The sequence below is a fragment of the Rissa tridactyla genome, chromosome 3, assembly GCF_028500815.1.
Source record: "Rissa tridactyla isolate bRisTri1 chromosome 3, bRisTri1.patW.cur.20221130, whole genome shotgun sequence".
NCBI lineage: Eukaryota > Metazoa > Chordata > Aves > Charadriiformes > Laridae > Rissa > Rissa tridactyla.
The window spans coordinates 122,369,293-122,441,381 of NC_071468.1; the positions used below are offsets into that span (position 1 = coordinate 122,369,293).

The window sequence follows — 72,089 nt, forward strand, 5'->3', positions numbered from 1 at the left end:
GCACTAAATATGAGCTTGAACTTGAGAGCAGAAGGATAAGAGTGTCTTGTGTCTAATAAACCAAAGGATGATGCACTTATTCATAAAGGTCACTTTGCATCTGTCATAGATGTGAAGCAATGACAGGTGGAATATTGTGCTCCTTTCTGATAATTCCCTTTCAAGAAAGCTGTTGGTGAACTGAGTAAAGTGATACAGCATCACCGACAGCATTTTCTGAAGCTTTGCAGAAAATGACTGGTGGGTCCTGGTGGACACAAAGTTGAACATGAGCCAACAATGTGCCCTTCCCTCAAAGGTGTTAAAATGGTATCCTGGGCTGCATTAGAAGGAGTGTTGGAATCAGGTGGGGGGTGATCATTCCCCTCTACTCAGCACTGGTGAGGCCACACCTGGAGTACTGTGTCCAGTTCTGGGCTCCTCTGTACAAAAGGACATACTGGGAAGAGTCCAAGGAAAGGCCACTGAGATGATTAAGGGTCTAGAGCATCTTTCATGGGGAAAGGTTGAGAGAGTTGAGACAGTTCAGCCTGGAGAAGAGAAGGCTCGGGGGGGATTTTATCAATGTGTAGGTATCAAGTTATCTTCAAACCTGAAGAGAGGGTGCAAAGAGGACAGAGCCAGGCTCTGTTCATTGGTGACCAGGGCCAGGACCAGAGGCCATTGGCACACACTGAAACACAAGAGGTTCCCTCTGAACACCAGGAGACACTTTTTTACTGTGAGAGTGACCGAGCTGTGGCACAGGTTGCCTAGGGAGATTGTGGAGTCTCCCTCTCTGGAGATACTCAGAATTAATTTGGACATGATCCTGGGAAACTGGCTCTAGGGGACCCTGCTTGAGCAGCGGAAATGGACAAGATGACCTCCAGAGGTCCCTTCCAACTTCAACCATTCTGTGATTCTATGAAGTATAAGAGAATCTACTGTATCTTGAAAGACACAAAAAGCTTAATTTACTGATCTTAATAACAAGATGCAGAGAACTGAAAAGGTTAACAGATGTACCCAAGCAGAAGATTTTACTGGCTTAAGATTCAAGTTCAACAAAACACAGAACAGAAAACAGATTTCTATCTTTTTCAGAGATAATGATTAAGAAAGGAACAAGACATTAATTTAGGCAAAGATTTTACACCCATGGCCTTAAAAAGTAAAACCAAGACATTATTATAATAAATTCTTCTACAAGGTACACTGCAGCTCATTCAACAGTTAATTTGTGGAAGTTTTCTGGCCTGTGTTCCACAGGAGTTAGATTAACTGAGCAATTCCATCTTTTGTTTCTGTGAAGCTGTGACCGTCCCCCGCTTCCTGGTGGTGAATTCTGTGGTGATTTTCATGACTTACACAAGATAGCTTGGCTGCTGTACTTTATACTAACTCCATATTCAGAGGATGCACAAATAGAAACTCCTAAGGAGTGAGAGAAGCTGACCAAAAAGGCATTGCACTTCATTTGGACTTATACATGGCCTACAGGGCTTTAACACACAGGGAACTTTGCTGAATGCTGTTCTTGCTGATGCAACATTGATCCCTTTTATTTTTTTTGTCAACCAAGCATCTTCCTGATGTTCACGCTTCTAAGATGTGATGAGGTTCCTTTTAATTAACTGTATGTTAAGGACACACATTAAAAGGGAGGAAGGCAAGCCAGAATCAAGCTTTAGTAAAGAAGGTCTGAACTAAGGTCATGCCCGTGGGACCAATACAAGTAGAGCTGGGAGAGAGAACCATTCTCCTGAATTCCAGTTCCCTCTCCACTACACTGATTAAGGTCCCTTCTTTTATATTCCATGCGTTTTAAAGGATATCTGTGTTTTGTGTTTTCATTCAAGTCTAACAGATTCTTCATAAACTTAGAAACAATCTTAGTTATCAGAGATTAAAAAAAAAAAAAAAAAAGATTGAAACAAGGTTTGTCATTCAGGGAACTGTGAAACTGCTCTTATGATTTCAACATGTGATAAAACCCAGTCTGAGGCCCCTGAAATGAAAGTGGGCTCAAACTTTTAATTATCTAATTGGAGAAAAAAAATGACCATGTTGAACTTCAGTAATGAAGACCAATGTTGGCAAAATGGAGTAGTGATTCTGTGAGACTTTTTTTAAGGAGCACTGTCATTACATTTTTAGGAAGGTATTCTGAAACTCCATAAACAAATCTGATTATCAAAGTGCAGGTGCTTGGAAGTTTTTGCAACATAGGTTCTCTTCTGGTAGCCATATCAAATAGTTAGGTGTTCGTTTCAAAACCGGGGGGAGGGGGGGGAGAAAGGCTAAAATTTGAATTTTCAAATTTCTCGTTTTGATACTGGAGAACAAAATGTTTCATTTCAGAGCTGTTAAAATAATTTGTTTACACTTGCTCATTACTATGCCTTTTAGGCAGGAAACACTGATTTTTGTTTTGCTTGTGCATTTATAATGATGAAAGCAATGGTATACAATTACCTGAGGAGTACAAATCTAAATCGCATGTTTATGTTAATATTAATATCATATTCTATCACTAGAATGAATATTGCATGGAAAGCGGTGAAGGACGCAGTTTAACCTAATTCAAACAACAGGTTTGTGCCTAAGTTTTTAGACTCTACCTGAACTATGTGCCATGAGTCTAACTGGCACAGAATAGCTTGTATCCGTATTATTAAACTCAACATCTAAACCAGGAAAGTTGAGTATCCAGAAATATTCCTTGGCACGGTTTTATTTATTATTCTAGAGAGAAGGGAAGGGAAGGGAAGGGAAGGGAAGGGAAGGGAAGGGAAGGGAAGGGAAGGGAAGGGAAGGGAAAATGCTCTTAAAAACACAGTTAATGAGAATTTTTACCTAGGACCCCGCTATTACTCAGGCTAAAGTCCTTGATAGCCACAGTGCAGTATAGGAGCAAACTGAAGGAAATATTCAGGGAATTATGTCATTCTGGATATATTATGAGCAATTTTGGGAGTCTGAAATACATTTCCCCTATAGATACAGTTTGCTGACTTGGCTACGTCTCCTTTCATGTACCCAGATTTTGTTTAACTCCCTAAAGCATTGCCTATAGTCATACTATCTGAGCGCCTACTGCCAGAAAGTAAGTTAAGAGAGTGGAGGAATTAAAAAGAAAGTGAAGGAGGGTGATACTGGAGGAAAAAAAAAAATCTCAAATCAGATAACGGGCCAGTTCTTAATTTTTCTTCTATTTCCTTAAAACTGATTAACTCTCTCCTGCCATGAAATTTAAATTCTGTACTTTAGGAATAGGTAATCCAGTCTACAGGCATTGTCCTAAAATGTGAAGACAGAATTTTCTCATATAAATATAACTTAAATCCTGTTTTTCAGGCAAATTTTATGCAAACAGTTTGTATCCACATAAACATAGCTGAATTAAATTAAATTAATAAAAATGGAATCTCCTAACTTTCTGTCATCTTAAATATTAAATAAAACTGAGATCTCCCTTTAATGGCTGCAATTTGCCTGTCCTTTATTATGTGACTCTTTATTTAAGTACAGGCGCTTTTCTTTGGAAATGGGAACATACAGAACTAAAAAGTATATGCTTTATTCAGATGAATGAGCCAGTTCCAAATTTAAGTGTCAATATCCCAACTGAGGAAACTGAAAGATATCCTTATACGTTTAGTTTAAAATTATTAAGGAAACAAGTTTAGCAACTTTCCTCCTTGTTTTGTTTGGCCTCTAGAAGGAAGCGGTTTTAGAAAGGATTAATTCACTTTCAAAAGGTGGATGTGGAGAGGACAGATAAACCTGCAGCTGTGACAGCAGCTCTTGGGACTCCCTGGCTCCCCTTTGTGTTACAAAGGATAAATCATCCAGCAGTGATCATGCATAAAGTCTTCAGTTTAGTCTTCACCTAACTCCTACTTCTCCTGTCAATCATGGAAAGCCATGAAGTTAGCACTCAGGATTCCTGTTCAAAGAGCAAAGGGAGTTTGGGGTCCTAAGACAAGCCAGTAGCATGGAGCAGTCCAAGCTCATAGGAAGGGACAGTAAGACACGAGCAAGGCTTTGAGCTCTCTGCCTTAGGGAGTCAAGCACTTATTTGAAATTCACTACCCTTGTCTCAAGTTGAGCACCTACATCAGCTCGAAATAAAGATTAAGAGGCAGCGGCAAGAGAAACAAGGCATGAAGCACTCTTCATTCTCAACCTGGGAATGTGATTGGCATTCCTGCTCCAGAAAGTTTGGAGTATGTAGAACATTTCTGAAGAGGGGATGCATCTGGGTGTTTGGCGAGGCATCCCAACACATCGACTCAAGGTCCAGGTCCTTGTTGACATCACATACACAAGTTTCTTGTGAGAAAACAGGTATTACAGAAGGATAAAACACCGACACATAAGTAGGGTACCAGAGCTTTCCTCAGTATAGTAATACAGACAACATTTGGAGGGGCTCCCTTTTCCACATAGCCCACAATCTGTGCAAGACTTGACCTGGGAATACTAGATTGGGAATAACTCAACACGAGCTAGCAACGTGCACTCACAGCCCATTCGCCAACCATATCCTGGGCTGCATAAGGTGGAATTCCTGCTATCAAAGACTGGTGGCCAGGTGAGTACCACAGATAGATAAGTGACAACGGAGCCCATTTTTTATCATGATTAGACAAACCAGTGTGCTCAATTTTGGACCCCTCACTACAATAAAGACTTTGAGATCCTGGAGCGAGTCCAGAGAAGGGCGATGAAGCTGGTGAGGGGTCTGGAGAACAAGTCTTATGAGGAGTGGCTGAGGGAGCTGGGATTGTTTAGACTGAAGAAAAGGAGGCTGAGGGAAGACCTTATCATTCTCTACAACTACCTGAAAGGGGGGTGTAGTTATGTGAGGGTTGGTCTCTTTTCCCAAGTAATGGGCAATAGGACGAGAGGAAATGGCCTCAAGTTGCACAAGGGGAGGTTTAGTTTGGCTATTAGGAAAAATTTCTTCACTGAAAGGGTGGTCAAGCATTGGAATAGGCTGCCCAGGGAAGTGGTGGAGTTGTCATCCCTGGAGGTATGTAAAATACGTGTAGGTGTGGTGCTAAGGGCCGTGGTTTAGTGGTGCACTTGGCAGTGCTAGGTTTACAGTTGGACTTGATGATCTTAAAGGTCTTTTCCAGCCTAAATGATTCTATGATTCTATGAAATCTCAGAATGTAACTGTTTCTCCAAATAGATAACAGACTTCTGCTCAATATGACGGATTGTCTTTCAGACTGTATCAGCATGGATGCACTGGCTATGAGTAAATATTTGTTATTACTAGTTCAAAACAAACTTTGACATTTTGTATCATGCTATTTAATTTCTACCTATCTATCTGCTTCTCCATATTTGAAAATACTCTCATCCTAAAAAAAAAAAATACCAAATTTCTGAGATGTTGTTTTAAAATTTCTTCTTTATCCACCTACTCTCTTCTTTTTCTTTTCTTCCTGTCTGCAATTTTCCAGACATTTGATAATTTTACAGTTGCTGCAAAAAATAAATAGCACAGTACCCTCTCTCTCTCAGCTGGAAATATTTACCGAGGGTATCTTCGGTGTCTCCTTGAGGTAAGAACTGGGATTTCCATAGGGTTGTCTCTGATTGTCCTAAACTCCTTGCTGTCATTCATGCCTTGCAATTCCTCACCATCTCAAGAGACACAGATGCAGAGGGGAAATGCAAAGAGAAAACCCCAAAGCCAAGGCAGCAGAAATGCCCTCACAAAAATTGACCAAATATCTTCAAGCATACTATGAGCTATTTAATGACAGGACTCCAACCAGTCCTACTAGCCAAAAGGAGTCCAAAGCATTCCCTGAGTTTGCCAAACATCACTATAAACATAATTTTAAAACTGAGAGAGAGACAGAAGCCACAAGCCAGCTGGTGGGGTTTCTGTTTTGTGATTCTTTGGTTGGTCATTCATTATTGAGTCTGGCTGGTAGTGCAGACCTTTTTGACTCTCTTCTTGTACAAAAGGTCAGGAATCACAGGGAAGACTCTGCTAACCTTCAGAAAGATGTTTCTGTCCCTTCTTTTCACAAATGGGTAGTACTGATGGTTAACATGGTCACACCAGCCCTTTCTGGCCTACTTACTCCTATGTGTGGTTATTAGGATGTCTCAGAGCCCTTTTCAGGGAAGAGGTTTCAGATTGAGTTATTGTCTCTGTCCTGTCCTCCCTGGCTGCAAGCAGTGGCATGAGGAGGTTGGCAGCTCCAGGGCAGTGGGAGGTGAGTCCTGATGCACAGGGGTGACTCCTGCACCCTCATCTTGGCTTTGATAATGGTCTGAAAGGGGCTGTGGCAAATGGTATCCCAGGGTGGTCACCACGGATGGGAAAGCCCACAGCCTCTTCCCCATAGGGTTGTTAAATGTGTCAAAATGTTTGGGTCTGTCCATGAGCTCTCAGCACATGTGGTTGAGTTTTCCTGGCTTGCTACAAACTGCTCCTGGCATCTACAAGAGCAGGCAGCAATGAGAGGGTTTGGTAATGTCCCTCCATGAAGAATGAGCGCTAATGGCTTTGTGAAAATGTTAAATGATGAGGACAGGCTTTTCAGTAGGGTCTGTTGCAATGGGACAAGGGGTAATAATTTTAAACTAAAAGAGAGTAGATTTAAACTAGAGATAAGGAAGAAATTTTTTACACTGAGGGTGGTGAAACCCTGGCCCAGGTTGCCCAGAGAGGTGGTGAATGCCCCACCCCTGGAAACATTCCAGGTCAGGTTGGACGGGGCTCTGAGCAACCTGATCTAGTTGAAGATGTCCCTACTCATTGCATGAGGGTTGGACTAGATGGCCTTTGAAGGTGCCTTCCAACTCAAACTATTCTATGATTCTATGAAAAACCCCAGTTATGTCTGCAGATGCAGTAGGGAAACTAGATTTACCAGCAAACAAGATGGGAAGTTGGATTTATTTTAAGAGCTGACTCTTGGTATTATTCACATAGAAGAGGTATAAAATGCACATGGAATCAATGATTTTTGAAAAATCCATGAATAAGCTACATTTTGAGACACCTACAATGTTATATGAGTGTTTTGCCCTGTGAATAAAATTGCAAATAAACTTTTTAATAAAAAATACTGAATTCTGAAATATGCATGATAGCATATGGAATAAGACTGTAAGGGAAAAAAGAGCGAGTTTGCAAGAAAAGGTACCAAACATGCCCCAAAAGTCTGGATTTTTAGTTAGAACTGTCAGAAACCTGCCTTTACATGAAAGCCTGCAGCGAGCAGCAGAGGGCGCTGAGATAAATTGATTTGTTTTAAACTCTAGCCAACAACACGGATTCGCTGGGAGTTGCATATAGAGGGGTATATAGGTTATTATAGAGACCCAAGCTGGATTTAAAGGACAGAACAGAGTTGAAAGTCCTTTTCTGAAATAGCATCTTGACGAGGTGCAGGCAAAGTTAAAAAAAAATAAACAATAAACCGTGGAAACATCATAGGAAATGTGAGGAGCACAACTTGTTGAATTAAGATCAATTTTTTTTTTCTGGCTTCTCAGCAAAATTGCAGGTCCTCTCCCTCCCAGGGCTTTTAGCGGGAGTCTCATGAGATGATTTGGATATTTGACCTAGGCTACACGCTGCACTTTAAAGTGGGGGATGAAAGATTTATTCTAATTATAAGGTAAAGGTTCGAACACTGAGCGAAAAAATCGGCGTAAATAAGAACTTGCAGTTTAATTCTAACAGGCTAAACACTGGTATCAACATCATTTCTAGCAGGGGAGATGTTTGCCTGTTTGTAACCCCCAGCTATGGGTATAACCGGGAAGGTGGGGGGTGGAAAGCAGCAGCTTTGGGAAGGGAACCCCCATCAGAGGGCGCCGCTGCCCCGCTCAACGCCGCTCCGCCGCCCGGCTCCCCCCACCGCGGGGCCACGGCCCGGCCGCGCTGCGGCTGCAACGGCGCAGGGGCCGGGGGGGGGGGAGGGCTTCCTCCGGCACAGGCAAGGCTATTAAACACATCCTTTTTATATATATTTTAAGCCAAAACCCCAAAAAAGTATCAAATATTCCTTTGCAATTCTAGCTGCCAGGCTGAGCCTGCAGTGCTCCTGCCCGCCTCCCCGCTGAAAAAGCCGGGGCTTGCCTTCCAAGAGGTGGCAAAATCATGCCCAAAACTGCCGGAAAACGCCCCCCCCCCCCTTTTTTTTTTTATCTTTGAAAGTATAGCTTGTAATGGTCTCTTCTGAGTGCGTGTCTCGCATTTTGAACCCCGGGTTTATCGTATATTTTGAGTATAAATTGGTGCAGGTCTCCCCTTTTGAAACGGCTAAATTAGACTTAAGGAGGCTGCCGGGGTGCGAAAGAAGCTCCAAAAACAATGCGGTGAACCTTTGTTCAATCTAATTTTGTAAATGATGACTGGAGACACGTTTGTCATGTTTTGCAAGTGCAGGCGAAATGTAATAATAGTGGGACTTGAAAATAAGGATTTACTGTCTATACCATTCTGTTAGCAGAGAGCTAGTGGTCGTCAGATTTATTTTAGCTTCTTTTTTTTTTTTTTCTCTCCTCTTCTCCCCTCCCCCAGCACGTAAAGCATATTTAATTCAGGGTGCCACGAAATTAGAAGCCAATAGCTGTCACGAAGCACATTCACACTGCCCTGTGCCAGCCTTCCAGGACATGACTCAAAGACTTTACCAAAAGTGATGGCAAACTGTCCCTTTATGAGTCTGGTATTTTTCTAAGAGGGCCATTCAGATCTAGAGGTGCATGAGGATGTGTCGGGGGCGGGAGGGGCTGCATGGATATCTCCGCACATCCACATGCAAACAGCGTACACCCTTGCTCCTTCTTTTCCTGCGTTTTTTACACTATTGCTTCGGTTGAAATGGTCCGCCCAGCCCACTCAAAGATGTGCCCTTTTCTCCTCCTCCTCTGTGCAGCTGTGGCTGTGCTGAGAAATAAAAAAAATAAATAATAATAAAAAAAACCTCCTATCTGCTTTAACAACTTCAACAAGACCGTTGTCCAGCTCCTCTTATAATACCTCGCTGTTATTTTTCTCTTGCCTTTTGAGGGTTGAGTTTTTAGAAGAAGATGTGCACTTTGAAACAGGGAGGGCGAGGGGGGACTGCAGAGGCTGAGGGGAAAAGGGATGAATTTATGCTTTCTGCTTGAATTTGAGGCCAAAGCCGATAAAAAAAGAAAAGCCCACCCTTCCCACCAGCCAACCAAACACCACCATAAGTGTCTCCTGATGAAGTTCTCCTCGTTTTTGAGCTTACATATATATAAAAGCATCTTTACCTGTAGGACCTTCGAAAGTACAAAGGACACTGTGCACTTTCCCATAGGATCCCATGGAGAACCACAAAGATTTGTAGGAAACTTATAGGCAGAGCTTAACATTTCTAGAGCCAGGACCTTGAATTTAGAAACACCTTCTTTCTCTCTGTCCCTCTGCCTCTCTGTCTCTCCTTTTTCCCATTTTTCCACCACCACCACCACCCCCCCCCCCCGCTCCCGGTGCACCAGCTCACAGCTCAATTGTTTCCTTTCAAAGGCAGAGATGGGCTCTGCTCGCCTGCAGAATAGGTCGCCTCTTTGCGGTACAACGTGTTAAAAAAACGGACAACGCGAAGGAAGGTTTGCCTTGGAGGGGTGGAAGGGATAGAAAAAAAAAAAAAATAAAGGTTAAAAATGGTCCAACTCCTCCTCTCCCCTTCCAAACCGAGGGCTACCCGGGAAACGCACAAATCCAACTCTGTTTTTAATCGTTTTCAGAAAGTAGCTAATCGCCATTCAAACGTGTGCAGAGAAGGGTTTGCTAAACTCCTTTTCTTTTTCTTTCTTTGTCTCTTCTTTTTTTTTTTTTTTTCCTCAGAGAAAGTGTTGCCAAGCTATAAAATATACAGCCCAAGTCTGAAGTGTAAGGCTTTCAAATGAAAATCATTGATTTAAATTTACTCCTTTCAGATTTGCTTGAATGTGCTTGATGAGACGCTGGTTTGGTGTTTTACTGCATATGAGAGGATAATTTCTGGACATGTAAATAAAAGCATATTGCAGGTGGGGAAAAGCATAATATCTTGTTGTAAATGATGAATCGCCTAGTGCAGAGGCAACCTATTTTTTATTTTAATATAAATAGAATCGAAAAAATAGTCATTAATTTCTTCTTTCTTTCTTTCTTTCTTTCTTTCTTTCTTTCTTTCTTTCTTTCTTTCTTTCTTTCATCTATCTGTCTGTCTGTCTGTCTATCTATCTATCTATCTATCATCTATCTACCCATCTACTAAATAGCAGATATATGGACTATATAGTATGTATATTTGATCACTGTATACCCACATATATATGTGTAGATGTATAAATATATACACAAATATGCATTTATATACACTCCTATATAAATTGATCAGGTTTGTGTGTATATATGCATATGTAACGTGTAGTATACGTGTGCCTACATATGCAAGAATATGTATAATTTACATATATAAATGTGGCAATTTATATATGTGTGTACAGAGAAAAAGTTATATGTTCAGAGAGATATATGTGTATATGTATGTCTGTGTGTGTGCAACTGCGTATATGTATATATCTTTATATGCTTGCATATACGTCTAAGTCTATATATGTGTGTATATGTATATATCTAGTCACATATATGTCTGTAGATATATGTAACTAGGTAACAGATAATGTTTTTTACTATCCGATTGAGGTAGACTTCTGCAGCCTATTGTTTCAGACAACAGATATAAGTTGCGATGGAAGAGGAACGTCGGATTTGGTGTCTGTCCCCCATTTCCAATTATAGATGGATCATTACAGACAGAGAAGTACTGAGAATCCAGACATCTGCTCTTCACATGAATGCACTCACCTCCTAGAGAACAGCCTGCCATCATGCTCTGGAAACTGGTTGAAAATGTCAAGTATGAAGATATCTATGAGGTGAGTATATAATATGCATATGAGTAAGAGAGTATATGTATATTTAAATATACATCTAGTATATAGATATAGGCATGACTATAGAATACATATATAGCTCTACATATACATATAGGCAGACATAGAGACGCATACGCCAACACACACAAGTATAGAGACGGGAAACCAAGAGTAAATTCTTAAATGCTTATTTATTTGCATATTTGTATTCAGCATGCCAAGTCCTAAACTTTTTTTTTCATGGAAAAGCTGTTTGATGCGATTTAAGACATCAAAGAAATGATCTGAGGGTTGGAATGAGGCAACTTAAAGGCAAGAGTTTGATTGTTTAGACCTCGAATTAAATATAATTCGATTAAATATGGACAAATGTCGAGAAAAAAAAAAAAAAAGGAAAGCTGAAAACAGAAGAGAAACCCAATCTGGTTGGTATTCAGGGGCTGGATATATTTCTTTCTTTTCTTTATTTCTTTCATTTTTTATTTTGCAATTCCAAGCTAAACTCAACATGAATTTGGATTTTTTTTTTCTTGTTTTCATAATCGGATGCGGTTTTTACGACTTTTCATACCTATATACCGGTAGCTAAGATGTGAATGTATACATATACTCGCATTAATTAAGCGGCACACACATTCTTGCACGTATAAGAGTACACACACCCGAATAGATACATTCAAAGGCAGCTCCGCGTAGTCCGCGGACGCGAAAAGTTGGGTGCTTTATTCAGACCTCCTCGTTATTTTCGAGGTCAAAAAGCAGCCCAAGGAAACAAAAAAAATAAATAAAAACAAAAACAAACGCGAAACCTTTCTTAATATTGCACGGTTTCCTGACCCGGATCTTTCCCAAACGGGCTCCGCGAATGCATTTCTTGTAAATTAACCAACGCGCTGGATTTGCTCCGAAACGGGAAAAAAAAATGATATGTAAGCAAAGGCGCTCCGCAGAATGATATTTTCTTTTTTTTCCTTTTTTTTTCTTTTTTTTTTTTTTTTTTTAATTTAGGGGAGGCATTTGCACGGCGAAACCGGGGAGGGGTTGTTGGGGCGGGGGGGAGATTTTCAGAAGGGCTCAATCCATCAGCTCCATCCAACGCGGGGGCTGCTCCGTGGGGAGGCGTCCGGGCAGGGGCTGAGTACCGGGAAGAGCCTGGATACCGGGCAGGGGCTAGGTGTCGGGAAGAAGCTGGACACCGGGCCGGGGATGGATACCGGGCCGGGGATGGGTACCGGACAGGGGCCGGGTACCGGGCAGGGGATGGATACCGGGCAGAGGCTGGGTACCGGGCAGGGGATGGGTGCCCGGGACGGTTACAGGGCAGAGGATGGATATCGGGCAGGGAATGGATACCGGGTCGGGGATGGGCAAGGGACAGGCGATGAGTATGGGGCAGGGGATGGGTACCCGGGCAGCGGATGGGCAGGGACAGGGGACAGGGCAGGGACCGAGAGCGCACCCCGGGGAAGCGCCGTCGGGGCCGCACCGGTGCCAGCCCCGTCGCGCCGCGCGCAGCCTTACCCTCCGGGAGGGAGATAGCACTTACAGCGGGAAAACTCCGGGGGGGGGGGGGGATAAAAAAATAAAAAAGCAGAGAAATCGGCAGAGGGAGAGCAGAACTCCGGCTTTTCCCGGACGGAGAACGGACGGGATGGAGGGAAGCGGGGAGGGTACCCACCATCCGCACGGGAGAAACGTCTCCTCTCCCAAAAGCTGCCGTCAGGCTAATTATCAACTGGCAAACCATATGCAGAATGAGCACAGCCCGGCGTGTGTGTGCGTGTGTGTGTGTGTGTGTGTCCCGCCGGCGATCCCCAGCCCGCTGAGCCCTCGCTGCTTTTCCCTCCCCGTCCCCAGGCACAGCCCGGCCATTGTCTCTGCCCGCAGCAGCAGGCGACAAAACATCTCCCCTCCCTGCCCAGCGAGGTCGGGGAATGTCGGGGATTTTTTAATTTTTTTTTTTCCACACTTCTTTTGAAGGGAATTTTTAAGTCGCCGTGCATTTCACGGACACTCGTGTTTCCAGATGGCCGTGGAAGAGAAGAGGAATTGGGGGAGCGGTTGGGTGGGATTTGACCCCAACTTGGGGGTGCGCTCCAAGTCATTTTCTAACATGTATCCTTAAAAAAAAAAAAAAAGTTGAGTGTTTTTTAAGAGCTGAAGCCCTCTAGATTTATCTTTTTTAAAAAAAAAGGTTTTCTCTCTTTCCGATTTATAATTAACACCACGATGGTACGGGCGTCTCAGCCACTTAAACTGAATCTGTTCTTAAAACAAAAGTGTGTGCGTGTGTGCGCGGGGTGGCGGGGGGGGTGCTGCTCTGGGAAGTGTGAGTCTATTTAGGAAGGAACGTAAGTTGAACTTTAACAGAAATGGCAGACAGTCCAGTTGAACGGGTTCCTGCAACATCAAAAAGGTTTTATATCGCCCCTGGCTTTGCCTCGAAACTATAAATTTACTATCCTTTAAAATTCACTGCATACATTTTACATTTGGGTGAAAATCGGGGTATATATGTACATATATTTTTATATATTTTTTTCATATCGGGCGGGAAGAACAGGATTCGGAAAAAAAAAGAAAAGTCGAAAAGTCTAGCCCAACTTAGCGCAGATTCAAGTATTTATTTGGTTGTTGCGAATAAATACGATCTGTAACACGCACCAGAAGGGCTTAATCTCTGCTGTAAATAGATGTATATTGTAGCGACTGCACATTTCGTCTTCCATTTCTTAAAAAGAAAAAAAAAGGATTAGAAAAGCCTTTTTCTCCTCATTATTTGGGTTTAAAAAAAAAAGCCTACAAGAACAAAAGCACCAAAGGCAATCAATTCCTCGTATTAAGAATGTATAATTAAATGTAAAAAAAAAAAAAAAAAGGAAATAAGTTTTTTTCTTCTTCTTCGCCTCTAGCACTGCTTCATCTCACTTCCTTGCTCCAGCTCAGCAGTGTCTACTTTCCTCATCTTCCTCCGCTCGACTTAATTGAAGTTATGCCTCTTCCTTGCTAAACTTTTTCCCCCCTCTCCCTCTCCCCAAACTCTGCCTCTGCCAGCCCCCCTCGTCTGATTACATCTAGTAATTCTCCACTGAATGAACGTCATTTACAATAGTAGGGGAGCTCTCGAGCTGGCTGCCAGCTTCACGCTCCATTTGGTCCTGCATTCTCCCTTTAAAGTAGTCGTGTAATATTAATAGTCATGAATATCAATTATTATGAGGCGGTGTAGAGAAGGAAAGGGAGGAAGGGGTAGCGGAGCAGTCGGAGCCTAGCCTTGGGTTGAAGAGGATTGTATTTGGGAGCTCAAAGGAAAAAAAAAAAAAAAAGAAAAAAAAAGAGAAAAAAAAAAAGAGAGGGAGGGGTAAATCATATATGTAGATAGAGGTTTCCAGGCTCGGTTTTGGGGACATTGGTCTTTTTTTTTTTTTTGGTCTTTTTTTTTTTTTTTTTGATGGATAGACTTCGAAATATCTCAAGCTGTTCTCCTGTGTCCAACACGTCCCTTTGCAGATCTCCTTGATATTTTTCCCTCCAATTATTAGTATTATCACCATTATTTTATTTTTAGCTATTACAAGACTTTTTTTATTTCCAGATGTTAGTCCACACCTATTCCGCCATGGTGAGTTTGGATCCATGTTGTACTAGAATTGCATGTTCTCTCTCTCTCTCGATCTGTTGTCTCTCTCTCTCTCCCTCTCTCTCTCTTTTTAAACGCCTTTGGCTTGGTAATTTAGCACAATAATTGGAGGAGGCTTGCAGCTGCTTCTCCCTTTTTGCATTGTGTATTCTCGATTTGAGCTAGGGGAGTTTGGGGGGGAGAGCAGGGGAAAAAATAAACTTTTTCCCTTTTTTTTTTTTTTAACCATGTGTGCCATTGCTTGTGGGGGTTTGAGCTACACTTTGTGGAATAGATATTTTTTCTTGTTTACTTTTAGCCTTGCAGCTTCAGAGCAATGGAGTTGGACAAAACTCCTCTCCCACCTTTTCTCTGAAACCTCCACACACTCCCGCCCCCCCACCTCCGTCCCCCCACACACCCCAAAGACTTTTCATTACAATTAACCCCCACCCCATTGTCCGGAATATAATATTGGAAAAGGAGACAAAAGACACTGGATGTTGCTGCAGAAATCATAGTGACTGGATTTGTTCAATACCGAGGTTTCATTTTTACTTTATTTGAATTTTTTTTTTTTTTTTTTTTTTAGGGGTAGACTGTCTTTATACGAAGACCCCCCGTGATATTTTTTTTTTTTTTTTTTAGTTTTCAAGTCCTTTCTCGGACACCTTCTTACCTGGGAGTCCTCCGAGAAGGGCAACTTTCCTTTTGGTCTTTTCCACGTGAAGATATGTTCGTGATTTTGAGTTTCAGGACTTCAGCAGAGGGAATAAACAGATGTTTGAAACTTTAGGCAGGACAAGGGGTGGGTTCTTTGGAAGGATGGGTGGTTTGGGGGGGTCTTAATTTTTTATTTTATTTTAATTCTTTTACCTTTGATTTTATACGGGGGGCTGCTGGGGGGGGGAATCGTATTACTGGACTGAAGTCACAGATCATACAAGCATATAGAATACCAGTCCTACATTTTTAATTCCGACATATAGCATTTCTCCCTCAGCGCCCCCCACCCTCCCCTTCCCCCGTCTTGATAGTTACTGGGAATAGACACAATCTGGGTGCGAAACGCTGGAACAATTCTAATCCGCTGCAGGGGAAGGGAACATATCTGAACCCTAGTTTACAACTGCTTACATTTTTATTTTATTTTATTTTGGGGTGGGTTTGTGCTTCTTTTACTTTTTAATTTTTTTTCTAAAAGGACCTCTTTTTTGTGTGTGTTGTTGTTCTGTTTTGTTTGTTTGTTTGTTTGTTTTGGTTTTTTTATTTCATTCTGCTTGTAGGACCGGCATGATGGAGTGCCCAGCCACAGTTCCAGGCTGTCCCAGCTGGGATCCGTCTCCCAGGGACCCTACTCCAGCGCTCCTCCACTCTCTCACACCCCATCCTCGGATTTCCAGCCGCCTTATTTCCCACCCCCCTACCAGCCTCTTCCTTACCACCAAAGCCAGGACCCTTACTCCCATGTCAATGACCCCTACTCCCTAAACCCCTTGCATCAACCCCAGCAGCACCCCTGGGGACAGAGGCAGAGGCAAGAGGTGGGATCAGAAACCGGGTCACTGCTGCCACAGCCTCGGGCCGCCCTGCCCCAGCTCTCGGGACTGGACCCCAGGCGGGACTACCACTCAGTAAGGAGGCCAGATGTCCTTCTGCACTCAGCTCACCATGGCCTTGACTCCGGCATGGGGGACAGCCTTTCTCTGCATGGCATCGGACACCCAGGGATGGAGGAGGTCCAGGTAAGACACCGCGTTTCTTTCTCCTGGGCGATGCAGATGCCATCCAGGCTGGAGGGCTGGAACCCCCGATCTCTCGGCTAGAAATCATCAGGGAGGCTTTTACAGCAATAGTGGTGTGGGTTACCATCCTTTTTCCGCACTTGGATTATAATTGTGATACTCCCCCTTCCTCGACTTTCCTCCTTTTTTTTTTTTAAAAAAAAAAAAAAAAAGATAATTTATTTCATCGCTGTCACACACAGGCTCTGCTTTGCAAACCCTCCCCTACATGGCAAGTCAGCAGAGTGCAGGGGGAAGGCAGACATGCTGCTCTAAATATTCCACGTGTTTCAAAAGCTGGCAGAGTTTAAGCCTGGGTTTTCCAATTCCAGTTATTTCCCTTGTAATCTCAGCTTCCCCACACCAACCAATTTCCTGCAGTTCAGGGATTTTGATGAAACTGTCAAATTACTACATTTTTCATCCGGGAGGGAGGGAAAATATAAACAAAACCCAAACCAAAAAGCAATTACTGGTAATCAGGAACAACACCCCCCCTCTTCCCCCCCTTTCCTTTTTTAAGTACGGTTGGTAGGGTAGCACTGATTTTAAGTAGGGGTAGACTGATTTTAAATAGATTTATGTCTTCTTTTGGGTAACAAAGGAGTTTCACCGGGCTCAAAGCACAGTATTTCCCAGCCTTCTCCTATCCCACTCGAAACTCATCATCACGTGTTATTTCCTAAAAACAGAAAGGGCCTTAACATCTTCGGTGCTGGGGTGTTTTGCATCTTGCTGGAACAGGGCATGGACAACTGGTGGGGACTCCCAGGCTGGAGACTGCAGGAACCAGGTCCTGCATTAGGCTTTACTAGTCGGGGTTTGGGGGTTCCCCTCCATTCCATCTTTTTCCCCCAAAAATTTACTTATCATATATATCATATCACATATATGTATACTTAGAATTGGGATAAATAAAGATATGGACCACCGGATGAGATACGGACTTCAAAGTTACAGAAAGGGGAAAAGAAAGGAGAAAAGAGGAGGCTGAGAAGGAAAAAAAAAAGCAGTCGGGAAAAAGGATCCTGCTGAACATTACAGGAACCAGGGGCAGAGGAAAGGGGGGGCTGCATTGCTTTGGCTTGAGGCTTGGTTTAGGGCTTCACGGGAAAATCTCCGAGTTTTGCTGGGGCGAGTTGCTTTAGAAATAGAAAGGTGTTGTTTGGTGGTTTGTGGGTTTTTTTTGTTTTTTGGGGTTTTTTTTTGTTGTTTTTTTATTTTTTTTTCTGGTTGGATTTGCTCTTACCTCCCAGTCCGGTGGCCGTCGGGTGGCTGGTTTCTGCTGGTTTCCAAGCTGGTTTGGAGACCTGGGGGCAGTCCCTGACTCCCCCCCCACCCCGCCCCGGGCGCGATGCGCAGGTCTCGTCTCGCATTCCTGCCTCAGCCAAACTGGCTCGCAGGTCACGGCGAGTTTTATCTCTGTGGATGCAAGAAAGGGGGTCGCTCTCTTTCTTTCTCTCGACAACCGATAAGCGTTAAATACTGTTCGTGCTTTGATATTTACACTTTCCCCAAAGAAAAGCCGGTAATTGTTGTGCTCTTGAGAGAAAGAGAAGAAGGAAGGAAAGGGAAAGAGATAAGAATGAGAGAATAAAAAGACAAAAAGGAGAAAGAGGGAAATGAGAGAGAAAGAAAAAGAAGAAAAGGGAGAGAAAGAAGAGAGGTAAAGGGAGGAAAAAAGAGAGGGGAGAGAGAAAAAAAAGAAAGAAGAAAAGGGAGTGAGACAGAAAGAAGAAAAGAAGGGGGAGGGAGAAAGGGAGAAAGAGAAAGAGAGAGAGAAAGAGAGAAAAAGAGAAAGAGAGAAAAAAGAAAGAAAGAGAAAGAAGGAAAAGTCCTGCCCAGCTCAAATAAAACAGCTCTCTCTTCCCTTTCCAATAAAAATCTTTTCTGTGGGATGTGCAGGGCACAGCACTCGCGGAAGATGCTCCCCCCTCCTCCCCCTCGACGGCTCCGAGAACAGCGCTGCGCCCCGCGGCCACTCGCCACCCGCTCGCCCAGGCGGGCCGGAGCCGGGGATGGGGATGGACTGGGGCAGATGGGATGGGGGTGGACCAGGGCGGACGAGGCTGTGGGCCAGCACGGCTGGGGTTCTTGTTTTGGGGTGCTGAGGCGGCGGGAAGTGGAACAGGCCCTTTATTTCTCAAAGTTTGGTGTCAGGCTGGGGGAGGAGGAGAAGAGGGAGAGGAGGGTATCCCAAGGAGAAACACGTGAAGGAAGAAGTGTCCAACTACAAGTTAGCACAGGCAGGACGGAAAGCAGCCCAGTACTCGTTCCTACCGCTCAGCATTTTCTATTCTTGTCCCCCCCACACTAGTGACAGATGAAGTTGGGCAGTTTTCCACCCTGATTTCTAATGTGGATTCGTTCTAGATACAAGGAATCCGTTCTAGTTACAGGGATTCCTATTTAGACCTCATATCCTTATTATCCACGAGCGCTAGAGAGAATTTGCAGGAACGGTCACAGATAGGGTTTTTTTCTTTTTTTAGTAGACCAAAAAGTTGAACCGATATCTGGGTATATAGTTGGATGAAGAAGTGTCTCTCTGCTATAGCTTATGCATGTCTGATTAAATAGGTGCCGTGAGAATGGGTTGGGCTGACAAGGGAGAATGAGACGGAGGAAAAGAGTGCGTGACAGAAAGAAACAGTGGTTATTTTATACACTACAAATCCAGGCCATGTGTGAGCCATTGTCCAGCGGTAGAATTAAGTGATTGTAACACGATCGCGCTCTGTTATTGTAAACAGGACATATTGTATTGCTATTGCTGCCCCTTCCGAGAGGAATTTTCAATCTGCTATTTACAGCCCTCGGACAGGGAACAGAGAAACCAAGATCTACTTATTGAAAACAAATTTGCATCACCTAATAGACACTCAGATGCAACCTCAGATATTTTTTTTCCTCCCACTGGCTAGGCAAAAGTAGGGTTATTCTAGTAAAAGATACGATAAAGACAATATACAGGGGAAAATTCGGATTATTAATGCTCTTTAAAAAAACACAAAAAGATCAAGTTATAGGGTTTTCTCTCAGAGAGTTGTTGAATAAGGTGTATATATATACGGTATACGGGGAGGTCCGTGCTATCAGATTATTGGAGAAGGGGAGGGAGGGGAATCTTCCTCTCTAGATTTTCTAAGTATATCTGGAAACCCATCACCTTTCCCCTCCCTGCACACACACCTCCACTCCTCCTCCTCCTCCTCACTCCCACTGCCGTCCCCGCTCCTCCGTGCTAACTAGAGCCACGGAAAGTTAAGTTGCACCAAAACACGCAAGTCTCTTATAAAGTAACCCCTGGTATCACTTTTAACTAAAGAAGTCTAGTAATTAAAAGTCTGAGTTGTTTTTCCACGTTTCCGCATGCAGTCCTAATTAAATCTTTACGATCCTCTCTGTGACTATTAACTGCCAGCATGCTGAGCGAATATCCTGTACAAAAACCCAGCAGGAGGGCGTAATTAGATAGAAAATCAGACAGGAGTCTTCTCATTAACTACAACAACTAACCCACGTTGCTGATGGAGCGAGCGGAGTGCACGCACACACATAAAGCGTGTGCACAACCACAGGCTCCAGAGATAAGGTGGGACAAGGAGGGGAAAAATGAAGAAAAAAAAATAAAGAGAGAAAAGGAAAGGTGGCGTTTCATATTTACCTCCAGTTCTGGGCCATCGAGGTGCACCCCGATGCACTCCAGCAGGCTGCAGGATTTGCTCATCATCCCTCTTTGGGAGCTGCTCAGGGAAAGGAGGGAAGACTTTGTAATTTTATTTTGTGCCCTTTAGGTATGTAGCCTATTGATTATGAGAGAGACAGAGCCATGCACAAACACACAACATAAGGAACCACCGCGTGTGTGTGCGCGCTCGTTTGAGTGGGGGTTCAAGGAAAATGAGAAGAAGGGTCTCCTAGAAGATATTGTTCCGTCACATTTTTTTGGGAGATGTAATTTTCTCCTAAATCATATTCCATCTGGAATGTCTCTGCTGAGCAGAGAGAGCCGGAGATAACGGCTGGATCCGGATAAACTCAGCCTCTCGGTGCAGCAAAGATAAAGTTAAAATAATAGGGAAGAAAATCACTGCTTTGCTGTAAAGATGTTTTCCTTATCAGGGGAAAAAAATCTGAGAACTCCTCAAATGTGCAATAACCCGGGAAAACCCGAACCCTAAATACTAATTAAAAAAAAAAAAAACAAACCAAAAAAACAACGAGAAACCCACAGGTCCTCCCCTCTCTCTGAAACCCAGAATTTACCCTAAAACGGAACCTGTCGTAATTCTGCACTAAATTCCTTTTAGGACACCTCTTCTCTTTGGTAGAAGATTTTGCTGTGCCGACCTCAGGTTCGGCGGTAAATTTTGTTTGTCTGTTTGTTTGTTTTCTGTATATCCCACTTTCGTGTTGAGAAACGAAACCCAACATTTGCTCTGTCCTCTGTGCCCGCCTTTGTTCTCTTCCCTGCTAAAGAAGTTAATTCCATAATAACAGGTGTGCTCCTAAGCGGGCTGGAAAGAAAGAAAAGAAAGACACAAAAAAAAGTGTGGGGGGGAAGGCTTTGGAAAGGAGACCGGGAGACTTTTTCTAGGCAATCAATTTAACAGTTCATACTTTTGCTAATGTATGTTCCTGCTCCCCCCCCCGCCCCCCCATTCCCACTGATTCAGGACATGGAAGCAACCTCGGGAGCTGTAAATCTCTTTCTGCTTGTGCCCTATACGATGTGGGCGTTGCGCTGCACTCCGAATTGCTCAGGCTTTAATTAAAAGTCCATAATGTAAACTATTATATATAAAAAGTAAATGGCCCTTGAATTATTAAGATGTAGCAGGGTTAAACAAACAAACAAAACAAACAAAAAAAAAGAAACGGGGGGAGGGAGAATTTAAGTTGTCCTTAATCCTGTTCATTTATGTCAAGCAATAGATCTTGCAGATGTTGCCAAATTGCCAGATTTTCGAAGGAAAAAATATAAAGCTTTATCGAATGCAAAGGAGTCTATGTGATATCTATGTTTTATAAGATAACAAAACCAGTATTGCATCCCATATGCTTCACACTTTTTTTTTCTTTTTTATTAGAAGACTATATAATTTGTAAGAATTTCATTTTCTTGTCGATTTGAGGGAATAATAATAACAATAATAATAGTAAAAAAAAAATCCCTCCCCCCCTAGTGAATTAATATAAATGGAAATAACAGAAACTCCAGTTTGGAATGACATGATTTATGTACGCGATTCTTTAATATCCAGTCAATTTGAATAGTGATGTTTTTATATCCACAGTCAGTTGAAGATGCCAATAACAGCGGTATGAACTTATTGGACCAGTCTGTCATTAAAAAAGGTATGGATTATTCCAACAAGCTAGACAAACTTTTACTGTGTAGCAATATCTTCATGATATATTTTTACTTTGGGACAATTAATTTACCCGGGAAGCAGGCATCCATGGCAGCAAGATGAAGAGTTGATTGGATCGGTAGATAGGGAAAAGGAGAGAGATGTGAAAGTAAGAGTTGATATCCCCCCTCCCCCGTCCTTCAAAGGGTTTAATTACACAAATGCTCTCTAATGGAGCACCCCATGCTCAAATGCAGTTTCCACGGGCCCCCTCCTCTTCCCCCCCTGCCCCCGATAGTCCTCGATGGGGACCCCTTGGCTTTTAATGGGGGAAGGGAGTTGACTCCCTTTGGGGCTTAAATGCATTTCCCAGGCGAATAAAACGGGAAGGGAAGAGGAATAAATGCCTGTGGAAAGGCAGCCCCGACCTCCTTCCCCCCCTTCCTCCAAGAATCCCCCCTTCCCCATGCCCATTTTTTAAATCTTCCTACATATGCGCACATGATTTAGTGTAACTGCAGAATCACCCCATACTGTTAAAGGGAATGTGATATTAACAAATGTTTGCAGTCTCTTGTACAGCTGTAAGCAAAATAATTAACTAATTAAACTAATTAAATGTAATTACAATAACTCATTTTGGGCGTATTGCAGCTGCTTAATTTTTTTACATTTCTCTGACAGTCACTCGAAGATGCTTGGCGATTAGTGTTGTGTTATGCTGATAGACATTAAACAGATCACACACTGCAAATGTAGGGAAAGCTATCTTTAATTATCTAAGGAGTTTCTATTTCTAGATTTAATTTTAAGTACCAGAGATGAGGCTTAGAAATGCTGTCCCTTATGCTTACTATCAACAGCCCTTATCTCCAGGACCTTACTATTTGTCAAATGCGCACAAATACTTTAATAGAGATGATCTTCTAGAATGTAAAGCAAAATAACAGGGAAGGTGTTTATTTAAAATGTGTTCAAGGCAGCGTGAGGTCCTTCCCTGTATTTATTGGTTTTTAATTTAAATCTTCGTGTACAGTTTCCCTCTCTCACACACACACGATCAAGTTCTGGTTTTTTGAGGGAGGATACATGACAACTTAAAGCTTATTTTGCAGCATCACTTATGCCCACCGTTTGAAAAGTCGAAGGTGTTTTTGAGAAATAGAAAATTACTTACCTTTAAAAAAAAAAATCTTTCTCCTGTTTTAGTTCAGTTTGAATGTTTAGTGGGTTTTGTGCTCAGGGTCTGTAACCGTCTGGTTGTATTTTTCTCCTTTTTTTTTTTTTTCTCTCACTCTCCTCCCCCTCCTCCCCTCCCCACCCCCGCTTGACACCTCATACACGATGTTTCCTCTTGGGTGTATTTGATTAATTGGTTCTTGATTTGTGGTCGAGAGACTTCTTTCTAATGTTGGTCCGTGCCCGCATTTTCCTTTCGCAATCTGGTTGTTTTTGTGGGTTTCGTTTTGTTTTGTTTTGGTTTTTTTTCGCAGAACACTCTTCTGTTGATCACCCAGTCCAAAATACTCTTTTTCACCCCCCACCCTGTGTGTTTCTCCCTCCTTCAGATGACGAGGGCAGCAGAGACATTTAATGCGCAGGCTGAGTGGTACAGGGAGATAGCGAGCAGAACGAAAATATGAATGTTAATAATAAGGTGTATTAGGTATAAATTGAGGTGTGCTTATTGTGTATGGACATGGCAACGGCCCCAGGTCGAGCAGCTGCCGCACACCCAGCCCCACATAGGTGGGATTACATATTCCCTATACTTTGAGTTTATCCCTAATGAACAGGATATATACGCGCTTTGGAAATAAGGTTACTAAAAAAGATCCTGAGATGCGGCTGTTTTAAAGTCACCGTAGGAGTGTTTTCTTCCTCAGACGTAACGCTGAGCTCTAAGAAACTTTCCAGCAGAAAGGAATATTGCGAGCTCAGTTTCTTTTTTTGCCCAGCGAGTTTGCTGGATGCGGAGGAAAAGAAATGGGTAATAAATAGTAGGTCACATACGTGGCAGACAATATTTAATTAGAACGAGAGAAGGAGTGACACAGAGAGGGTTCAGTATCAATTTTGCTTTGTTCCCCGCAGTTTGTAGCTGTGAGGATGTACTTTGAAGTGAGAATAAGTTATTTAAACTCTGTGAGTCGTTATTGCAGGCGGATGGTATGGATAGACAGATTGACTGATTTTTGTGCAGTGGAGCACTCCTCGTGATACACATTTGCTAGACGAAGGTTGGAAGGGGTCTAAACCAAGGCCTAGTTTAGTGCCTAAAATGCTTTAATTACAATGCAGTGGGAAAAGTACAGTGTGGACTTGAAGCCCTAAACGTAATTATATCATCCAGACTGTAAGTGTCTGTTTCTTTATGGTCTTTCAGGCCTGCAGAGGGAATTATCTTTCTATGCAAAAGGATTGCCAAAAATATTAAGGAAATTATATAGGGATTCATACACGGCTATTGATTTATCTCGCGTATCGATCCCGCACAATAGATTACATATACACAGCCTCTTGTTATGTTTGCTATCTGAGCTTACTTGACATTTCTGAAGTAATTTAGTTAAGAGGAAATGAGTTGTTCCCAGTAGAGAGAGCAAACGAGTGGAGTGAAGGTAGCCAGCGTGATAAATGGCTCTTTCATTTGGAGATCTCCAGAGCTCGTTTAAGGCTAATTTTCTGTATTAGCCCCCTTTGAGCTATTAATGCAATAGGCAGGGACCGTGGCCCCTCGTCTCTTAGCTGCCCCATTAGAGCGAGCATTAAGCTACCAAGCCTGAACTCTGCTGTGGTGGCGGTGGTGGCAGTGAAATAATGAAAGGTGCCTTTTAAACTCCCCTAATCTAAAGTGGCAGAGGGTGGTTAATACGATTTGAAGGGGGCTGGTCAATGAACAATCAATAAACTAATAATGAGAAGGATGCGGTACATTAACAGTCTAAAAATCCAACGAGACATTAAAAAATCATCGTTAACTCCTAGTTCCATTAAGATTTGGGTGGTGGAAGTGGGAGGGAGGGAGCCAGATAAATCATCAAGATGATAATAATCACCAAGAGCATTAATACCAGATTTAACTCGGCTTTGGGAGCTTACCGGCTGCATGTTTTGAGGCCTTTCCCTCGGTTTCTGCTGAAATGAAGGGAAGGTTTCCCGTGTGTCAGGAATACAAGATCGGGTCCCCTTGTCAACTGCTCATCTGAAATTTGCTTGGCACTGTCGATGGCGAAAGAAGTTGTCATCTTGCAAAATCTTGCGTGGCCCGAGTCCCAAGTTAATTTTTTGTGACTCTGGGGCACAGTCAGTGACCTTAAAATTATCCTGATGTATTTATTTACTTTCAGCTGTGTCTGACGATCGCCTGCGCACTCACATCTGATTTAGCACGAAAGGCCACTTTAACCCTAACACCTTCATTCATTGTCTCCTTGCAAACACTCTATTGTTCATACTATTTTAAAGAAACACGCGAAAGGAGGTGTCTAAATATTTTTTAAAGCTCTCAATAATACAGCATAAGATTCCTCCCCACCTCTTCTTGAAGTAGCCGGATAAATGATTAACTGGAAATCACTCTGGCCTCAGCTTTTCAGGTGATAGATCTGGGAATTGGAGATGTTGCTTCGCTGCCACGCAGTTCCGTGCTTTTTCCTGCATTACCCATTGAACCTTATGATCCCCTTTAATTGAACGCGAAACAATTTGGAGGGAATACATTTCACTTTGAAATTCACTCCCGGTTTTCAGGGGAAAGGGACTGCGGTGGAGGAGAGGGAGGGGGGAAGAGGAGGAGAGGGACAGGAGATAAGGGGACATGAACGCACACTTGCTGTATTTATTCATTAAAATAAGAATGGGCTTTTTTAGTGGCAATTGGTAAGATCTTGTCCCTGGACTTTCTAGGCTATAAAGTCAGACCAAATCATCATTAACAACAAAGTCCTGGTGTTATAATGGACATAGAACTTTTTTACTCATTTCAGGCCCAGTAGGCAGATAAAAAGATTTTAAGGCAGTTTGATACTTCATTAGGAATAAGTTTGTCCGTGACGTTTGTTAGTAAGAAATATAAGAAATATTTCTTCTGATTAATTGATTGATTGACTGGTCCACTATCATGTTATTCACCAGGGTTATTGCAACCATATCCATATCTTAGAGCCTCGTTATTAAGCTATTTTCAGGACATAATCCGATCTATCTGTTTGTTTTGAGTGGTGTTGAAATGCCCTTTTATTCCATTTCCTCTTGTCCGTGTGCATTTGTGCGCGTTTTCACGCGTTTCTGGAGAGCAATCCAACAGAAAACCGCCACCACCGCGGAAAAAAAAAAAAAAAAAAAAAACAACAAAAAACCAACCCAAGCCCTAAGACTTAATGTATGCACAGAAAATTGTAAACATGTAAAGAACTGAAAGCTTCACGCTGAGTTTCGCCATGCTCCATTTCCCCACCATTTCCTGCTGTCGTTTTAAAGCGATCTCACTCATCTAGAGATCCCGTTTGCAGGAGCAGTATGCTTATAATTACTAACAAATCAAGCGGCTACTGTTGCTCTCCCGGTTTATTGATAAGCTGAAGAGAAATGGAAGGGGGAGAAATGACAAAGAGGCTGGAAGTAACCACAGGAGGAGAAAGATATATTAAAAAAAAAAAAAAAAAAAAGAGAGAGAGAAAGAAAGATAAAGAGAGAGAGAAAGGGACAGAAAAGGAGAAAGGGAGAGAAAAATAAGGAAATACAAATAAAGAGAGAAGGCAGAGATTTTGGCAGGGGGAAATTGTGTGTTTGTGAGTGCTCACACACACACAGCAGTTTGTGAGTGAAAGAAAATCGAATAGTTTCTGCTCGGGATAACAACAAGTAAATGGGATAAAGTTAAAGCAGAAGTGGGGGGGACGCTGTGTATATCTCTGTGTGTTATTCTGTATTATTTCAGCAGTTATGGCAATCCCTAACCAACTGGGAAAGTTGACATCGGTTAAAATATGTGCATTACAGTTTATTTACACACAGGCAGGGATTTGACACATGCAGCTGCACACACGGACGTCTTCACCCACTAAACCCTCCACGTTATAATCTCTGGTGATGTCTGGGCTATATCTGAGAAGCTATAGCCATGATAAACATATAGATATGATATAGATAGAGATAATTCATTCCATGGCAAACACTTTTTTGAGGCAGCATTAGGTAATTTACAGAAGATATAGAGTCTAGATAGAATACATCTCTCTGAAGCTATGAAATTGCAATAGATATGCTTACACCGCCTGGCAAGCTTCTAAAATATGTTTAGAGTTATTAAACTCCTGGGTATCTTCATATGGTCCTTTTCGTGGAGGCAGTGGTGGGAAGAGAAGCTGAGCAGTTCTCAGCATAGCAGGGAAGGGAGAGACCCTGGCTCCCAAAAGCAATTTGCAAGGGAAAAAAAAAAATAATACTGAGCACGTGAAAATCCGTATTTCAAAGGCTGACTAATGTAATGAGTACTCCAAAAGGCCAAAGCGAGCAGGGCGAGGTACATTTAAGCATTGCACGGGTCCCTCTCCCTTTAGTGAGTTTGGACTAAGATCAGATGGTCCTGGAATTGCTGCCTCTTGTTTAATTTCTCAGTTCACTGGACAGAGACCTGATAAACTGGTCACTAAATATAGCCACTCTAAAGGTGTACTCGAACCACTGAGCCCTTGTGTTTGGCCGAAGAAAAAATGCCAGTCATGAAAACCTGGCTGGTGGCACTGCTTTAATCTAGCACTTTTTTTTTTAAACAAACAAACAAACAAACAAACAAACCAAACACAACTTTTTTTCCTGATGCTTCACTCGAATAACGTTGCAGAACATCATGCATGAAATAAGTGATATATCTATATGTAGTGGGGGAAGAGAAAGAGACACTTTTTTTTCTCTGCCAGTACTACCTCTGATGCCCCAAACGAGTCTTTTCCTACAGAATCAATGGCAAAAAAAATTCCTATTAATAGCAACGAGAGCAGGAGCGGGCCTCTAACTCTTTTATAACTGTTTCTGTGTCGTTCTCAAACTATTTGAAACCGCCTTTATGAGCTGCATAAAGCGCCTAACTAAAAATAACAGAGAAATAGGAATCCATTTCACTTTCCGATTCCCTGAAGTAAAGCCACTCAAAATAATTTGTTTATACTGGAGACTATATACAAGGCGTATCAAGCAATATGTATATCTAAAATCGACATGCCTTTTGGTTTTTAGCTGTTATAGAGCTTTTATTGTGGGGGTCTGGTCTGGCAGTAGGAAATGATCTGTAATAAAAACAGTGAAACACGGTTGTGTCTATTCCATACACTGAGGTTATAAAATTGGCAATTGCCCAGTAGTTAGCACTTGGTAATATATTAGGATACCCGATCTTATTGTTTAGCAGCTCCAGACGACTTAAATATCCCCTCAACCCTAATGGTTTGATTCTCCAGATATGTTGCAAATAAACAGGGTTTTTTATGACTTAACTGACATGTATTATAACTACCTAAATAGCTGGCATATGTGCATAATAGAACCCTATTATTTGCCGAATTGGTTTTGCAATTGATTGAGTGGAAATGGGAGGCTGTGAAGTAGTATCTGCTCGACGAGGGTGTGTAATCAATTAGTCTTCTCCTCTGAAACATGCCCGCTGGACTGCCAGGGCTCTCCCACCAGCAAAAAAAAAACAATTTCGGAGTATATTTTCTATAAGGAAAGGCGTGTTGCCGCGATTCCGAGAGGAAGCAGCAGTAGCAGCTGTCAGCTCTTATTAACTCCTGCATAAAACATACCTTAAGTACGGTTTGTTATCAATTACTTGCAGAAATGAAACAACTGGGAAAATGCAGCGAGGCTCCCTATAAATTAAAGTGATTGGTTGATTGATTAGAGCACCTGCTGTAAATCATAACGGTTACACACAATTATGAGGGAGCTATTTAAGTTCATTTGTAAACAAAATTCATGTCACGGGGGAGTTGCTCTCATTTTTAGTTTCGCCAATTTTTTTTTTTGTTTGTTTATTTCTGAGTGTGTCTGGTTGCTATTATAGGAATTTGTTCATTATAATCCCCTTGGTTACTCTTAAAATAGCCTCACTAGTTTCTCAGAGAAAAGAAATACTTCGTTTTATCGTGGACAGAATGTCATGATTTTATTTTGTTTAGTTTTGCTTTATTGTTTTGTTCTGTTTTGTTTTGTTTTCCCCCCCCCAACTTCCTTTAAATATGTGTTTCAGTAACTAGATCAGCTTTATTTAGTGGTGAGAGAGTTCCCACTACTTCATGGACAGCACAATGTGAAGAACACCATGGTTAGATCGGATTTTTTTTTTTTTTCTGGTGTTCATTTTTCTGAAGGAAAAGACTCATTTTATTTCATAAACCAGACTTAATAAAAACACAAAGCAATAACAGAGCTGTCTTCTGGTTGCTGTATCCTCCAGCCTCGATACTTATTTAAGACAGCAACTCCCTTCGTCTAGTGAATTTATTCCTGGCTCAGCTTAGCAGTAATGGAAACATTAGCAAAAAAAAAGTAAATTTTCCTTTTTTTTTCCCCTCCAGAAAGGCGCTGTCCGTTGTACAAAAGGCATCGGGGGGCTCTGGGTGAGACACAGGCTCAAACCCGGAAGTTGCCAGGTGCTTGCCAATATGTATTTTATTTCCCAATGATCAAACCCTGCATAGAGGCTGTAATGCACCACCCTTCTCTCCATCCATCATTCATGGAGTGGTTTCCTAGAGGTTGGGGGAGCAGCACCCTTTAGGTTGCTGGAAGTAGCCAGAAATTCAAAATTCCCTTTCATTTTGCTGTTCTGTGCATGTCAGAGAGACTGTGGTTGTCCTGTACTCCTTCGTGGCATGACGTTTTCTTTCTCCCCTCTTCCCCTTTTCTTCCTCCAGTTCCGGTTCCTCCAAAATCTGTTACTTCTTTGATGATGAATAAAGATGGCTTCCTGGGTGGAATTTCAGTCAATACCGGAGAGGTGTTTTGCTCTGTACCTGGCCGCTTGTCTTTGCTTAGTTCAACTTCAAAGTATAAAGTAACTGTGGGAGAAGTTCAAAGGCGCCTTTCTCCTCCAGAGTGTCTGAATGCATCCCTCCTAGGAGGAGTACTTAGAAGGTAAGAGGCTGGGGCGAGTGTGTGAATGTGCCCATGTGTGGGCATCCATGTATGCACCAGAAATGTTTGGTCAATGGTAAAGTTGATTGCAATTATGCCTTAATCTTATGGTCATCCCATGCAAGTAATGTTCAGGGTAAGATGAAAATAGGCTGTATTCAGGCACTGAGATGAACGTGTGGAGACTAGAGAACGATTTGGCCTTGTACATTTTCTATCAAAGCATCCCAAACTGGAGGAACTGAGACAAGAAGTTTTTTCAGTCTTGTACATGCACACACTTTCTGTCTTTTCTCCTCCTTGCATTTCTTTCTTAGCAAATGGACAAAATAAAATTCCATGATGGGCACGTGGCAGTTATATGTTACAGGATGAACCTGATGTATTTCAGGATCTGATGTATTTCCAGGGATTTCCTAGAGAAATCTGTGAGGTTCCTTGATAAGGCAATTAACATGGGACCACAGAGGACATTATTGAAATTGCTAGGGGATTAATAGGCAACCTGTAAGGTAGGTAAGTACCTGACTAAAGAAAAGTCAACAACAGATAGCTTTGAAAGTCAGAAACTTAGTGCTTCATCTAGAGAAGGTTGCTAAAGGAATTATTCACAGTTGGTCTTCAGGCCTTTGCTGTTTAACATTTGTGCAAATCACCCACTAATGTGCTGGGGCATTTTGATGAAGACCTCATTACTAGTACTGAGAAAAATGAGGAGCGAAGGATAACCTGGAGGCCTGGTTGCAACTCCATCATATCCAGTGGGAGATTGTGCTTTTAGGTACCAGCAACAGGAATTTAAGATCGGAGGTCATCAGGTGGAAAGACTATCAGGGAGAAAGGCCTTTATCTTCTTGACAGTGACTGAAGGACTGTGACTTGTCAGTATGACTTGTCTGTAAGAGAGGTGAGCTCAGGCTCTATCGCCAGTCAGAACAGGGAAGGAGTCATTATAGACTATGAGGTACCAGTTCACTTAAGCCAATGGAAAGCTGAGGGGATAAGGCTTCATTTCCTACATGTGACGTATACGCCAAACTGGAAAATAAAGATAAATTTGAGACAGAAACAAATGCAACTAATTTGGCCCTGAATAAATTTCAGCTCATCTTTAAAAGTTGCTAATCTTATGGGAGGAAATATCTTGCCAACCCCTGTAGCAGTGATTGGGCAAGGTTGACTTCCAAGGTGTTTTAAAATGGAGTTGATGTTTGTTTTGGTCCCCCCACTGCAAAAAAAAAAAATTCTGTGGTGACGTCAGGGGCTCCAGCTCCGTGTCTGGAGAGGAGGGGGAAAGTCCTGCTACATGCAGTCAGCCACCCAAAAATACACGTGAGAATTAGGGTCTCCTAAAATAGATGCTGTTCCACGTGAATGTCTGTAATCATTGTTCAGCTGTGATCCTTGCCAGGGAGAGCAGCAGAGATTTTTACTTACAGATGCTAACCTGCCTGCTCACTCTGTACAACTACAAATGGAGCAGGGAGAACATCCGAGAGATACACTGTAGAAAATATAATTATCAAGGTAAAGCAACATCATTATTGAACTTCAGTGGATTTCTGGAGATGGCCCAAGCCATAATCATTGGCTACTGCTGACCTCAGTTCCTATCTTGAATCTAAATTTTAGACAAGCTTTTGTTTCAGAGCAGATGAAATATAGAAAGCTGCTTTCTTGCAATTCTACCATCTAGCCCTATTTACGTTGGTATAAAATAGTGGGAGGCCAGTCTGGCTTCTCTGTTGTTCCTGATTTCCTTTCGCTAAGTGTGACTGCTAATTCTTAAACAAATTTTAAGTAAGGACTAAGAGATATTTGAGGTGGACTTCGGTCTTCGTGCTAAAACTCTCCCCGATTTCGCAGGTGGTAAGATTTCATCCCTGGGGGTTTACATATGTATAGGCTTCCGAACAATAGCTCTGTATTTCCCACCTATAGCTCACTCAGCCTTTTATTGTCCTTATCAGTAACCTCCGACAGATACTCAAATCTTCCTTCAGGCACTCAGTTCCCCTTCAGGTGAGCTCTTCCCCTCAGCATCGCCTTTCCGCATAAGAGCACACACCCACGCACGAAATGGTTCCTGAAGTTTCATAAATGTTTTCCTCCTTTTCTGTTTATCCACAGGCACACACATTCTCCCTTCGAGCCTTTCAGTTTTGTGTTCCCTCCCCGCCTTTCTTCTTACCATTCTGGCACTTTCCTGGGAGAACGGAGGATTTAATTCTCCTCCTCTACCTTTCTACCCATCTCCTCACTTCATCCTAATACGAATTGATGTCATGTAATAGCAACCCATTTGCTCTCTAGATCAGAACCCTATCCATTAATTATTGCTGTCTAGCATTAATTGATTTCCCTGGATAAAATAGGGAGAAAAGTGGGTTCATCCCCACTCCCACCCCTGGGAGAAATTAAGCAAATAGCAGCAAACCCGAGCAGAAATCAACACCCCCAAAGTCCTTCACGTCGAGTGAAAACCCTCCCAGGCTCCACTGACTGCACAGACTAAACGTTTCTTCCAGGAACACTGCGGGGTTAATCACGATGTTAATTTCTTTGCAATTCTAGAGCCAAATCGAAAAACGGGGGGAGATCTTTGCGAGAAAGGCTAGAAAAAATCGGTTTGAATTTACCAGCCGGCAGGCGTAAGGCCGCAAATGTCACTTTACTCACGTCCCTGGTGGAAGGTAAGCCGAGGTCGCAGCTCCCTTCACACCCCTGCCTGCTCTGAACTCCTGTCTGACATTTTACGAACCAAAAAAGGAAAAAAAAAAAAACAAAAAAACAAAAAAACAACACTCCAACTTTCGGGATCAGGTGGGAAAACCTTGCAGAGGTGAAATTCAGGGCGGGTTAGGATGAATGAACACCGGCACGGTTACAGATGCCATTCCCCAAAATGAAATCACTAGCTCGAGGGTCACTGATCCCTCTTGGTGGCAAGAATGAGGTTGTGTGTATTTGTGTGTATATATGTGTGTGATTCCTCAGGGCAGTCCCATTCCCCATTGCTATTGTGCTGTCCGACTCCATGTCTACTCCATCTTCCCCCTAATTCGCTCCTCCCGAGCTTATTTAAGGCCACTACAGGACGCTCAGTGAGGAAAAATAATACAATTTTTAATTTTTTTTTTAAAGAAAGCAAAGCCATTTAAGCGTCGCGGAGCGCGGTTTACCTTAACGTGGTTGGAACTGAACAAAGAGACAAGCTGTTCCTGAGGAAGGCGAGATGGGAGGGGAGACTGAAGTTTCACCTCATTTCAAGTCAACTAATGCCATTTTGGTGTGTTTGTCGTGTTTCTTTGATTTATTGTTACGGTATTGAAAAGTAAAGTTTAGAGCCACTAATATGTTTAGGATATGTGCTAAAAGAATTTGGACCTTCTCCAAGAAACATAACCGGAATAGTATGGATGCAATTATGAATTATATGTATCTACATTACACATACACACCGAGAGGCGTATAAATAATCCACTTATCTCTTCTGCATATAAGCAGGCATAAACATTTGTGCTAGATATTAACTTTTCAACTCTTTTGATTGAGTTATGGGAGCGATAAGAGTTTACCGCATGCAGAGCTGAAGGCAGGCTCGCAAAAAGACTGATGGAAAGGATGCTCCTCCTGGTACTGGCATATGGGTTATGCCGTTATGTAGGTTACGGATATAGGGTCGCGCTATAGGTGACGTGGAGCGTTCCGGGTGTGACAACTGTCCTTTAACACCGGGATTAGTGCAGTTTCACCCCCGCTGCGTGTGTAAAAACCGGCGCACCCTCCTCACAGCAACATTAGCCCTTCCCCGAAGCTGGCTTGAGCTTCAAAAGCTTGTGCGGTTATATAGTGATGCTAAAATCTATATTAAGCGTGTAGTAAGGTGTACATTACCCTCCTCTCCCTGATTTCCTTACAAATCAACAGTTTCCCCTGAGAGAGAGATCCCTCCTTTTGGAAGAAGCTGCACCTGCTGGAGATTTATCTTTTTTTTTATTATTTTTTTTTTTCTTTTCCTGCCACCAGCCTGGCTTTAGCTGCTGTTGTATCGCCGTGAGCAGAAAGGCTCCGGCCAGCCCCGACAGGGATTACCCGAGTGATGCCCGGGGGGGACTCTGCCCGGCGCGGGGTGACCGCGACGCGGACCCCCCGGGGCTCCGCCGGCTGCCTTCACTTTCATTAAGCGGGTTGGTGATTAGCGAGAAGCCTTGGAAAGCAGAAGATGACGTTGGAAAGCAACTCCTGATCGTTAAAAATAATGTGGTCCTGGAGTTATTAGACATATCTGTTTTGCGTGTTGGAAATCTTCCCCCTGGTCCCTCAGGCGGTGCTTTAAAGGGTTTAATGCTTTATTCTGGAGGGGCTGAGCTATAATCTGGTGGAATCCCCCTAGAGTCTGAGGATTTTTCCTCCCCCCTCTTCGTCTTTTCCTCCTTTCTGCAGCTACTGTCTTCTTCATGTGGCATGAAGTACATCAGTAGGAGCTGGATGACACGAACCTCTGGAGGCAAGAAACCTGAAACCAGACAGACAGGAAAAGAGACAATTAGAATTAGAATAATTATTATTTTTCACAGAAAAAAAGGTTGCCATTAGTTGCTATCCTTCCACCGGGCAGAGAGGAGTTCCTGTTGCACGATGGTCAGTTAAGAAAGTAATAATGTCCATGGAACCAAATGCAGTTATCTCCATCATTTTACAGATGTGGAGATAATTGTGATGATGCAAGAGCTCTGTGTGTCTGTGTAACCAAGTGTGTATATAATGTCCCACAAAGAATTGTCATTATGTCCATCTGTAAAATTTTGGTCAGTGATCTGGTGTATTGAAGCAGGAATGTTGTAAAGGAAGTTTGTATCATTCTGTCTTTCGGGATTTAAGTTTCCCCTTGCTTTTTTTTTTTTTTGGCCCAGTTCATTTGAAAGTGTGTGTGTGTTATGCGTGTGTATGTGTATGTGTGTGTACTTTTCCCACAGTTCTGCACAATCAGCTGCATGTGCACACACCACCCCAAGTGCATTGTCGCAAAGACAAACCTCATCCACTGAAAATCTGTCCCATCCACTTACTTCTGCCCCCACAATAGGGCTTCTGGAGGGAAAACATATACCTGGAACCTGTCCCTAAGGGGCAAGGGATGTTAGAAGGTTTCTAAAACGCACCCGAAGGAGCTGGTCTCTCCCGGAGGGAGCGGTGGGAGCAGCCCATCCTGGGGCCGGCAGTGCCTGGAGCGGCCCGGAGGTGTTAATGTCCCTCTCATTCCCTCCAGGTGAGGCCGTTCATTTAGCTCGGGATTTTGGGTACATCTGCGAAACGGAATTCCCAGCCAAAGCTGTTTCTGAGTACCTGAACAGACAGCACACGGACCCCAGCGACCTCCACTCCAGGAAAAACATGCTGCTTGCTACAAAGTGAGTGCGAAGTTGATGAACCCCCTTCCTTCTGCCCTCCCCCGAGAAAATCCTCCCCCCCACCTCCTTAAACCCTTCGTTTGAGCTCGTTTGGAAAGCAGGCGGAGTTTCCAGTCCCCAAATTATACCTGGCAAAGGATGCTCGTATTGCCCTATAGAGTAGACCCTATAGCCTCTGCATCCTCTACTGTCCCTGTGGTGGAAGTAGGCGACTGTCCCCTAGCTACCGTACTTCGTTTCCAAGCCACCCCTGTTTAAAAAATCTTTATGCAAAGGGGACCAAAAATCTATATTTTGCTTCCACAGCATGTCTGTCTGTCCCTCCTGCTGCTTGCACACACCTGTTTGTCTGCTACCAAATTGCAGTATTTTTTCCACGCGGTGTAATTAAAAAAAAAAAAAAAGGGAGAAAAAAAAAAAAAAGAAAACGAAATGAACCCTCCCACCATGTACTGTGTACTGTTAATGGTCTTTGGTCTGGTCGATTTACACTTGGCTGTGCCTCCCAGGCTACTGAGTGCTTCATAGTTTGCTCGGGTCCTCGGCAGTGGGTGCTGTGTGTCTCCACACATCTCCATCTATCCAGCAAAAAAGGGAAGAAAAAAAAAAGAAAGAAAGAAAAAAATACCATCCCAAACAGCTCTCATTTATTTCATGCTCTGGGACGTGGCTTGCCTCCGATGACAGTGTAATTTAAAGAAATATATGGAGGGTTGAGAAATCATTTGCTCAAATTTGTCCAGATGTTTTTTAGACGTGATTGGAATTTGATTGCCCTTTTCCGCAGGGTCAGAAGATATTAATGTCCCAGAACTTTAATTGCTCGCAGACCCTGCTTTGCTCTTTGAAGATGTAAAATGTCGGACTCATTACTGTTTGTTCTCCAAATTCAAAGTTTCCTCTCTTGCACTTTCTTAATGGATAATACACATAGAAGTAGACCTTTATCTTTCCCCACCCTCTGAAACCTTTAACCCACTGGGAATTTCAGAGAATTTCAGAGGATGAGAGCTGAACGCCTTTTTTAAGGGCTTCTTTTTTTCTTTCCATTTTTTTTTTTTTTAATTCCAAGCCCTTTTTTCTCCAGTCTCTGGGTAGGCATCTGTCTCAAAGAAACTATTCCTTTGGGAATGGCACCAACCTCTAGTGTTTCTACATTGCCCGGGCACTTGTTGACTTGAAGGCTTTTTTGGACCAGAGCAAAGCAAAAGAAAGTGTGTGGGGGAATTCATTATGAAAATCAAATCTGATTTTTCAAAGATGTGGGCAAACAAACAAGAGCCAGATGTCAACTCTGATGTGTTAACTGGGATGCCACCCCCAAAAATAAAATAGGAAACATTAGCTTTGCTCCTCATGAAGTGAATAAGCCAGCATGGAGTCCTAAAGTCACAATCTTTCTCAACAAAGTGGCCCAGCCTGAGCAGCCTCAGAGGAGACTCCAATTTGGCCCTTCCCTGCACCATGTCCCTGTGCCACCCAGTACCTCTCACAGTTGTGCTTTCCTGCAGCATTGGTGGGACCAGCTTCATCAGGCCACCAGGAAGATGGGTGGTTGGCACGTCTCCCTTTCAGTCTGGTTGTTTCTAGAGCCACCGAGCAAAGCTGGGTTTTTACAGTGCTTCAGAATCATGGAATCATTTAGGTTGGAAAAGACCTTTAAGATCATCATGCCCAACCATCAACCCAGCACAGCCAAGTCCACCACTAAACCATATCCCTAAGTGCCATATCTAAGCATCTTTTAAATACCTCCAGGCATGGCGATTCAACTGCCTTCCTGGGCAGCCTGTTCTAATGCTTGACAACCTCTTCACTGAAGAAATTTTTCCTAATATCCAATCTAAATATCCGCGCATCCTGTCTCTGTGGGAGATATTTTTATCTCCAGACCCAGTGTTGTCCTGCATTTGCAGAAACCTCTTTCCTGAAGAACATCATCCTGAGCAGGGAGCTGCTGGCTCACCATGGCCAGTCCCCGAGCACTATTGGGGAAAAGGAAGGTGGCAAAAAGGTCCTACTCTGGGTCTGGGGGATCAGCTTTGGCCTGAACCTGCCCCTTCTTTAAACCTTGGCTGTCTTGGAGAAGTGTGGCATGAGCCTAACCACGGTTTTTCTCTTTCTTTTGTCCTCTCTTTGTCTTTGTTTCTTCCATGCAGGCAACTTTGTAAAGAATTTACAGATCTCTTGGCCCAGGACAGGACGCCCATTGGAAACAGCCGGCCCACCCCTATTTTGGAACCTGGCATTCAGAGCTGCTTGACTCACTTCAGCCTCATCACCCACGGCTTTGGGGCCCCCGCTATCTGTGCTGCCCTCACGGCCCTTCAAAACTACCTGACTGAAGCTCTCAAAGGCATGGACAAGATGTTCTTGAACAACAACACTGCTAACAGGCACACATCTGGCGAAGGACCAGGTAGTAAAACTGGAGACAAGGAAGAGAAACACAGAAAATGAGAGAGAGAGAGAGAGGGAGAAAAAAAAAAGGAAAGGAAAAGAAAAAAGTTAAATAAATAAAAGGAGAAAAGAGAGAGAGATAATCTTTTAAAACAAAACCGTCTTAATTTTAGCTTTAAAAATATTGGATTGGGCTTTGGAAGAATTCTATTAGGTAGGAAAAAATAATAATAATAATAAAAATAATAATAATAATAAAAGAAAGACAATAATTTAAGATCAGAGGAGCACAATGGCGCAAGACCAGTGGTTCAGAGTCTCTTGCCAGGAACATGTGAAGACAACCACCAGGATTTTTTTCCCACTTCTGTTCTTTCACATTTTTTAAATAATGATTGGGGGGGAGGGGAATATAATAATAATTAATAATAATAATAAAAGAAAGAAATGAATAACTTATTGGAAGAAATTGGAGAAACATTTTTGGTGTCAGTGCTTTGATTTCTTGAGCTGCACGGTCTGTCTTGCTATTATTTTTATTTTATTCTTTTTTTTTTTTTTTTGAACGACGTCCTGTCTCCACCCTAGTTAAAACGATCTTCCAGAGCGCTCCTTTCTGAGCAACCTCATCGCCTCATCTTCCCATCCCGACTCTTCCCATCCCATCTCAACCCCCTGGTTCTGTCTAGACTAGGAAAGGAGGGGAAGCGAGCGCACACCTCTCACGAAGCCACCAACACCAGCCAGTTGGAGCTGCATTTATGGCAGCGGTTTAACATTAGATGCCATTAGAGGGGACGTTTCAAGTCGTCGTATCTCAGTCAAATTAGCTAACTCTATTTTTTAAGAACTTTTTTTGTTTTTTTTTCCTGGTCTAGACAGACTCTCTGTTTAGATTACCAGCGTTTACAGGTGTGTATGGGCGTGTGTGTGCATATGTGTGTGCATATGCGTATGCACACACATAACTTGACAGGGGTGCGTGTGTATCCTGTGTATGTTTGTATATATATGTATATATATGAATATATACATATATATATTTTTAATATGTGTGTGTAGCCACACATATTCATGCATGCAAACATACCTTTGTAATTTAGTACTTGCCTTTGACGGTAAAATGCCTTGTCTATAATGGGTTGCAAAATTTGAAAGTAAGGTCTGGTGAAACGTCAGCGCTATCTGATTTCTTAATTTTCTGAGATCTCCTCTTTTTCTCTAGGGAGTTTTATATTCCTAACTATGCCAATGTTTCAGTCCTTAATTTCCTTGAGTAGTGTGTGTGAGAGATATCTTCCCCCATTTTTAAAGAACTGTTAACAACAACAAAAAAAAATGAGTGATATGAGTATGTAATTCTTTCTCAGGAGTATGCACTATTTTATTTTCTTCTGTTTCCTAAAGCTTTGCCCGCTTGGCTTATGAGCTTCTTCAAAGAGGACTAGAGATCCCTACACAATATATCAGGTACAGAGAAAAAAAATCCACAATTCTGATATTCTGATACTTCTTTCTTTTTTTTTTTTTTTGCTTTTTCAAATCAAAGCCAGTTGTTTCTGAATTCTGTAGGTGCACTTCTTTAAAGAAGCTCAAAGGGAATAATTTGAATGAGATAAAAAAAAAATATCTAAGTTGAAATCAAGGTGTAATATCACAAGGAAAATAAGAGCTGTGTTGAATGTTACCGCGCTTGCTTGGCACAAGGGTTTTGTACCCAGGGAGGAAAGGGTTGCCATGTGAGCTGGCTCCTCGTGATGGGAGTGGGGAGGGTTTGCCAGGGAATATCCTGATTTCTGAGCTCAGTCTGAGGAAATCTGTTTGTCTCAGAAAGCTTTTTTTTTTTTTTTTTTTTTTTTAAAAAAAAAAGTCTTGTGACTCTTGCTTTAGAACAAGTTGGTGTGGTAGGGGGAAAAATCTTTCTTAACTCCAATGTTTTTCTCGGTGGTTTGGTGTGTGACAGGATGTCTTATGCATATGATTTGGGGGGTGGTGGTGGAGGGGGAGTCTGATTTCTTTCCTTTTTCTTTTTTTTTTTAACATACATTTATTTGTCTTCGATGGTAAAAATAATGCTGAAGTGTAAGGATATGAATTTCTGTTTGGATTCTGCCGTATTGGGTAATTGCATGTGTTTCTCACTGGGGTAGGGTTCGCGCACTAACACATCTTTTTGCTTGTGTCAGAACAGTTACTGGGTGTGGGTAAATCTCCTGGAGTCACTGGCAAAACTCCAGTGGGGTCAGGCCCCCCCACCCCAGGATCCCTGTTAAAGCTGCAACACTCAATCCCACCCAAGCAGGCACTCCTGAACTCGAAACAAGGAGAGAGAGACAAAAGAGAAACCTTAGTCTTGTTTTAGTTTCTAGACACCTTCCAAAGTGGATGGTGGAGGAGAAGTAATGCAGCAATAATCTCCACATCCCCCACCAAATTTTTCTTAAAACAAAAAAAGCAACCGAGCCTCTTGACTGTCACCCTTAGTGTCTTTAAACTACTTGAGAAATGGCTACAGCTGAGGCCCTGCTCTGCTTTTCAAATCTTTGTGCAGCAAGAGAAGGTCTTGGCTCTTGTCCCCTACCTGTGAGTTGGACACATGTATGGCAATAGAAACCCAGGAACCATCCAGGCCCAAGGAGCACTGACCCTTCTGGAGCTGCTCCTCAGTCATATACCTTTGGTCCTGCTGGGGCAGAATGCTGTGGAGATCCTCACATGAGAAAAGGGGGAAACTGAGGCAAGCAGCCTTCTCCGTGGGCTGCTGGGATGTGTTAGAGGTAGCCTTCAATCCTGGCAGGTCCTTGGCAGTGGGTTTGGTAACAGGTTTGCCACTGCTGATGTCACCAGAGGAGGTATGGAACCCTGGGTGATGTAGATCTCATGGATCCCCCACCAGTAGGTTGGAGACCCCCAGATTGAAAAGCAGCCCTTAGGCAGCTCCTGGTCCTCCACAGCCCACCTGTTGCCAGCCGCCCCCAATTTCAGCAGGCCCATGGGGAAGGACTATCCAAGCTCCCGTGCAGGGCATGCCCCAGCAGTGGTGTGCGGGAAAGGGAAGGTGTGCGTGTATCTGGGGAGGAATGAATGGCACTACTTGAAAGTGCATCTCCCGACAAGACTATTCTGTTTATCGAAGCTGAGCAAAAATTGTTGAACGTTGCTTTGCCTGCTCTCCACAAAAAGCCTTTGTGAGGAGCCCCTGGGTCCAGCCCTCCAGCACCACCCATCCTAGTGGGGCTTCAGACTGTAGGGAGACCCCAAGTTAGCTCTCAGTCTTCCACCTCCCCAGCTGCACATGCAGGGACATGGGGACCTGCTCCATGCCACCCCAGAGCTTCCAGATGAAAGCTTTGGGGGGATGTTGGGGATGGTCCTTTTAACTGCAGAAGACAGTATAGAGTATCCCACCACCACTGTGAGTCTATGGGGAGAGGGAACCACTTGCAACTTCTTGGGGAAAGACCTGCACACACACGTGCACAGGTACACACATGTGTGAGGGCCTGATCCTGCTGCTGAAATCTCCCCTAGGTGCAGGTTTGGTTGCCTGGAGCAGGACCTAAACCTCAGGAAGGTTAAGGGAAGAATTTCAGGTGAACTCCTGGTATACTTTGGACCTGTCCCTCATGCCTTCTACCTGGAAGAGACAGACTGCAAAAGCCAGGCTGTGCTTCACTCAGGCGAAATAAAGGCTGATGTAAAATTCTTATTGATTTTGGTGGGACTCCCCTCGTTTCTTCCACAAAGTATGGAAACAAAATCCACGAGGCTTCTGATTTAAATGCAAACAGGGAGAAAACATGGCATAGGAGTATAGCCATTTCTGTTCTTCCCCCTAGCCTAGTGCCAGTCCCAGAGGGCAACATCCATTGCTTGGTGGCTTCTATCAGTGCTGAGGACTGAGGTCCCCCAAAAACTAAACTCAGCCTCCCGCTGGAAGGCATTTTCCTGCTCCCTTGCACTTTCCCAGCCCGACTACTTGTGTTGGCAGGGCACCTCAGACGTTTATCTGATAATTGAGTTATTAAAAGATTTGGTTTCCTCGGGATCATAAATCAATAAACAGGAGGATTAACACGGCAGCTTTGCTTTTTAACTCAAGGGAAAAGTTTGAGGAGAGACCGTGAAAAGTTTGTTTTCAAACCAAACAGGTGGGTTGCTGTAAATTTTATTTCATTCTTAGTCTCGCTTTTTTTTAATAACAATTCTCTATTTTCCGTTGGAAAGATCTTTGATTTTGTATGCTCCCTGACTTCCCCCGCCCCTCCCCCCGGTTGTTATTCACACAAGGTGTGACGGAAACAAGAAGCCAATTTTATGGGAATCCTTCTTTAAAATCGGGTGGTGTCTTGTCCCACCTAATAGAAATTCTCTGTGAGAAGCTGTTTCAAGTCCCTTCGCATCCCAGACCAACCTCCCCCAAAACCCCCCAAATTTGCATTTGGGGCTGGGTGGGAGGGAGGGGGGGGAGGATGGTTTTAAGACCTTGAGCTGTGCCCAAAGGGCTTATTCCCTTCCCCTCCTCATCTCCTTCGGACCGGTTTATCACGCAGACCTATTCGGTTCTGTTTTAATACGTTTCTCGGAGAATTTGGTGCTCGTTTCAGCTGCCGTTAAGATCGATCCGGCCAACCCCCGCCTCCCCCCCACCTCCCCTCCGGCTTCCCTGTGTGAGAGAGACCGCAGGCTTTTTACAAATAGTATATTTTCTTATACAAAGGGAAAAAAAGTGAAAAGAAAGTATCCCCAAACACATGGCAAACGCCTGAACATTTCGAGAGAGACGAAACATTGTGTGCCAGCGAGAAATAAAGGAAAAAAAAAACAAACCACAACACACAAAACCCCAAACAAATGCAAAACTCTGAAAAAGCGAATGAGAAACTGGAAAGATGAAAGAAAAAATAAATAAAAAGATCTCCTTTTATGCCCCAAACGATCCCTTTCACCTCCTCTTCTTGAAAAATCTGACCATGCAGTGAGAAATATCAGTTTATCGACTCTTCCTGAGAAGAAATGCGGAGAGGCATTCAGTATTGAGTTTGTATATATTTATTTATGCTTAATTTAACGGGAATGTGTAAATATGGCGAGCAAGTAGTTTTTGGGTTATTTATCTGTGAATCTATACCTCTGTGAATGGGTGGGGGAATTAAAAAAAGAAAAAAAACCACAAAAAGTAAAAAAAGAAAAAAACAAACAAAAAAGAAAAAAACAAAACCAACAAAAAAAATCCCGCTTGACTAGATAGTATCCTATCTGAATCTTTTCTGTTCTTTATAGACAAGCTGTTATGGTAATGGGTAGAAATTGGTTTCTTGTCCAGTGATGACCTGATTTACATAAATAATAAGAATAAAAAAAAAAGAGATTGTTGTGTTTTGTTGTATTTTCCTCTTCAGTTTTTTTGAATGTTGGTGCTGCTTCGATTCTGCAGACGGATTTACTTATAACGCCAAGAAGTCTTTATTTTCCCAATCTAGGCTTTGGGGAAATTCAGGACATGTCTCTACATTAAAAAAAAAAAAAAAAAAAAAAAAAAAAGACAATAAATATTGCTTCTCAGAAATGTTGGTATTTTATTTCTGTCTGACTCAAAAGTGTCCATATTTTTACCACTCTTACCTCTTCATTCTAAGCAGACCTATAATAAACCTCATGTCATGTTAACGTGAGCTTTCGTTTCATTTTGCTTTTACCAGCTGAATTAGGAGTAAACCTTCTTTTTCTTTCCAAATTATTAGCCATTAAGAGAATATCTTTTGTAAGCCTTTAATATCAAGAAACGCTTTTTTTCCCTCCACTGCTGTGTTACTGTTACTGTGCGTTTCACCTATGTATACGTGGCTATGAGTGCGTATATTTGTGTGTGTATATATATATACACACACCCTTATATACAGATCGGGACTGATGTTCGTATTCACAACGCGGGATGATTTTTCTACCTTCAGGTCTACACTTGCAGCACCAGTAATTAGCAAAAGGAAATATTCAACCCCAAACCAACTTCTTCCTCCATGTCCCCGCCCATCCCCCCCCCCCCCCCCCCCCCATCCTCCGTTCCCAAATCGGCTTTATTTAGCTTTGTCACCGCCACTGATGAAGAAGAGACGAGGGGAGATACGGAGCCCCGGGGATAACCAGGAGCCACTCCGGAGTGACTCTGGGTTAACCCCGCGGGTGGGTGAAGGAGGAGGGGGCGCAGATTAGGGCCTCAGGATTTATTTTTGTCGGTGTTGTTATAGAAAGCACCAATTTATTTTTTTTTGCCTGTAAATCAGAGGCTGTAAAGGACTGTCAATTTAACCCTCCGCACAGTCACCCTGAAAACAAACACCCACGTGTGCTCAAACAGGGAGCCCTGAGGGTGGAAACCGGTTTAAAGCCTCGCATTTACTGCGGTGAATGAACTATTTTAGTTAAATACCCGCTCTGAAGTCTTGTCTGGGTTGGGTTTTAGAGAGAGCGGTAGTTTAAGAGGGCAGCCGGAGAGATGCAGGAGTCGTAAGAGGCGGTGGATCGGTTTTTGCAACTTAGCATTTCTCTCGGAGGAGGGTGGAAGAAGAGCAAAAAATACATCCACCCCCACCTCCATCTCCCAAACTACCACCCTTCTCCCTCTCCTTCCAGCTTGGAGTACAGGAGCCGACTCAGCTCATCGCCCAAGGTATCCAAAATAAATCATCATCATCACCATAAATAATAATAATAAAAAAACCAAACAACCCCCCAAAAAACATTGCAAATGACCACCCCAAAGTCTGTTTTATGGGGAAGCTTTCGAGGCTCGGCTGCCTCGGCTTCAGCCAGGCTTGGATTCAGCCGTGACCTACTTTCTCTCCGTGGTGCTATGGCAAAAACGCCCGGAGCAAGTTTGGGGGGCCCAGGATGGAGGGAGCGGGTGGGTGGGTGGGTGGATGGGTGCGCGGGGAGGGGGGGGGGGGCGAGGGCAGCAGCGCCCAGGGTCCGAGCAGGGGGAAGACGAGGTGGGGGGGTGTGTGTGCAAGAAGCAAAAGAGAAAAGGGAATCCCCTCACCTCCCCTTTCCTCCTTTTTACCGGGGCTTTGCAAGGTGAAGAGTGGAGGCCCCCCAGACCTCCCCTCCCCAGCCCCTTTGACCCAGGGGTGGGCAGGTGTGGGGTGAAGGATGCCCACTGGGAAGACCAACGACACTGATTTCCAAAAGCCAAGCTGCGTGCCACGCTTTTTTGGTTTGTTTTGTTTTCTTTTGTTTTAATCGCGCCGGTGATATTATTTTTAGGAGAGCATATGTTTTGCATGAAACCTTTCAAAACAGCTCTCGCAGTTCCCAGCGGAGTCTGGGAGGGTTGTTTGGGGGCCGGGGGGGGGGGTGGAATCAGGAAGTTTCTCTGTTGTCCAAGAACTGTGCAACAGTTATGTAAAAAGGGGATTAAAAAAAAAATAACGTATCAGGGAAAGCTCTTTTATAACTCTACAGAAGCACCCGCCTGTGGAAACCGGGGACTCCCTTTAAAACGGGACCCGACGAGACGAGGAAAGGCTCACCCCCGTTTTCCCAGGCTCCCGGCGACAGTGGCAAGGTTGTAAATTCAAAGCACAGAGATGTATATATTTATAATACAGTACAGTCAGCTGCTCCGTGAGGCTGCCGGTGTGCCCTGCCTCCCCCGGGGCCGGGTTCTCCTCCTGCTCCCCCCGGCTGCTGCTCGGGGGTGGGGGGGGATGTCCAACACCGGTTGGTCTGGAAACGTGGTGTCAGGAAAGAAGAAATATTCCTGCTGATCTTCTCTGCTCCACTGCATTTTCCCAAAGGTCTTCAACAAGCTAAGATCAGAATCTTTCTTTCTTTCTTTCTTTCTTTCTTTCTTTCTTTCTTTCTTTCTTTCTTTCTTTCTTTCTTTCTTTCTTTCTTTCTTTCTTTCTTTCTTTCTTTCTTTCTTTCTTTCTTTCTTTCTTCTTCTTTCTTTCTTTCTTTCTTTCTTTCTTTCTTTCTTTCTCTCTTTCTCTCTTCCTCTCTTCCTCTCTTCTCTCTCTTCCTCTCTTCCTCTCTTCCTCTCTTCCTCTCTTCCTCTCTTCCTCTCTTTCTTTCTTTTTCTTTCTTTCTTTCTCTCTCTCTTTCTCTCTCTCTTTCTCTCTTTCTTCTTCTTTCTCTCTTTCTTTCTCTCTTTCTCCTTCCTTCCCTCCTTCCCTCCTTCCCTCCTTCCCTCCTTCCTTCCTTCCTTCCTTCCTTCCTTCCTTCCTTCCTTCCTTCCTTCCTTCCTTCCTTCCTTCCTTCCCTTCTCTCTTTCTCTCTCTCATTCTCTCTTTCCTTCTTTCCTTCTATCTTTCTCTCTCTCTCTCCAGATCTTTCTCCTGTTCTAGCTTCTCCCCCAACTAAGGTTAAAAAATAAATGAATAGCAACAGTAACCTAGCTCATCAAAACTTCCCCTCCCCACCGGTCTGATGTTATAATCTGCTTTCCCAGTCATGACCAGCGGGGACCTTCTCTCCGTCTCTCCTGCCTTGCCCCAGTCTCTTTTTTAAACTCTAGGTAGTTCTAGTTTCCATTACAAAACTTCACCTTGATTTATATAGTCATAAATATCATTTTTTGTCTTTCGTCCCTTTGGGGTGAACTCTTTTCTTTCTTCCTTTTGCTTTCCCCCCCACCTTTTCCCTCCCCACCTGCATGGTATGGCCAACATTTATACGAGACCTCATAAATAACATCTGGTGTCCCTATGATGGAACTAGTCAAATGTCTTAAATAATCCCCAGTACCAATATATCCACTGAATTCCTTTTTTTTTTTTTCTGTCTCTCTCGTAAACAGGCATCCACACACATTTTTTCCCTGTAGCTGGACATGTGCCTGTGTCTGTGCACATTCGTACCAGGACATTGTGTTACATGTCGTGTTACAACTGTGTGGAGGTGCGCTTCGTCGTGCAGAGTCGGTCCCATTCGCACACCACTGACTGACTTTCACGAGTTAAGGGAAAAAAAAATACTCCTCGGTTCTGCCTTCGGAATTAAACCCCTGCAATAGACCTCAGCCGCTGCAAAGGACTGGTCCTCCCCGGTGCCCCCCCCGCCCCTCCCAGCGCAGGGCTCTGCTCTCCGCTCATCCCACTGATCCCGGGGTCCCACAGCCGGGCCCTGGGCCTGATCCGGCGCCCCGGGGAAGGTTGGGGCCGCGGGGGGGGCGGGCAGCGGAGGAAGGGCTGCCCTGATTTCCCTTCCAACAAGTCACCCCTCTGCCTGTGAACCTTTCTGGGAGGTTGGGAGAGAAGGAAATCTCTGGGGATCTACGAGTTAAGAGTGTCTCTATACTCTTTCCTTAATACGAAGCTGGAAATAAAACAGAATCTCACGCAATTCCGAATCTACCGCAATTACTTCGGAGCTTCCTCTAAACAATACTGAAATTAAAGGAGCGTGTGTTTGTCTATTTCTGATCCGAATATTCAGAAACAATAATAATTCTTTTACCCCCCTGCTCCGGATCTGCCCCGGACGGGGCAAATGAAAAATCCCAACAACAACAATAACAATAACAACAAAAATTTAAAAACAAAACAAAACAAAACAAGGTTTAACAATTGGCAAGGTGTTTTTAAAGCAAAGGCAAAGACTATCCTGAGTTCTACCCGGTGCAATGTGTCCTCCCCAGTCCCCCAGCGTGGGGAGGTGCTGTGCCGGTGATTATTAGTGCTATTAAATAACCGCGTACGCGGAGTAGCCGTCATCTTCTGCCAATGTGCAAGGAGGATGCTCTCCTCAGGTCCAGAGGAACGTTTACTTCAAAGCAGAACCGTTTGGTTCTTTCCACGGGATAAATTAGCGCGTGTCGAGATTTACAGAGTGCATTGGGTACAATTGTAATTATATCCGTAGTTTCACTCGCTTAAAACGCCAAGATGAATGAAACGCGTGTGGACGTTTATTTTCCTCGTAAAAATCCATCAAAGTACCAGGGGGGGATCTTTTGCCTCATGAAACCAGCGCTAACAACAGTTTATCTCGCTCTTGGTGCACAGAGCATCACCTGAGAGTCTTCCCTCCTGCAAAACTCCCAGTGACTTGACGGAAAACTGCTGTTGCCTGCAAAGCAAAAAAAAACCAAAAACAAACAAACAAAACAATCCAAAAAACCCCCAAACACAAAACACACAACCAAACAAAAACCCTAAAAAAATGCAGGATTTCTTTCCAAAAGCTGTAAAGCTGTGGGCAACGATCGGGAAGAAAGTAAGGTCCGGTTTCCCCTGTATTCTGCTTTATTTCAGTGCAGAGTGGATCCTGCTTTGGCTGAAAAAAAAAAGAGCCTATTTTCCATCTCTGTATAGAAAAACACAGTACAATAACTGGTGACAATGGGAATGGGGTGGTAGCGGAAGAGCTGCAAATGGGGCTAGGAAACATTTTTGGCTAAATGCTTTTCGCGGAAATGAGCTGGATTTGAAAATCTATTTAAAATTGGTTTCGCGCGAGGAGGGAGGAACGAAGCGAAATGTTTTTAAACGAAAAGTTTTGGAGTTTTATATTAACATTTGGCAGCGAATGTGGGAGATGGTGGTGTTTGACGAGTAAAATAAACACCGGCTTTAACCTGTCCAGGAGAGCCGCCTGTTCATCCGTGCCCATCCTCATACTCAGAAAACCCTGTGCAAGGCAGATGAGTGAGGAAGACTGAGAAAGCGAGGGAGACGATCGTTTCAACCCCTCCAGCCTTGCTTTCCTGGGACCTTGCCATGGCAGCCGGAGCCTGGAGGCTTTCCCTGCGCCCGGCAGCTGCCGGGGGAGGACGGGGGCGATGGCCGAGGCGTAGCAGGGACCTCCTTCTCCCTTACGCTTCAAAGGTTTCTTTAAACTTTAACTTAGGAGTGACATGAGACGAGCGAAAGTGGCTCAACCCAGACCTGTAAACTCTCATTTTGGAAACAGAGGGTTTTTTTTTTCCTTTTCTTCCTCCCTCCTTTAATGCTTTTTTTTTAATTTTTATTTTTACTTTCATTTTTTTCCCTCACCCCCTTCCTTGCTCTGACTTGGGAAGTTGAGGGGTTGTTTGGAAAGTTTGGAATGAATAATCATAAAAACAAAAAAGGTGGGGGAGGGGGAAGGGAATATGGGAATATTTGTTACAGAGGGTTTCCTTGCTGGATAAAAAGTGATAATTATAGCGGTTTTCTCGCCAACGTGGAGCAATACCCCCGCCCCAAAACCACACCTTGGGCTGAGGCGTTGTGCAATTCTGGAGAATGGGTGTGAAAAGTCAAGTAGGGCTTCCCACCTCCCCCCTTCCCCCCCCAGCTGTAGGAATCGTGCGTGTGTGTTTGTGTACATACATGTAACTTGTGCTACTGACCTGCGGGAAATATTTTACAGCTACTTATCTCTCCCGGTGCAGAAAACGAAGGCTACAGGGCTGTTTTCTCCTTGCTGCATTGCTTTCTCCGTCTCTCCCAGCCCATGCAGGCAGCCTTTCACAGGCTCTTTTATTTGCCAAAACCCCCACCTCACACAGGGCTCCAAGAGGCTCTTTCTGCAGTCGGGGCTACAACCCCTACCAGGAGGGTGTCCCCCCCCTCAAAAACACACTTGGACAAGGGTAACGCAAGGCGAGAATTGACAGTTGATGTGGGGGGCATGTGAGAAAGTTATTTTTTCCCAGTGACAGACAGGGTCAAGTTGGGAGAGGATGACCTAGGAGGGAGCTCATCCTTCCCCCAGCCTCATACCGAGCTCCTTCAGCTCTGCACCCCTCTCTCCCTCCAAGCAGGGTCTGCCTAGCCCCAAACTGTCCCCTTCTCCCCTCCGTGCGGGGTGTTAAGGAGCTTGTCCTGTCCGCTCTGCTCCCCCGACCTCCCCCCTTCCCCTCGCCCCCTTCCCAACATCCTGTCAAGCAATAGGCTGTAAAATAGTTATCCAGCCCAGCACACAGGCAAGTGCCGTTTGAGAGTAATTTCTGCCCCAAGCATTTGGCCGGGGGCAAAGCAAGCGTGCTCTCTAACTGATCAACCTGGATATTTCATTATTCATTAATTTACTGTTTAACCAAATCCCACTCATTATCAGAGGCAACGCTTGGCAGAGCCCAGCGAACAGTAGCAGTTGGTGTCAGGCGTGGAGAATTGGCCCATTTGATCCTGGGCTGTTTTATTATTCAGCACCACTGACTGAGAAAAAGGCCCATGAATAATAAAGAGCCAAAGCGTGTTTGAACTGAGAAGCATGACACAGCCTTACAAAACAGCAGTTAGGAAATTAAAGGCGAGGTGGCCCAGGCTTTGCATTTTTTATTCTCACTGTGGGCACAGGCATCGGGATCCCACATTTTTTGTTGCTCCTGTGTTTATTGTTGTCGTTAATACTATTTTCCCACAAGCTGTTCGAGAGGTGTAAACCCAAAATCGTAATTGGGATCTTTTTGTTGTGAAGTTTCTCTCTGCTCTATTCTGGTTATCATTTTGGTTTTGATAATGACACAGATTGTGCTGCTTGCTTTTTCTCCCTTCCTTTACTCCATAGGAAATGAGCCTACTACAAACATCAAATTTAGGTCATTTTGGTTGTAAATCCACAAAAACAATTACAAGAGAAGTTTAACTGAGCACCAGGATGCCAATGGTGCCACAGGAACTCTGCTGAGATCCTGAAGGACCCTCAGGGCTGGGACCAGCCCATCAGGATCAAGTCTCCAGAAAACTACTACTACTCTGAAGGCATTTTCCATATTTTGACACCACTTTCATCTCTAGGTGCTGATCGATCACCAGCTGAAAAGAAGAATACACCTCCTAGACAGTGACACCACTTAAAATTTTTCTCATGTTAGTAGCAAATGATCTAATAGTAACCATGCTTTTCACTCTTCTGAACCCATATCGTTGCTTTTTGTCCCTAATCCTTCCCTTATGTATGGCAGAAACTCACAAGTATTATCTCAGTTACATCAAGATCAAATAGCATTTTCCAAAATGCTTCAAGTTTTGTAGGACACATAAAACTGTCCTATGGAGTGGTGACATTTAACCTGTCTTTTAAAAAAGGGTTTTGTTCTCTAAGGTGGGCTAAAGCTATAGAATCATAGAATGCCAGGTTGGAAGGGACCACAAGGGTCATCTGGTCCAACTTTTCCTGGCAAAAGCACGGTCTAGACAAGATAATGAGTGTTCTGAAAAAGAATGAGGCGCAAGAAGTCAACAGCAGCTTTGAAAAATATTGTCCAAAAAGGTCTCTGACTTACAAAAGTCACCCAAGAACACTGGAGGAAAGTAACTTATCTGCAGCCACAATATTCACACAAGTGAACCTGGAGTATTCACAGCAGCCCAGCCCTAATCTCACCCTCTTCAAACAGGAGAGTATTGCCTGATTTTTGGTCAAAATATTATTTCTCTGTTGCCTTTTTGATCTTTGTCAATTGTGACAACTGCTGTTGTGAAACACCCTCTGATTTCCTTATGTTGCATTACTATTTATGTTAGAAATAACATCTTTAATGTCATCAGGTTGCGTCAAAGATCTGGCTTTTAATCTTCCCATGAGCAAATGGCAGGATGCATTTTGCCCTTCTTACTTTTCTTAACCCCCTTCTGTCAACTTCACCAAGAATTACGGTAGGAGCAGTCATGGTATTTTAGTCCTCCCTGCGTCAAACCCTGGGCACAACACGCGGTGGTGGGTGCAGAACAGGGGTGCCACCCCCGTAACGCTGAGACTGGTCCCCCCCCACCTTTGCTATTTGTATCTGTTCAGACTCAGACACTGCTTAAGAGGCTTGGATGATGAAAAGAGATTGTTCCTCCTGTTTGTGTCCCTTCCTATCATCTCTTTCATCTTCTCTCCTGCCTCCCCGAGATACACAGAAGTGGGATTTCTGAGGGGTGGCAGCCGTGCAGGGAATGATAATTATAAGACCAAGTGCAGGTTATCTGCACATATTAGTTCTGGTCAGGATCAACAAAGACCTTCTAAATGATTTAGAGTTACTTGATTTGGATCAATTGTTTATTTAATAAAAAAGTGGCCGATTCAACCCCAAACCACATGTCTGTCTTTATTTGTGGGCTGGCTCCCTGCAAAGGCATCTTGGAACAGGCCGTGTGTATCCTATTGTGGCAGCAGGCACTTATCCATAGGCTCTGTCTCACCCTGCAGCGTGTTTTTTAGGTTTGGGTGGTTTCGGTTTTGTTTTTATTTTTTTTTTTCTCTTTGCCCCCACCCCCTGCTGTTACTTCTGGAAGAACCGGTGTGAATTTCATTGGGATTTTACGTCTTGATTAAAAAAACCCAAGTCCAAGTCTCTGTCAGGAATATGTGATTGGAGATTTGGCTGCTTAGTCAGAGCTTTGCCTTAACTTTCTAAATCAAAACCTGCTTTAGAAATCACTTCAGATTATCTGAGCTTCCTCTATAGTCTGGTTCAGACTGACTGTGGGTTTTAAATACTGGAAAAAATAATAAAGCGTCTGTGCATGTGGGTGCAGATGGGTTGGTACAGGTGATGCTTGCTCTGTTTATGTCCCTAAAGTATCTATACACAGTCTTTTTTCTATCCTCTTTTCTTTCTGACCTTTCATTACTATTCATGACTATGGTTAGTGTTCCTGGAATTGAATGTATCCAGTGAAAACAGTCCCATAGCAGCCCCGATTTCTTATCTTTTGTGTGAGCTTCACATACTTCTGAGGTGGGACTTACTATCAGGAAGACCAGAGGTCCATGGTCACCGTAACAACCTTTTTGCTGGCTTTAGGAGAAGAAGCATTTCACCTGCACATCACCATTACCAAACTGCAAAAGACAGCCATGAAGTCATGCAGAAGAGCCTATACAGACAGATCGTCTCAAATGACTGCAGACTGCTTGGACAGCCAGTCATTGCAGTGGTGAGTGGTTGGCCATGTGTTAGGGAACATCAGTAATTTACTTTCATAACATAGCATTTCCATCAATGCAACAGGGGATTGAGTAGGTGACCTTAATATTCCTCCATAAGAAACTCCGTCACCTTCTCCAGCTGAAAGACAGATACAGCCCTAATCTCTTTAGGTTAAGAACTGTCTTTTGTTTCAAGTGCCGAGCATTTTGTAAAATGGCACCTTGATTTTCATTCCCGCTAGGTACTAAAAGAAAACCATCCACAGCACACATTCTTCAGGAGGTATAGAATAAAGATTCAAGGTGATTTTCTGGGAAGACAACATTCTACAGGAACAGTAAGTCATTCTGTTCCTCGGCAAAAAGTGGGTTCTCTTTGTGTCGCTGAAAGAAAAACTAAAAACCACTCTGCTGTCAGGATGAAAGAAGAAATCTGGTGTTTCCATGCGTGCATGAATGTGACGAGCAGACGTGCGTCCCAGTGAAGGCTGTTGAGCATAAGTGGATGCGAATGCCAGTGAAGGATTATACCGTAGGTGCAGAATTGCAGGTTTAATCACATGTGATTATAAATGGGGGGCGGGGGGACGGGATGTGGGCAGCACTGGTGGTGTAACTGAATGGGGAGTGTGAGGGTGTGATTGTAATTAAGTGTGGGTGTAACACTCTGATCATAACTGGATGTGAGTGCCAGGAGTTGGGTATATAACCAAATGTGAAAGTGTCTGAGTGAGTACATGTTAGCAGAGGGACGAGGGCATGATTGAAGCTGAAGGTGAGTGTGGCTGAGTGTGTCTGTGATGGAGCTGGTGCGTGATCGGAGGACTCTCAGAAACCAGGGTGGCAATGGCAGGGCCACAAGAGACTGTCTCCAAGACCACGTTCCTGAAGCGAGGGATATGAGAGGGGAGCATGGGGGGGGTTGTAATCAAAATGCAGGCTGAGTTTTCTAAATTGCGGCATTAGCTGGGACAGCCCTTCCGCTGGTGTGCTCAAAGTCACAAGCAATCTCATTGACTTTACTGTGGCTGAACATGCATGAATAAGTGCTCAGTACCAGGAACAAGGACTACAAAATTAGTGGATGTAATTAATGAACCCAACAGTGAATGGTGCTGGGTTAGTCTACAAAACATTGACTACTTGCTCAAATAAAATACTATACGTATTTTTTGCTGTGTTCACACTCCCAGTGTATTATTTTTTTTTAATGTATACTTTAGCCTGTAAGTTTTCTGCAGGAAAGTTTGTACAAGCAAAGAATTTCCAATGACTGTTAGAGAATATTTGTGGCAGAGGTATTTTCAAATACTTTTTTCACATGTAACACATGTTTCTAAGAACTAAATTAATCCAATCAAGGCAAAGAGCTAACACATCATAAACTATGAGTCTAATCAAAACTAATTAGCCCAGCTTGATTTTCATATATCAAACATATCCAATGAACAGCTCATAGACTTGAGACCAAGATGCCTCAAAGAAATTATTTGGAACGTGAATTCAACTAATGAATAAATTGTAACCTTGAAGACCATGTGTAAAAAGAAGTTGAATTAATTCAATCCTTCTTTTCCCCTCCAAACTAGTGTGCAGCTCTGGTTGTTTGTGTGCCAAAATGATTTAAAATGATGCTACCAGCAACGCTTTCATTGCCATTTACCAATATACGCAAGTTTCCTATTATTTTCACCTTCCGTTTAACAGCTTCTCATTGAGACAGGCACACACTTCTCTTCTCATGCCTTAGGGCTTCTTGACACTTCAGAATTTACCAGAATAGCTATTCCAGAATTCTGGAATAAAACTGGTTACATGGGGGCTTTAATTAAACAACTACTTGGGAACCATTATCCAGAAATAGTACATTTCCAGGAGTAGAAAACGTTTAAAGAAACACTGTGTCTCAGTGAGTAGAGACATGGCGCGGGAGCGAGGAAAAAATGCAGTCTTTTCTCAGCTCTGCTGGAACAGCTGCTTTATCCCTCATTTATTATATATGTAAATAGGGCTAGGGAGCCATATTCTGGTTGTTTACTAAGGGACTGAAGTTAATCTCACTAGAGTTTACTTGTCTATAAAGTAGACACCTGTTTTAAGTTGGAGAGGCTCCCTCTATGTGGATAGAGAGAGCTTCTTCCAGTGGCTGGCTTGTGCCACCCTGACATGAGGATCTAGCCAGGCTCGATGAACATCATCTATAGGTCTTTGTTTCTCGATGAATTTAACAGGGACCCAGAGGACTCAAAGGAGATGGTATGAGTTGCCTTTTATGCTTAGTGATACATTTAATGAACTAAGAGGACACATCTGATACAGTTGCTAAATTAGGCTCAGGTAAGTGGTAAAAAGATGACTATTGCTACTTTTTTTTTTTTATGCTGAGAAGCACTTTGAGGTCTTCAGATATAAAAAATTGCACTTCCCCAACGGTATCATTGCTACTCTAGACTTTCCTCCTTCCTTGTCCTGTGCTTCTTTGCATAAGTGGATTTAACTTGCAATATGTAGGGGAGATCCCCTTAGTTTGACCTAGGAGGATTTAGCTTTTGTGGCCTAATGGGTAGGACGTGAGTTCAACTTCCACAGTATCTTTAGTGTCACAGATGTGCTCACCACATCCACTTTGCTCTGACAACGTCTCAGCTGCTTGGTGTTGCTCTGCTTTCATTTGTAGGCTTTGATAGGAGGAACACATCATTTCTACTAATAGCAGAGGATCTTCAAACGTGGTCTCCACATTTAACGCTTGCCACTATTTGTAATACAGAGGCAGGTCTGGGATGCAAAATAGCTATCTGAATGGAAATCATACTCCCTTCTGTTTCCTCACCCCTGGTTTCACAGTAGCTTAATTGCAGCATGAAAGAGTGAGACTCTTTTTTTTTTTCCTAAAGTAGCCTGGTGGTTTAGGGAACTTTGTTGGGAGACAGGGGCCTGAAATCTTTCATGAGAAGCAGGACACTAACCTTGAATCTTCTTCTTCCTGGGCAAAAGCAGCTCTTGCTTCAGCTGCACTTAGAATAAAAATGGACATGAAATGGAAGTGAAGCCACTTGTTATTCACCCACCCCGCTCAGATCAGAGGACACTAGTTGGACTGGGCCCCTCAGGGTGCTCAGGAGCACCCCTCTTGTGAGCCTTTGGCAGGTGGCATGTCCTCAGCTCAGAACAGTGGTGATGTGATGCAAGAATAGTTCTCTGACTTCTTATTAACTTCCTTATCTGCTGTAGAGCTGAGCTCTTGGATCATGCTCCCAGCCTTCCCTATGAGGGATGATACTCTGAGGCCATGGATTCTAGTCTGATCTGTGGGTGTTAGGTCATTGAGTATCAAGCCTGTGGTGTCTGATTCAACACCCATCCATCACTGCTAAAGCTTCCAGTGACATCAGTGGCCCAGGACTGGGGCCTTCAAGTGTAAATTTTAAGGAATGAATCACTGCACACTTCTATAAAGGTTCCTGCTGGAAATGACTTGATTAAAAATAACACACTTAGGAGAGGTGTTTCAGCTCCAGCCAGACCTCATTAACAGAATCACTCTTGATGTTCTCCTTGGCAAGTCTGGCGTTAGGTCTGCTTCAAACTTGTTTATGAGGTTGTTTGAGGTTTGTGCAGCACACAAGATCTACAGTTGGAAAAGTGTCACTGCATGAGGCTGTAATCCTCGCTGTGGTCAACGTGTTGAGAGTTTTATATTTCCTGACCGCAGGATCTTTCCATAAAGTGAAGGGGGGAGGGATATTATGGTGATTAACCAGCTGGTTTATTAAAACTTCTGGAAGCCACGGTGAAGCTTTAATGAGATTATTGTGTCCATAAACTGCAAAGTTTCTTCTGCTCTTTCTTATTACAGGGAAAATAGAGGAACTGGTCAGGCCTTTCTCAGGCCATGTGAAAGGTTATTACAGACCATAACTCTGGGTGTGAATGGTGGCAATGAGACAGAAAGAGGCTTTCCTGATGGACTCACCAGCTGAAAATTTGTGAGGTGGTTTTTTTCCCCTATGGTCCCTGGAGGTGTAAAGTGCAGCAGAAGCTTTTGGCAGCTGCGCTAGAAACAGGGACAAGATTCCTTCCCTCAAATCTCCCTGGTTAACCTGCAGGCTGAAACATGAGCAAGTTTTCCACAGGCTGGCCATGACCCATGGTTTGAAACCATATGTTGCGTTTATAGACCTTGCTTTGGCAGAGTCCTTAAGCACCTATGCAACAGTATGTGTGTGACTTCAGCCTGACCACTCAGGCTGTGTCGCTAACTAGAGCCATGCCAGGCTCCCTTTTTATCTTATAAGATTGATGGAGCAGCAGTCTTTGCATGTCAACAACAGCATTTAGCACTTGTAGAGAACAACAGGTACTTGGCTCGCTTTTCAATGTTGACTAACTCATCATTCTGCCAGGTGGCAGAACAACACAATGCAGTGCACAAGGAAGAGGTTAAGTGTGGCTTGGATCTGAGGAAAAGCAGTAGTAAGGTCAGCTGTAAGAATTTCTTGACCTTTCCATGTTGATTCCTCCATTCCTCCTCCTAACTTGAAATGTAATGTGAAAAAAATTACACGGAAAAAAATCTTCTCCTTATTTGTCAATTATATTATTCTATATCTTAATTTCCTCATTTTCTTTGCTCTTCATTGCTCTTTTCCACTTCCACTTTGTTTTTTCTTTGTTTTCATAGTCTATTTAAAAAAAAATGCAGGATGGCATTTAGCCAACTGTCATTTTGCTTGGAGATGTGGAAAAGACATTGGGAAAGCTTAACAAGAGAGAAGAAAAATATGGCAGCTTGTGTCCATCCTGGTGATCCTTCCTGGACATCAAAAAAAAAAAAAAGACGCAAACAGTAGGAAACTCAATGATATTTCTAACATAAGGAGTTATAAGTCCATCCTCTACAGCAGACAGCTTGGAGCTATCAGGCCCCACTTACTTGGCACCAGGCCCAAATGGCACAATCTACTCATATCAGTATCCATATGGGGCAGATTATTCTTCATTTGGGTGACTTTGATGCAAAAGCAGACAATATCACACCTTCTGGTGTCAGGCCGGCAACAGACAACGCCGCCAGTACTCACCTCTTTGTAATCCTACCAGAAATTGTATTTTTTTGAATAGATCAGGAGGGACACTGGTGAGCCTCTTCAGTAGATACCCTCCGTACATCCTAAAGGTGCTACAGGTCCTAGGAGCCATGCAAATGTTTTTAAAACCCTGATTAAACATTTCTAAAGGAAACTAGTGTGTGGTCTGTTTTATAGTGAATGCAATAAATATTACTGGACCCAATTTATCCTTAAGAAATGCAGGGCCAGAGGTGAATCCTATTTTTCAGTTGTTACTGTAGAAAATACTTACATTATTATTACTTTTTTTTTCCTTTTTAGGCATCAGCCTAACAATTTCTGTTTATTTGTAACATAAATGAAGGAGAAAGGATGTTGTTAAATGAATAAGCCATTTAAATACAGACATTATAAAAACACAGGGTTGGCTATTAAAGTACTCAGAAAAGTAGTTATGAAGTCTGATTCAGCTTTCATTTCAATCAGTAGCAAAATTCTAATTGATTTCAGTAGGAACAGGGACTGGCCTTAATTTCTTCAGACCTGTCCACTGTAAAGTAATTGATTCACGCTGGTGCCCTCTTAAAGCAACACAGCATGTTCCTTAAATTTTCTAGAGGAGGACCCACTCTTGTCATTTGGGATGGGCCAGTATTCCTGTGTTGTAGGATCTCTTTCAATGATGTGGTTTTATTATTCTCATGTGTAAATAACTTTCCTTTTACAATATAAATGGAAAAAGAGGATTTTTTGTAAGTAACCAAGTCAAATTCTGATTATAACCACATAGGGCCAATGAATTAGCAGGCAGAAACCCCATAACTGTAGGTAGGGCTGGAAACACCCACAGATGGGCTTTTTTTAGTTAGAGAAGGCTAACAGGCAGGAGTCTTTTATCCTCCCTGCTTTGATGTATTTGCAGTCATCAGATTTTTGCTGGATACGATCTTCAACATCCTCAACCCATTGCAGGAATGAACCTACTTAGTTATAGACAGTGCAGTGTCCAAGAAACTACAGAGTTTGCCCGTCTCTTACCCAGCTACATCCAGAGATCCAGCTCATTTCAAGCACTCTGGGACTAGGACATAAGTGATTTGGCTGTCAAGCCGTGGTGACATGGTACTTCTACATTAGGGATCTCATGCAGTAACAGTTGATAAGTTGTATTGTTCATTTGGGTTGGCCTTGAGGTGACATTGAAGGTTACGTTTGCTCAGCCTTCTGACACTGAATCTTCATGCAAAGCTAGAGCCCACGTGCGTACATGCACATGATATAGGAACACATTGCAGGACATATCTGGTTCATAAATGGTAAATATATTCTGAAGGTGGAAGAGTTCTTCAGTTTTGCCTCCTACCCCATCCTCTCCTTACCATGGCACCATGTTCATCTATAAAAGATCTTAGCAGCCTGTGTTTTTATCAGTTTTACAAAACTAAGTAGCATATGTGCAGACAAGCAAACAGGTGGGTTAGAAACCTTCAAGAATAAGACATGAACTAGCAATGACCCTATATCACAAAGTTTGATCTACTGGTGAGGGAACGGGGAGTCTGAGATGTTTTAAGACTAATTTTCTCAGCAGGAGCTGCAGATGGCCCAAAGGTAATCCTCTTCATCTCACTGTATTCTGGACTCACGTGACATTGGGAGTGCCTGCTATTGCAAACCCCGCGATTCAGGTGATGTTAAAGGAAAGGCTTTTTTTCTCCTCAGCCATAAGGCTCCAGGGAAGTTCTACACGTGGACACTAATCCCCTGCCAAAGATAACTATTTTATCTCTAAATTCTCTGTGCATTTTTGGTGGGTGAATATATACTGTGCCTCAGATTGCCTATAATATTGCATTGTTCTATTAAATCACTGTCGCAGCAATGGTTGTCCCACAACAGAAAACAGCTTCATGAGGAAAAGGTGTTTCGATCGTTGTGTACAGGGTATGTGTATCCTCCAGGCAAAGAAATCATTGGTCACTCTGTGGGATTGCCTGTTTTAGTTCAGCACTGTATATCTACATACAGTGGAAGCTAAAGTCCAACAGCCCCATCCCTTCCTCCATGTCTAACAGCACAAAATTATTCTACAGGTTTCTCTTTTTGCTAATTGGCAGCAGCTCTGTAATTATGAGATAACCGCTCCAAATGAAATATTTGGGATTGGGTTTGAAATATTGTCTCTTCCTGCCTGCCTGGGGGTTTTATGCAAATGCAGAAAAAATTGTACCCTAAGTCAAAAGATTCTGTGGTCTTATCCACCTCTTCCAGGACTTTATGAGCAGGAAGGAAGGTTAGGGCAGTTTCTCATTTCCTATGTGAATGTCAGAGCTTGGAACAATAATGGGGTCTGGAATTGCTCTTCATAAAAAGTATGTTGAAATTATCAGTAGAATGGAAGGGAAATGCACCAGGTGAGATAGGAGATATAAAAATAATTTTCCTGTTACAAAGTAGTTTTCTTCCTTTAAATGGCATGAGGGGCTAATCTGTTTAGTATCCAAGCAAGCTATTTATCTGGTAATTTATTTTCCTGCAAAAAAGTCCATCTGATATTATTAGGATACAAGCAGATTGTATATGCATTGTTTGCCTTTTTTTTTTCTTTTTTCTTTTTTTCTTTCTTCTTCTGGTTTCAAAGGCTGAAAAAAGCTGATTATTTCAGCTGTGCAGCTGACAGTTACTGACTGTAGGTCAGAACCACAAGCTATAGATTAGGACATTTATAGGACTCAACAGAGAAGAGGTTAATTTTAAGTGTGAACTTTAAAAACCTCAGCTGACTGAGTTTGGAAGAAAAGATGAGGCAGGTTCAAAGATTAACATGACTTAAGTATCCCAGGACAAGCTAACTACAGCAACTGGGAGACTGTGGTTTTAAAATAACCCTTAAACATATAAAATTAATAATAACTCAGTAAGGCTTTTAAGTTCCAGAAGTTTCCCATGGTCAATAGTTAACACAAAAAGTATACCATACCCAGAATAGAGATGCAGAAACTTGCAGACTTCATCAGATTTCCCAGTTTTCTGTTCATAAGACACCAAACAAACCCAAATGCCATAATATACATGCCTGCTGCATTACATATGCAGATACAATTAGTTCATATGTATACCGTGTATATGCACATACATAGACATATACGTGTGTTTAAACAGGGGAAGAGGAGAATGACAATGAATCATTGTTGAAGAAAAAGAGATACACTAGCAAATCAAAACTTGCTTCTGGGAAGCATAAATATGAAAAAGCAGTATTTGTTACTGCAACAACACTCATGAGATTTCTAAAGAGATACTGAATATCTGGGGGGTAGATTAGTCTCATGTAATGTTAAATGTCTAGACAGTAGGTACCTAATCTAAGACAGTTGTCTAAACTGTTGATCATCTCTCAATAGTCAATGGGAGGTGAGAGGATCCTCCAGAGAGTAGTTCATCTCACTTATAGTAGGATGGATTAGGCCATTTCTAGAGCTTTATGTCTTTCTTCACTGTCTATAAGAGGAACTGATTAAATAGTGTAGACAGATGTCTAACTTTATGACGGCTAAAGTTAGGTGAGGTGAATTCGCTCTTCCTGTGCTTCCAGGTTAACACCTCCAATCCAAATAATTGCTTTAATGTTTGAGATGTATTAGGTTAGATTACTAATCTAAATATTAGAAAGCCAAATTCTTTGAACTACTCAAGCTTTTGTACACCTCCAGCCTTTAAGCATTAATTTTATTGCTGTGGTTTTCTCCTTCGTCTGTCCTTCATCTGTCCTTTCTCTGCCACCATTAGCCAAATTCATGGGGCATGAGGCCACATTCCCACCACTTGGAGAATACCTAAATCCAATGCCTATATTTAGGCACTGCCTACAATCCAGTGCCAGATGAAACCAAGCATGCAAATACATAAAGTATCATTCAGAGATAAGAGAGGCGAGATTTAATTAGAAGTTAAGGCATTTAAATGTTGTTTTCAACGTGCAGGAACCCTATGGGCTCTCCAAATATTAAACACCCTACTATGGGAAGTAGTCAACACTGTCAGTGGAGCGCAGAGGGGGTGCCAGCTCACGCTTATATTTTATTTTAATCTGATACCCCAGAAGCTCGAGTTGAGAGGGCAAATGTAGGTTATGTTGTCCCACCCCTGATCCTGAAAAATCCTGTGCACCCAAAGTTGTAGCTAAGGTTGTGTAGCTCCTACCACCTGCCCACTGCCTACCTCTCATTTATCTCTAAATGATGCCCTCAGTTACGTGTGCCTCTGCTGAGCTAACTACCTGCCTGACTTGTGGTGTCAGGTCCCCAAAAGCCAGATTTGCACAGATTGTTCCTAACTCTGTCAGAGTGAGTTCAGCTAAAAAGTCGTGGCCCTGAAGACAACATGGCAGGAGGGTTGGAACTAAATGATGTTTAAGGTTCCTTCCAACCTAAACCATTCTATGATTTTATGATTTATCCCCCTACCCAGAAAGGATCTTCCACATAAAAATCTCTTCTGTAGCCTGAGATTTGTGGTGAAAGAAGAAAAGGAAGGAAATTGGGAATTATCTTCAGTTCCTATCAGCAGGCATAAGCCATTCTTCAGGGAGGAATGCAAAATTTGTGCGACCAGGGGAACAAGAAAAAAGAACAACTCTACAGCTGGCTTGTTCCCTAGGATGGAAGATTCCGGCTCCTGTCACCATGTATGCACTGTGCACCAAAAAGTCGTAGGATAAAACACGTACAAAGCCCCTGAAGAGCTCTTTATCAGTCCGGATGATGCCTGCTGACTTCTCAGGTAGCCTAAATGTCATCATTTGGATCACCCCGCCGAGTGAGTGAGTACCTGCTGCTTTTTGTGATGCCTGTTTTGGGTGTTTGTAGCAAATGATCTGGATAAGGTTCTAAGATCTGTATCTAAGTGCAGAGGAGCACAGCCTCTATCAAGCCTTTATGGATCTGGAGCTAAGCACTTCATCATTTTTAAAAACAGAGTAGTGAGGACAGGTCAGAAAAATGCACCTAAACTTTATTTATTCATGTTCAGAAGTAGTTAAACTGAAATCAGCAAAGTGACACTGGTATAACATCAATGCAAGTAAGGTCAGAAACAGACACAAAATCTGCTTTTTAAGCTCCACTAAGCCTTTATGGTAATTCCCATGCAAATCATTCAGCATACCTTGCTTCTAACGGGCTTTCTCTGAAGCTGTAACATTCTGCAGTCTATTTCTCCCAGGCCTTGGATTTTCTGGCGGTGCACACATGCTCACTGTTAATAAAAGCAAATGGCTACAGGGGATTCTGAGTCTTAAATTTAATAACAGGTAAGAGTTAAAGTAAACAGTGACTTTGCACCAGTGCGAAGGGCTTTGCAATGGACATGCCAACAGCGAAGTGCAGCTGAGTTGTGTCTTTCCTGGACGCAGACCTGGGCGTTACCTGATCATTATTTGATCTGTGAAGGATAGTAGAAAAGGGGAAACAGATTTTCTCTCTCATCCCCTTCTCTTCCTCCCCTCAACCTCTCCTTTACTGCACCTGTGAAGTCTCAGGCTGTTTTTCCCCCCCCTTTTTGTCTTTCTTCTTTTTTCACCTCTCCAGCTACTGATGCAAAGGGAATTTCCAAGCATCCAGGATCCCAAGAGCACCATGCTGGGAATAAATAGCACAAAGACTAGTCATTCCATGGCAAATACCACTCAGTAGGAAGCAGGAAAACTGAAGCATTAAGTATGCCAGTAATTCTAATCAATATGCCCCCTTTGCATGTCAGGCTACAAATGCAGAACAAAGTTGGTTAAAATGCACGTCCTGGGACATTTTAACATCTGGAACTTTTTATGTATTCATGAAGATTGTGAGTCAGATTCAAAAAGCTGTTTAAACAAGTGTGTTGATACACATAAGGTTTACTGTATATATAGAAAAAAAGCATCATTGTTAACATGTTTTTTTGTATCCCTGCCAACCTCCTGCCAACTGGGGATAGAGTGTAGGTTGTTGGCATGCATTCCTAAAGCTCTCATTGGAATGGAAACTTCCCAGCGCTGGTTCAAAGGTTAGCTGGGTGTTTGATTTAAGCCAAAGAGCCTTAGAAAACAGGGATTTATTTTTTCATTGAAACGAGCGTTTACGTTGGTAATTCTCACATTTGGTTTTCGTTGTTACTGGAGATGTTTATTTGGGCTTGAAACAAGTGGTCTGGTTGACTTGGTACTGAAAGAAACTGATTTAATTTGGGTCAGACTTGCATTATAGCAGTAGCTGACTGTTTGTGAAGGGATTAAGCTCACTTCATGTTGGTTGTCCGTAGATTAGACACCTAGTCCTGGTAAATCAACTAGCAACCTGTTTTAGGACTGAATGAATCACTGTCTGGAGGTTCCTACCTCTTTTGCACTGAACCCATGCACAGAAGCTGGAGGATTGGTTTGGTCCAGGTGCCTAATGCAGACTTTAGTGTGATTAGTGCCACCATTAATAGATGTTAGTGGTATGAGCTTCATCTATGCTTGAGAAATACAAGCACCTCAAATCTATTGAGATATCTCCAGTTCTTTAAGAAATTAATATAAGTTTCTCTCCAAATTCCTTTTAGCTTTAATAAATGGGAGTATGGTATCTATTTATTTTACAACCATGTGCTTGGCGGAGTGTGAAGCTGCTCTTCGTTTCATGAACTCTATCAGCTGTCACAGTGAAATGCAGCTTCAGATATCCACAAGTAACTGGTCAAACGGGTTGGGATAAAAAGCTGTAGCCTGAGCACTGTGGTGCACTATGTCAGTGTCTTCTTGGGGGTAAAGCAGGAGGCAGAAAAATTTAATTTTTCCACCCACTTGTTCTCTAACCATAAGGGACTCTGTGCCTCAGGGAACCCATCAGGTAGTTTTCTATCCAAGAGAATGAGTTTGAGCTATAATTAATTAATTAATCACTGTAAAGCACTCTGAGATTTTGTAAGAGTTAGAGGCAAAAATGCTAATACTCAGGTATATGGCAACAATAAAGACAGTGCACACGTAAAAAGAAATAATATTTTATGAATGTGTTTACAGTATCCTCATTTAATATCCATTTGGTTTGATTGCCCTTAAAAAACCTCTTTAGTCAAAATGTTACATTCTGTTCGCTCCTTGTAGACCCATAAAACGTAAAATATAATGCAATCATTCTTAAAATTGTTATTTTTTTCTTAAAAAAAAGTAGGTTTTAATGAACAAAAATCTTATTGTAAATATTATGCCAGAAGATGCTTGCATCCAGCTTTCTGGTTAGAGTCTAAAATGTTAAATTATACCTCAGTGTTTTTTTTTTTTTTAGGATGGAATTTAGGTGTTTACAAGTTAGAAGTCTAAATCTAAGGACATTGCTCTGGATTCCCTTTGTGTGCAGTGGAGAAGACAGGTAATTTCTGAGATGAATAGACCTAAAATAAAAATTCAACACAGCTGAGATAAATGACTTTCTCAAGGTGCCTATTTTTCTCTCTTAGGGAACTTGCAGTTGTTACTGCAGGTGATCGCTACCTTTAAGCTCGTTAGTATGATTTAAGTCATCAAGACTTTAAACACGCTCAGGTAAGATGAATCCCACCTGTGGGTTCCATTTTTTAAATAAGGCAATACGATGGATTTCTCTATTTGACCACTTTTGATTTACCATAGTTATGTATGACTTCTCTCCACGCAAGCTGGACAATCTTCAGTGTAGTTATCTTCACAACTAGATGTTGCTGATGGCAGTAAGACGCTGAAGTTCCATGGAAATTGAAGCATATTAAGGATTCAGGCCCAACATCCTATTCAAGATCACAGAGAAATGCAGCGATACAGGAGAGAGATGGATCTCGGTCCCTTCCCAACTCCACTCACATTATAATTGCTGCCCCTCTCTCTCCCTGCTGTCTGAGGAGCATTTCAAAGCTGCTGAGCATCAATTAAATCATGCTGAAATCCAGCGGGGTAGCAAAGTGCTGCTGTCAAGGATTATACTCTGGATGAATGGTGGGATTTTCAGAGAGCTGGAGAAGGCCATTGCCTTTCCTTGAATACTACATCTCCTACTTTCTTGAGGACGCTTGATTTTATGTTTTAATACATGAATATTGGTGTAGGCCCTCATCTTAAAGGTGACTAATGAAAGGGTCATGATTTTCAAAGAAATGCTGAGCACCATTACTTTAAACTATGGGTCTCACTTAACCTGTCTTCAGTTGGGCAGGTAAAATCAAGGTGCACTGAGGACTTGAGTTAGTGACTCATGTGTTTATGATGAACCCTTTGAGATGCCCCAGGATATTTCAAATGACTATGGAACTCTTAGATATGACACAAGAGATATTATAAACAGAACTTTTTTGGAGTGGAGGCTGCAGACACCTGTTTGTTGAAGTCTTGGACTTGAATTGTGCAAATAAGGTCTGATATTTCTGAGAGAAGATCATCTCTTCAGAGATTTCTTCAACATCTGCTTCTTATCCCATCATAAATGCTGCCTATCTTTGGGATGCTTTGGCATTTCCACTTCCAGTCCCAGCTTGCAACCAGCAGTAAAAGAACATTAGAGGAACTTGATGAAGTCTGGTTTGAGTTTAGGTGTAAAAATGACCGAGGCTCATCTGCTTTCTATCTTTTATGAGTTGCTGGCTAGTCTTTTTCAGTCAAGATGTTCAAGTGAAGATTATGTACATTTTTAAGGAGATTGTGTAGGGGCCTAGAATAGGGGCTAGGTTGAAATAACCAGGAGATCCTTCTCCCCGTGTCTCGCCTATAAATCTCTCATTATCAGAATAATGCCTCATTTGTGGTCTTGGATGGCTCTGCCTTGAATGACTCATATTTCTTTTGATACAGATGATTCATATCACTTCTAGTACAGCCCAGGCTTGATCTGCAGAAAAGCTTAACAGCAGAAAAGCTATAGCAAACAGGCTCTGCACATGCTCTGAGTTCTGATAATCAGCCTTTATTTAATTAAGCTTCATATCTTTCTTGTGAGGTAATTATTATTATTATACAAGTTGTACCATATTATAAAAAAGAAAGAAAAAACAGAGATATTAAGAGATTGAGGAAAGTGATGGGAGGTGTTATTGTAAAGATCTGGATTCAGAAGTGTCTGTCTTACTATTCCTTGAAAACACACAGTGCCCTTTTCTAATGCAAATCATAGATATATGTTCAGCACAGCCTAGAAGTGTCTTTATTCACCTCCTGTTGCACGCCATGTTCTGATGCAAGGACCACAGAATGCTGTGGCCCTGGCTTTAGGGATAAAACAGTTTGTATATGCCTTTTTTAAGGGACAGCAATCAGGAAGCAGAAATATGTGCCTTGGTGAGGTTTTGCAACTAGAGACAATGAATTATGCATATGTTTTTCTGAACCTCTTGTCCCTCTGCTATCAAACTGTTTTCATGGCTGTGGTTTCTTAGGCTGCATCCTTCAAAGGATAATCATTCTTTTCCTCTGCCAGCAAACAGGATTGTCCGGCATTTATACTGGGGAGAAAGGGATGGTTTTCAATTTAGACCTCATGGTTTCTACACTTTTACTGCACAGAGCTTAGATCAAGTACTATTTCTGCACACAGAGAAGCTACCAATGTTGCACTCTAACTGGACCCAGCCTCCAAGAGATGTAAACATACTTGAGGTGAAAGAAGCTGTGAATGAATCCCAGATGAGGGAATGTGTAGTTAAGCAGTGATTTGAGACAGTTTGCTGATGTGACCCTCTTTGCTGAGGCAGAACCACAAGGCAACATGATCTTCACAGCTGAACCTGGCAATTAAAAATGTGTATTCTCTTGATCCTTTTTGTGTTTCACTGTGGACCTGAAATCAAACACCGAAAGCAATTTTACCTTAAAAAAAAAATACTAGAAGACTTAATCATGTGCTAATCGTGTCCCTCGTGTAAAAATAATTAAAATCATATACACCTGTAGAAGACCCGCACCTTTCAACATTAGAGAATTATGTATTTTTGTTTTCGTCTCCAAGTTTTTTTTTTACATCATTGAAACAAAACCAAATTAAGCTGAGAAGCCTTACAGCGTTGGACTTCTTAATGATTGCTCGATGTACCAGCAGATATGATCCAATATCAGATTTCATCCTATTTACTCTAGATTAATTACAAGGACACCTTCAAAGATAAAAGTAGAAAATACATTAGCTTTAAATAAGAACAAGATACGTAAGTGATGTTATAACATAGTAGAAAGAGAAACCAGCTTATTGAATAACATGCTACCTTGTCTATTCAGACACCCAAGCTGGCTGCATCTGCAGTTATTTTCCTGAAAGAACTTAGAAAAGATGCCTCCCGTGCCAGTATTTCCATAGATGTATAAGTGGGCACTTGGAAATAAATGTTACAAAAATAGAGCATCAGCTTTATCAAATATAACACATTAACCAAGTAAATTAAAACAACGTCCCCTAAAACAATGGCAGTAACAACTCCCAAACCCTCCATCTCACATGGAGCTTCTGTTCTGAAGTGGTACATTCTATGCAGTGCACTATTAGTTTTCCTATTGCTGTTGACTTTAGGTGAGACACATTCAGGCACAATGGTCTTAGGTAGCGAGCTAAAACTAGAAAGGCCGCTTGATCTCATAATTACTGTATATATGTTTTATCAGGAAGTTGGTGCTTGATTTCTAGATCACTGAAGTTAAATTTGCTATAAAGCTGTGACCACCTGCTGGATCATGCGGACTAAGTTGCCTTTCCCAGTCCAGTCCCTTACTTACCAACAGACACACCACAAATACAGTCATTAGATTCCATCATGTTGTGAAATATAATGTCATTCTGATTCCAGTGAAATAGATGCAAAGCCCTTTTTCTTCTAGCTATGGTTCACAGAAATACCTCAGAAGGAGCTGACAGACTGGAAATTTGCAGAGATATTGTATCTGTTTGCATGGATAAGCAGAGATTAATTTTCCAGGTCAGCATCCTTTTGCAAAACACGCAATTCATAGTGACAAAAAATCCAAACAAAAAAAATCTTCTGAGGGCCTTGAAACAAAACCTCAACTTTTTGTGAAGGAAAACCAGTCTTAACATCAAGCTGTAAGTTAAATATCTAGAGAGATACAACTGTAATTAATTCAATTATAACGATGCAATCAATACATTAGCATTTTCCGATTTGGCAAGGATGATTACTGGATCACCGTTTATCTCCTAGGTTTCCCAATGGTCAATGCTTCTACTGCAAATTCTCCTTTGACTCTTGCCCATTTGATGTTTTAGCTTGTTTGAATTATTAGCTCTAATTTTGTCAAGCTGGAATGTTACAGACCAGGCTGCTAGGATACTGCAAGATTCATGGGTTTTGGATATTGTACCAAAGTAAAACAGCTGGAGGGGAGGGGAGAACCGGTATGGTGAGTAATGGCAAATGCATCCATCACAACAAAGAAACTTCCATCAGCCCCACTGGCAAAACAGTGAGTTACTGAACTATCAAGGATATCAGGCTGAGGATTTTGAATGATAGCTAAATATACTTTCCCCTTAGAGGAGTGATCTTGCTTTGGACTGATTATATTTGTTGCTATCAATGATGACAATGAACAGCTGTGCTCGGTGGTAGCTGCTTGTAATTTCTTTGCCAAACATATCCACTCACAGGACTAATAGATGCATTTTGAAATTAGCAATAAAAAAGGACCAAAAAAAGCAAGCAAGATGTACAGATATGTGGTACTGCCCAGCTATCTTTGAAAGAGTTAGCTCTTTTTTGACTGACCTAGTAGCATCACCGAGTCTATTTATACTATCTCCTACATTTTGTTACAAAGCTTTTTAGCAGTGAGGTACAACATTCCCATAGGCTAAAAGAGCTACCACTGCACAGAATTTCCTTCTAGCATAAAGTCAAGCCATGAACTCTGTCAACTCATAGTTTGTCACAGAATAGATACCTTTCTTCAAAACCATATCAGAGCATGTACAAAAAGTACCAGCAAAGAAACTGTGGCACAATTGAAGTTAATGGTAAAAGCCTCATTGACTTCAAAAAGGACAAGAGTTTAATCACTTAATACAGTTCTGAGGTTCTCTCCAATTTTGGTATGCCTTTGCCAAGCAGCTTTTGCAATAGTGAACAAGGTTGCAATACCTAAAGTATGTACATTTGGTGTTTCAAAAACTTATTTTCCTTAGGGTTGAATTTGAGCTGGCTTTGGTTCATCACTCTTCATCTTGGTTTAATCATTTTGTCATTATCATTACATTGCTTGATAGGTCTAGGGAAGGCTATCATAAATGGTCGTGTTAGTCACATATCTTTCAGATGCATATGTAAAGTCAGACTGGATAACTGTAAGGATTTCTTATTGTCTTAAACAACTCTTTATTTAAGGTTGTAATTCACACCTGTCCTTCTCTTTTTCTTCCCATCCCAGTTTCTTAACTGAGAACAATAAAGACTGCAAAATGAGGGCAAGACATAAAACATGATGGAAACATAATGAAAATAGCATTGAGAACATCTCAGAAGTTGGAAAAAACATTTAAGGATGATGTACACCAAAAAGGGTGCACAGAGACTATTTCATGCTTGAACCCTGGTGTCAGGGGAGTAGTTTAAACATACCATCCAAAGTGGTGCAGTAATTATGAGAAGTGAACTAATAATGGATAAGTATACAAAAACAGAAACTGCAAAGAGACAGTCAAAATAAACTAGGGCATGAGGGTACTTAAAGCATCAAGGCTAAACTCCAAGATGGGCATGGCACAGGCCAGTAGGAACCGATGTAACTTCGTAAGGGAGAATTGACCTTTTGTTAGCACCACTCAGGATCCCTGAAATCTCTTCCCTCCTGGCTTTTGCAATGAGAAAAGTTTTCTTCAACGTTAAATCTTTAATGACCCGGATCAAGTTTGTATTTAAAATACATTGACATCAACAGTATCTTGTGGGTTTTAAGTAGCCATAATCTGTGTCCCACTTGAGCAGCCACTGCTGTGGGGGAAGGATGTCTGTCCTTTAAGTGGGAGCAAAGTTGACGCGTAATGTTACTTAGGTTTCATGGACCTTTGGTTCTGGGCTTTGCTCCTTGATCTCTACTAATTTTAGAGACTGCAATCTGTACAAAATGAATGGGAAAATGTTTAGATATTGTTTTCTGTGGGAATAAGCAAGGGGAGAGAGAGAGAGAAAGATGGACATATTCAAATGACCTCTTGTGGGTCTTTAAGATGATGACTACAACAGCATTTAAATTTAAGATAATGATGGGTTTATTCAGGCTGTTAGTAACTTTGAAGGGTCAGGCCCTACTCACAATGTAGTAAAAGGAGAGAAATTTATAGTGTTGAATTGCTCACTCCAGCAAAGCCTTCATTTCAGGTTTACTCTCACCAGCTGCATCAGGAGCCAGTGTCTGACGATTGCAGCTAGTATATCATCAGACACCATTCAGCTCTAAGTCTCAAATTCAGTTACTACAATGTTAACAACACTGAGGGACCCGTGGGGGTGAGCTCTTGGCCCTTGTGTCCTTGAGTTGGTGGAGGCAGTGGTGACCTCAGGAATTCTAGCACGGGATTCCCTTTCTGATTAAAATACCTAAATTTAGGTGTTTATATCTACAGGGCTAAAACCACCAAACAGGCTTGACTGAGTCACCTGAGTCCATGGCGTTATTAAGGTGCTGGATACAGCTAAGTATCCAAGACATCCAGGTTGGGTTATTAGATATGACACGCAACATATGAGACTTGAACTCTTTCGATGGAATATCTTACATTATCACAAGTGTCACTGGACACCTATAGGTGAGTACTTCAACGAAACTTTTAGTTAATACAGTCAATGGAGCTTGGAGAGTAATTAATCTCTTAAAGTAGACATCTAAGTAACTTCTATTCTAGGAAATAAAACACTGCCAGTGCCCAGGGCTGTATCATGGTTTTGGCTGAGGTCGAGATGATACTCCCCCAAAATCTTCTAGGCTCAGGTGAATTAGCACCGACGAAAGATTTTATCCCAAGAGGGAGTTTGGATCTGCCCATCTCATTTTGGACACTAGAAGAGTTTAAATCGTAGAGGTGGCCAAACAGTGCTAGTCAGCAAAATAATCCTGGCATGACTCTACTGACTGTACTGACAATGAGAGAAGAAACACCTCCTGTTATTTAGACACTTGTATATAGACATCAAAGTTGAGAGTCTTAATATTGAACTGAATCCCACCTCTGGAGCAGGATGGGGGGCAGCTGGAGACAGCCTCCATCCCAGGGCATCAGGCATCTCTGTGGAGATGGGGAGATGAGGCCATGAGTTGGGGTCAGGATCAGGATCAGTGAAGGTGACTAGGATTAGACACAGCCAGGCGAGGCCAAGGCCAGGTCTGCATGTGCTTCAGTTCCTTTCAAGAGAAAACCAGCACTTTTTCTTGATCTGGCACATGTTTGAATAAGATGTGCTTTTTGTTAGAGCTGTGATCTCACATTTGCTCTTAACTGATCAAACCAGTCTACTGGATTGTATTATGATGACCCTCCACCCAC

At 42.5% G+C, this 72,089-nt stretch overlaps 1 protein-coding gene across 1 annotated transcript; it reads left to right on the top strand.

Annotated features, from left to right (window-relative positions):
• Positions 1 to 14,300: 14,300 nt before the first annotated feature.
• On the top strand, positions 14,301 to 39,163 carry TFAP2B (transcription factor AP-2 beta). The gene is made up of 8 exons (XM_054197245.1): positions 14,301 to 14,548; positions 15,832 to 16,290; positions 21,630 to 21,690; positions 29,606 to 29,825; positions 32,400 to 32,518; positions 35,098 to 35,239; positions 37,399 to 37,658; positions 39,047 to 39,163. The coding sequence occupies exons 1-8, from the start codon at positions 14,522 to 14,524 to the stop codon at positions 39,085 to 39,087; spliced, it is 1,329 nt and encodes a 442-aa protein (XP_054053220.1). The 5' UTR covers positions 14,301 to 14,521; the 3' UTR covers positions 39,088 to 39,163.
• Positions 39,164 to 72,089: the final 32,926 nt, after the last annotated feature.

Excerpts from the sequence above, each read along its gene's own strand:
- TFAP2B (XM_054197245.1), top strand. The coding sequence starts at position 14,522 with ATGTTAGTCCACACCTATTCCGCCATG. Across the intron at positions 14,549-15,831 it reads TCCACACCTATTCCGCCATG|GACCGGCATGATGGAGTGCC; the intron begins GTGAGTTTGGAT and ends TTCTGCTTGTAG. Across the intron at positions 32,519-35,097 it reads ACTCACGTCCCTGGTGGAAG|GTGAGGCCGTTCATTTAGCT; the intron begins GTAAGCCGAGGT and ends CATTCCCTCCAG.